The 68,273-nt window shown below is 36.9% G+C and overlaps 11 protein-coding genes and 1 non-coding gene across 19 annotated transcripts in view; 8 read left to right on the top strand and 4 right to left on the bottom strand.

Moving 5' to 3' along the window:
• Positions 1 to 10,770: 10,770 nt before the first annotated feature.
• On the top strand, positions 10,771 to 12,127 carry LOC125195867 (ethylene-responsive transcription factor 3-like). The gene has a single exon (XM_048094132.1). It carries the CDS (start codon positions 11,093 to 11,095, stop codon positions 11,777 to 11,779), a length of 687 nt encoding a protein of 228 aa, XP_047950089.1. The 5' UTR covers positions 10,771 to 11,092; the 3' UTR covers positions 11,780 to 12,127.
• Positions 12,128 to 15,685: 3,558 nt separating this feature from the next.
• LOC125193042 lies at positions 15,686 to 17,702 on the top strand. 2 transcript variants are annotated; one of them, XM_048090747.1, is made up of 4 exons: positions 15,686 to 16,105; positions 16,216 to 16,665; positions 16,748 to 17,039; positions 17,124 to 17,702. In XM_048090747.1, the coding sequence occupies exons 1-4, from the start codon at positions 15,686 to 15,688 to the stop codon at positions 17,258 to 17,260; spliced, it is 1,299 nt and encodes a 432-aa protein (XP_047946704.1). In that variant the 3' UTR covers positions 17,261 to 17,702. The 2 variants fall into 2 exon arrangements, with proteins under 2 accessions (XP_047946704.1, XP_047946703.1); XM_048090746.1 differs by having other exon boundaries at positions 16,189 to 16,665.
• A 1,327-nt stretch (positions 17,703 to 19,029) lies between these two features.
• On the top strand, positions 19,030 to 22,109 carry LOC125196404 (EH domain-containing protein 1-like). 6 transcript variants are annotated; one of them, XM_048094900.1, is made up of 16 exons: positions 19,035 to 19,337; positions 19,411 to 19,490; positions 19,554 to 19,622; positions 19,726 to 19,786; positions 19,849 to 19,904; positions 19,981 to 20,029; positions 20,104 to 20,156; positions 20,227 to 20,340; positions 20,422 to 20,524; positions 20,609 to 20,658; positions 20,720 to 20,848; positions 20,923 to 21,174; positions 21,248 to 21,327; positions 21,412 to 21,538; positions 21,604 to 21,747; positions 21,813 to 22,109. In XM_048094900.1, the coding sequence occupies exons 1-16, from the start codon at positions 19,253 to 19,255 to the stop codon at positions 21,996 to 21,998; spliced, it is 1,638 nt and encodes a 545-aa protein (XP_047950857.1). In that variant the 5' UTR covers positions 19,035 to 19,252; the 3' UTR covers positions 21,999 to 22,109. The 6 variants fall into 6 exon arrangements, with proteins under 6 accessions (XP_047950856.1, XP_047950855.1, XP_047950857.1 ...); XM_048094898.1 differs by having other exon boundaries at positions 19,031 to 19,337; positions 20,422 to 20,658; XM_048094899.1 differs by lacking the exon at positions 19,726 to 19,786 and having other exon boundaries at positions 19,030 to 19,337; positions 20,118 to 20,156; positions 20,422 to 20,658.
• Positions 22,110 to 26,212: 4,103 nt separating this feature from the next.
• On the bottom strand, positions 26,213 to 26,283 carry TRNAG-GCC. The gene has a single exon. It is a non-coding gene; the product is annotated as a tRNA-Gly (tRNA).
• Positions 26,284 to 30,482: 4,199 nt separating this feature from the next.
• Positions 30,483 to 33,721, top strand: LOC125192139 (grpE protein homolog 2, mitochondrial-like). Its single transcript, XM_048089614.1, has 7 exons — positions 30,483 to 30,676; positions 31,698 to 31,902; positions 31,988 to 32,175; positions 32,271 to 32,438; positions 32,925 to 33,053; positions 33,270 to 33,389; positions 33,511 to 33,721. The coding sequence occupies exons 1-6, from the start codon at positions 30,548 to 30,550 to the stop codon at positions 33,351 to 33,353; spliced, it is 903 nt and encodes a 300-aa protein (XP_047945571.1). The 5' UTR covers positions 30,483 to 30,547; the 3' UTR covers positions 33,354 to 33,389; positions 33,511 to 33,721.
• Positions 33,722 to 36,848: 3,127 nt separating this feature from the next.
• Positions 36,849 to 39,974, top strand: LOC125197519 (melanoma-associated antigen E1-like). Its single transcript, XM_048096273.1, has 2 exons — positions 36,849 to 37,538; positions 39,529 to 39,974. The coding sequence occupies exon 1, from the start codon at positions 36,876 to 36,878 to the stop codon at positions 37,533 to 37,535; it is 660 nt and encodes a 219-aa protein (XP_047952230.1). The 5' UTR covers positions 36,849 to 36,875; the 3' UTR covers positions 37,536 to 37,538; positions 39,529 to 39,974.
• LOC125195166 lies at positions 38,290 to 39,784 on the bottom strand. The gene is made up of 3 exons (XM_048093355.1): positions 39,724 to 39,784; positions 38,910 to 39,664; positions 38,290 to 38,829 (listed from the first exon to the last, which is right to left on the bottom strand). Exons 1-3 carry the CDS (start codon positions 39,782 to 39,784, stop codon positions 38,290 to 38,292), a joined length of 1,356 nt encoding a protein of 451 aa, XP_047949312.1.
• Positions 39,975 to 42,783: 2,809 nt separating the features above from the next.
• On the top strand, positions 42,784 to 46,357 carry LOC125193210 (protein HOMOLOG OF MAMMALIAN LYST-INTERACTING PROTEIN 5-like). The gene is made up of 6 exons (XM_048090970.1): positions 42,784 to 42,954; positions 43,036 to 43,136; positions 43,555 to 43,664; positions 44,971 to 45,046; positions 45,179 to 45,301; positions 45,569 to 46,357. Exons 1-6 carry the CDS (start codon positions 42,861 to 42,863, stop codon positions 46,196 to 46,198), a joined length of 1,134 nt encoding a protein of 377 aa, XP_047946927.1. The 5' UTR covers positions 42,784 to 42,860; the 3' UTR covers positions 46,199 to 46,357.
• A 456-nt stretch (positions 46,358 to 46,813) lies between these two features.
• Positions 46,814 to 49,665, bottom strand: LOC125191867 (syntaxin-51-like). Its single transcript, XM_048089294.1, has 6 exons — positions 49,380 to 49,665; positions 48,635 to 48,855; positions 47,938 to 48,143; positions 47,761 to 47,861; positions 47,636 to 47,680; positions 46,814 to 47,100 (listed from the first exon to the last, which is right to left on the bottom strand). Exons 2-6 carry the CDS (start codon positions 48,850 to 48,852, stop codon positions 46,969 to 46,971), a joined length of 702 nt encoding a protein of 233 aa, XP_047945251.1. The 5' UTR covers positions 48,853 to 48,855; positions 49,380 to 49,665; the 3' UTR covers positions 46,814 to 46,968.
• A 1,314-nt stretch (positions 49,666 to 50,979) lies between these two features.
• LOC125194106 (serine/threonine-protein phosphatase PP-X isozyme 2-like) lies at positions 50,980 to 55,865 on the top strand. 2 transcript variants are annotated; one of them, XR_007171711.1, is made up of 8 exons: positions 50,980 to 51,266; positions 53,771 to 53,923; positions 54,085 to 54,147; positions 54,222 to 54,307; positions 54,437 to 54,512; positions 54,598 to 54,712; positions 54,790 to 54,866; positions 54,945 to 55,027. XR_007171711.1 is itself a non-coding variant. In XM_048092147.1 (8 exons), exons 1-8 carry the CDS (start codon positions 51,126 to 51,128, stop codon positions 55,491 to 55,493), a joined length of 918 nt encoding a protein of 305 aa, XP_047948104.1. In that variant the 5' UTR covers positions 50,980 to 51,125; the 3' UTR covers positions 55,494 to 55,865. The 2 variants fall into 2 exon arrangements, 1 of the variants encoding a protein (XP_047948104.1); XM_048092147.1 differs by adding an exon at positions 55,443 to 55,865 and having other exon boundaries at positions 54,598 to 54,866; positions 54,945 to 55,023.
• A 1,255-nt stretch (positions 55,866 to 57,120) lies between these two features.
• On the bottom strand, positions 57,121 to 60,017 carry LOC125194105 (cell division protein FtsZ homolog 1, chloroplastic-like). Its single transcript, XM_048092146.1, has 6 exons — positions 59,630 to 60,017; positions 59,274 to 59,373; positions 58,918 to 59,147; positions 58,265 to 58,432; positions 57,663 to 57,896; positions 57,121 to 57,551 (listed from the first exon to the last, which is right to left on the bottom strand). Exons 1-6 carry the CDS (start codon positions 59,903 to 59,905, stop codon positions 57,288 to 57,290), a joined length of 1,272 nt encoding a protein of 423 aa, XP_047948103.1. The 5' UTR covers positions 59,906 to 60,017; the 3' UTR covers positions 57,121 to 57,287.
• Positions 60,018 to 67,937: 7,920 nt separating this feature from the next.
• Positions 67,938 to 68,273, top strand: part of LOC125193491 (protein NLP7-like) — a 3,691-nt gene continuing 3,355 nt past the window's right edge. Inside the window, exon 1 of the mRNA XM_048091286.1 lies at positions 67,938 to 68,044. Coding sequence (XP_047947243.1) covers positions 67,946 to 68,044 — 99 coding nt within the window. The 5' untranslated portion in view covers positions 67,938 to 67,945. The remainder of the gene's footprint in view (positions 68,045 to 68,273) is intronic.

Here is a 68,273-nt window from a genome sequence, read left to right as displayed (position 1 = left end):
ATGTGTATTTTTCCCCATGATAATCCAGGCATATTGTTCCATCAAACACATCTATTATAGTCTTAGCGGTGCGTAAGAATGGCCTTCCTAATAGCACTCCGCTAGACTCAGCAGATTCATTATCACTCATTTTTATCACATGAAAATCAGCTGGGTACAGGAAATCATGCACTTTTACTATCACGTTCTCCAACACACCTTCGGGTGAAATGCATGTTCTATCGGCTAACTGAATTACCACTTTCGTATCCACCAGACTCACTCCTATCAACTTCTTATATATCGAAAGTGGTAACACATTTATCGAAGCTCCTAGATCACACATAGCATGCTCAATTTTTATGTCACCCAGAGAAATAGGCAAAGTGAACATACCTGGGTCTGTGCATTTTGATGGCATCCTCCTCTTCTGTATCACAGCCGACACATTTTCTCCAATTACTATTTTCCCGTCGGGCTTGGTTTTTCCTGCTATGAACTCCTTGATGAATTTACTGAATGTAGGCAGCTTCAAAGCTTGTAGGAAGGGCAGGTTGATCTCCAGCTTGCCGAAAATCTCCATGAAGTCTTCGGTGTCGTCCTTCTTCTTTTTGGCTTCCCCCCGATGAGGAAATGGCTTCATACGCTTCAACGTCCCTGTTGGACCTGGGACGGATGATTCACCGACTTCTTTCCTTCCTTCCTCAATCTCCACTTCAGGCTCTGGGTCTAAGAAAAATGGATCGGCCATCCGAGGTAGTGGTTTCTCCAGATCCCCTTTTTGAAGACCGTCTTCTACTCTGATATTGCTTACCTCAGTATCCTCTAGGTCAGGGGTCTTGCCTTCCTTGCTCGTCAATAGAGGTGTATTCTCATCTTTTCTCATCACCGGACCTTCATAGCCCCGTCCTGACCTCAAAGTTATCTGACTAATATTTGCCCGGTCAGGTGGTTTCACTGAAGCTGGTATCCTTCCTTCGTGTCCCCTCATCTCATTCAACGAAGTGGCCAATTGTGACATTTGCTTGGCCAACATATCCATAGCAGACTTATGCTCTTGTTGAGCATCTTGGATTTTGTGTACCACATCATTGTTTGCCTGCATATTGTTCTGCATGTGTTGTTGAGAGCTGACTAGGTCATGTACCATCTCATCCAGATTCCTCGGAGGCTTGTAGTTCGATTGATTTGAACTTGACCCCTGATTGTGGCTCGGTCCGCTCCCCTGATTTGGGCGATAATTACCCTGACCTCCTTGATTGTTGCTGAACTGGTTCCCTGACCCTTGATTTCCTTGGTGTGCATGCTGGAAATTCTGATTGTTTCCGGTGGCGTTCCTCTGATGTGGTGGCACATAAGAGCTCCCTTGATTACTCTGGTTCCTGTTGTTCCAATTGGACTGGTCCCCTTGATTGCGATAACTCCAGTTATTCGGTCCTTCCTGGTTTTTCCCTGACCAGTTTGAATTATGCTGGGGTCCGTCCTGACCACGGTTAGGCCAGTTCTGCTGGTTCTCTGCTGGACCTGGGTACTGTAGCTGGAGCTGTTGGTTTCCGTCTGCCCATCTAAAACAAGGGTTGTCTCTCCATGGTGCCTCTTTGATCTTCCACTGATTCCAGCTTGTATTCTGATTACTTTGATTCCAATTCCCCACTGCATTTACCTGGGCTTGGAACTCTCCATCGGGTGGTGGACCATAATAGAGCTGGAGTTGATTTTCCTCTGGACCTGGCGGCTTCTCTTTCTCCTGCGAGGTCGGGGAATTCTTTTTCTCAATCGCACTAAGAAGTGCCTTCTCCAACCGATCTATCCTGTCCCCAACTCCTTCTCCTTCTTGTTCCTTGATTGCGTTTGCTGAACCTCTCCTCATGATACGCGGGTGATCATAGGCCTTCTTTGCGTCGATCAGCCTTCCCAAAATCTCTCGTGCTTCACTTGCCTTGTTCTTTGTAAAATTCCCCCCGCTCGAGGAATTCATTAAGTCCTTCGACTCAGGATTAGCTCCTTCATAGAACAAGTAAAAAGTCTCAGCCTCCATCATCCTATGGTTGGGACAAGCGTCGAGCAGCCCCTTAAATCGAGACCAGTATTGACTCAAAGACTCATCGTAATCCTGCTTGCATTCCTGAATCTCCTTCTTTAGGGCATTTGTTTTGTTGGACGGGAAGAAATAATCCAGGAATTCCAGCTTGAAATCCTTCCATGTGTTGATCGAGTCTGGTGGGAGCCTCAGCAGCCAAGTATTAGCCTCCCCTTTAAGGGCAAACGGGACTGCACGCAAACGGTAGTCCTCCTTCACTAGCCTCGTTGGGTCGCTTTTGGATACTGCACAACTTACTAAACTCGTTTAGGAATTCGTAAGGACATTCATTCCTTCGTCCAGAGAATGTAGGTAAAACACCCAGCACATTTGTCTTGATGTCAATAGACCTCTGGCGCTGGTTCGAGACTATGGCATGGGCGGGCTCACCGTCCAGATGCGCGGTGAGTGAACCTATCTCCGGATCGGGATCCTCCAAGTGTGCCATATCTACGTCTTCCTCCTCCTCGGTTTCGGAGTGCTCTGTTCCTGTAGACGACTTCGGGTCCTCTCCTCCTGACGAGTTCCACTCCTTCTCACTTTTCTGATTCGAATGGAAATGGATCTACTGTCGTAAACCCTGATCTGGTGGTGATGGTGGATGTCGATTCCTTAACCTGCCACCTGACTTGAGCGTCCTTTGACCCAGACGGGTTACTCCAGTTCCCAAATTGTGAGCCCTTGCTCATAAACTGCCAAGAAAAACAAATAACATAAATTAAAACTATATGCACCAAATCCTCAAACACGTAAACAAACTACGCCATCCATCCCCGGCAACGGCGCCATTTGAAGAGTGGTTTAGAAGCTAATAATGGTTAGCGAAAGAGTGTTCTAAAATTAATGAAGAAAACCCTCGGTCCAGAAAATCCGCTAGACACTTGTCTAGGAACTCAGAGAACCTTGAGCTACCTGTCGTTGGGCACACAATCGCTACCTTAACTCCCCCTTCAAAACCCTCAACCCGCTTTAGCTAAGAAAACTAGTAGATGGAAGTAGGGATCGAATCCACAGAGATGAATGCGCATGTAAACATGTTCAAAGACTCGGAAACTGATTTTTTTGGCTGCTGCCACGCAATTTTCGGGGTTGAGCTTTAATTCCTAGACTTGGTAATTAAAATATTCTACTCTAACAGCTAGATCTAGGCAGAGACATAAAAGCATGCATATTAACCGAAATAGAGCGAGACAATTGCTAGATCGAACGAACAGTTTTCTAGATTAACCTAGACTTGGGAAAGAAACTAGACGTGGGGACCATTTTCTGAAAAGGTAGAGTACGATTGAAAAGCTGCAAAATAACTAACTAAAGGACTAACTAACAGCGACATCATCTTCTCCAATATTTATCACGAAACAACCAGTTAAAACAGAGCAAGAACGTAGATCGAAGCAAAGTAAATAAAATTAAACCGATAGAAATAAAGAACAGTTAAAATTAAAGCGGATCTACGACTACTAGACGAGGCAAAACGAGAATGCAGAACTTAAACAACTAAATGAAACGAGAACAAGCAGATCCAACCACGGGACGCTTAATCCACTCCGGATCCAAGCCATCCACAACAACCAAACATCATTTCCATCTCCGATCCTCACAAGTCTACGTAGATTCAACCGATCAACAACAGATTTCTTACAAAACAACTTCAAACTCAGATCAACCAACAATAATCAGCAAATCAAACCCAAACAACACGATAAGATAAACGAAACAAAAGCAGTGATATCCATTGCAAAATACGAAGTATCCAACGATAGTAACAACACAAGGCCGAGCCTCGAACAGCGAGGACTCGGCGAGTACCAAAAGTAGACAGAAAAATAAAGACAATTGTTTCTTCGCCTTCTTAGAGACGGTGTTGCACCACAAACTTCCGATGAAATGAGAACCACCCCCTCAGATTTCCCCCAAGTGCGTGAGTGTGTGGAGAAAAATTGGAAAACTAAGCTAGGAGCTAAAAGTTGATGATGATTCATGTTGATTGCGTGCTCCTTTTTATAATCGATAGAGCTTCTAGACTTTTCTTGTAATGCCCATTTTTCCCTTCGATTCGATGCTCTTTTGTCTAGCGCTCTTCCTTGTTCAGCTTATTTTTCCTGCCGGCTTCCTCCACCAGGCGATCTTTGTCTTCTTCCTGGGGTTGGCGATTTTCTCTACACACCTGGCTCAAAAAGGTTTGTTAGACCCGGGAAATCACAGAATTTATCCCTATAACCAATGCATGAAATTAGCCTTATCACCTATCTAGGTTGTGAAATTCTTCTTTTTCTTTATTCAGAACTGACCGTGTTACCTTAAAGTGAACGTCGCCCACAACCGGTCTGCTAAAACAAAGACTTAGACTTTGTTAAGTTACTTATACATTTATACATATAATAAACATCCATTAAATGTAAACATAACAACATTATGACAAAAATAATCTGTTTTATTCCTTGGAAAATAAAATAAGAGTTTTAACAATATTCAATCACTCGAAAGGTGATTTCTAGTATACAAACTCTAACACCGCCACTGTTGATTAGGGACCAAGGACAAGGGAAGGAAGCGAGACTAGACCAAATGGGTGATTCGCACGACACACACGACAATGTGGTACATGTATATATATATGTATGTGCATTATGTTTCAGCTAATTTGATCGGTCCCATGCTGTGGATATATTATACGGTTTCAATCGGCCCTCACGAAGGGGCATATCATTGTCAATGTACATGTGTTGTTGCCAAGCATGTGTTTATGACTTATTTATATGACACGCATGTGACCATGTGTTGGTCGACGTTAGATTTGATTTTGTACGATTGGTTGATGCTGATGTAAATGTAAATTATCTTATGTACATGAGGGGTAACGTTGGTCTCGATTATGGAGCTAGTATCTTGATTGGGTGATGCTGATATGAACAGTTGATGATTATGAGATTTTTTATGATTGTGAATTTTATAAAGTTTAGTAGTGAATTTGTTGATTTGATGAGATATTCTATGGTTATAAATATATTTTTTTGGTTTTGGACATATGCTATATACATGGAATATATTACCTGTTGGCTATCAAATACTAATAAATAAATAACATAAAAGATATAATAAATATAGTCATTGGTAGATAATGCAAAAACTTAATGAAAGAAAAAATGAATTTAAATTAATATCTTTATTATCTGTTGGAGGATTATGGTTAGTGTTGGTGTGGTACAAATTAGTTGGCTTGAAAGATAACTATCAATATTATTTTATTTTTTGTCAGCACTATATTCTCGATGGATCATTAATACGCTCTTTTGGCATATACTCCCTCCGTCCGCGAATAAGAGTCCCGGATCACTTTTACCATAAATGATAATAGGGTCTCACCTTCCACTAACTCATTCCACTCACATTTTATTTAAAACTAATATATACAAGTGGGACCCCTATTCCACCAACTTTTTTTCACCCACTTTTCTTAACATTTCTTAAAACCCGTGCCGCTCATAAATGGGACTCCTAATGACAGACGGAGGGAGCATATAATTGGTCTTACAGACGTGGCATGTTTAGATCGAAGCTTATAAAGAAAGATTTTCCGTTTTGGTTCTATTTAATGTTTGGATATTTTATTTTATATAGAATTTAATTAATGATATTGGATTTTGTTGGTTGTATATTTGATAATTGAGTTTTGTTAATTACTTTATGATACTTAAATTGTATAGCATTTTCTACACAAATTAGTTGGCTTGGAAGATAACTATCGATATTCCTTCATCTTTCGTCAGCATTACATCCTCGATGGATCATTAATACGCTCTTTTGGCATATTATATCATTGGTATGATAGACGTGGCATGATTGGATCGAAGCTCATAAAAAAAGAATTTCCGTGGTGGTTCTATTTAATGTTTGGATATTTTATTTTATACGGAATTTAATGATATTGGATTTTGTTAGTTGTATCTTTGATGATTGAAAAAAACCGCGATTATTTCGTCTCTTCCTTCATTCTTCTCTTTGTTTGTATTTATCGTTGTGGACTGCTCAAGTTGGATTGTCGACCTGATCAAGCCAGCCTATTTCTACCTGCTACCTACAAAACTGCAAGTGAGTGGATCCGGTAAAAGCTCAGGCTGATCAACTCGGTTTACTCCGACTCGAGTGAGATGAAACGAGGAGCTAAAAAGGACGTGTTCTCAAAAACCTTAACCCACTAATACTATTTAACTAGTATAGGGAAGTAAGGATCGATCCAATAGAGATGAGGCGTTGAACATTTGTTTGCATGACACGACTTGGGGGCTTGACTACTGCCACCCTTGTAGGGGTGGGTTAAGTTAACTACTAGACTTTGGAAAATTATAAAACTTAACTGAACTGATCAACTTGCATGAAGGAACTAAACTACATGATCAACTTAAATAAACTTTCTATAAATAGACAAACAGAATAAAACGGGGACTGTCAGTCCCCTGCAAAAAACACTGTAAAGTAAAAACTTTCTAACAACTCCATCTTCTTTAACAAATCAACATAGAATACATAACAAAGAACAGATTTGGAAAGCTAAAGAAGACGAAACATCAGAAAACACATAAAACGTAGTCTACTCCTAAGATCTAAGCCACGACTACGTAAAACAGAAAACTAAGCCATACTCATGCATGAAACGAAACAGAAATTACTAGATTTGAACATATTAAGGATTTTCAACCATAAAACAACATACCTGAGCAAATCAAAATAGAACAAAACATTTCTAAGCTAAGACTAGGGGTGGGTAGGTACGGTATACCTTACCAAAACCATCATACCGCATACCTTACCAAAAATTCGGTATAAGAAAAAATCATACCTTTACCTTACCAAAATTTTCGGTATACCGAACTTCGGTATACCTTATTTTCGGTATGACGAATTTCAATATCGATACCATACCCTATTTTCGGTATACCGTACTTTTGCGTTATACTAGAGTTTTATGGTATATCGGATATGACATACTAAAATCTCATTATTTTACAAATAATTCTAAATACAAAAACAATGAAAATAATATTTCAAAATACTTAGTAAACATCCTATTTAATAAAACTCTAAACATATTCAAGTAATGTACTACGTAATACTTATTTAATTAAAATCTTATATTTGTTTGAAACTAATTGATTCAAAGATATCAAGTTTTTCTAATTGAGTTTATTTGATTTTATATTTACTTGATTAGCCATCAACTCTAATGGGACAAGATTTGATTTCTACATGTAAATAATTATTTGTTTGGTAAAAATGTGATTTACTTGATATAATTTTGCATATATATTGATATCGGTATATACCGAAAATTACGGTATATACCTGAAATTACGGTATATACCATATATTCGGTATACCCCGGTATACCTCGGTATATGAAAATTCATACCGTACCGAAATAAAACGGTAAAGTATCATACCTTACCGAAAATTGCGGTATACCAAAAATTTGATATTTTCGGTACAATAAGGGCGATATTTCGGTATTTTTACCCAGCCCTAGCTAAGACACAAAACATAAACAGGAAAATGGAAGTAGATCTGAAATATCATGCACAAAACATGACACAAAGCTGGAAAACAAAAATATAACTTCAGATTTAACTAAAACAAAACATCAGAATGTCGAATACATCACCCCTTCTCGAGGTGTAATAGCAAGAACAGAAACTTAAAAAAGTGCAGAAACTACCACCAAACACCGATTGAAACTGAACTAATCAGCTAAGACCAAGTGTGTGTGTGTGTGAGAAATCAAGAATAGGAAAGTGAAATGAGCTCCGATTTCAGCCCTAGAAGAGAGCTGAGACCCTAATCTACTCTAAAGAAAGCTTGGAGACCCCCTAAACTATTGGATGAAACTATCTGTGGACTCCCTTCTTCATGTGTTGGACTTCCTTTATATAGAGTAGCATAGGGCTCTGATATCTAGGTACCACCTCTCTGAAATGTCATTGCTGCCCTTTACACTTTGTAAGTGGGGTCTCTCGCTTTCTCTTCCAATGCAGAACTCCAGCTGGTTCAGTTAAATGATTGACCTGATCAGCTTACTGCCACAATTTTCACCTTCTTTTCTTGATTCTTGCTTTCGCCCATCTGATTTGTGGTATCTTCTGAATTTGGCAAATTTCACACACACCTGGCTCAAAAATGGTCATTAGTTAATGGATTTGAGTGCAGTTTTACTATGGAACGCATGCATGAAACGAGCCTCATCAATGATTGAGTTTTGTAAATTACTCCTTTGTCCACCATTTGAAAAACCCTTTTGACTCAGCACGGATTTTAAACAATTGTTTGACTCTGTAAAGAAAAATAAAGAGAGAATGTGAGTGGAATGTGAGACCCATTTAAAGTTGTATTAGTTTTATACTCCCTCCGTCCCACATAATTTGGGACACTTTGACCCAGCACGGGTTTTAAGAAATATAATGAAAAGTGAGTTGAAAAATTTGGTGGGATGTGGGTCCTACTTTTAAAGTATTAGTTTTATAATAAAATGTGAGTATGAATGAGTTAGTGGAATATGAGGTCCACTACCAAAAATGGTAAAAGTGAAGTGTGTCAAATTATGTGGGACGGCCCAAAATGGAATACTGGATCAAATTATGTGGGACAAAGGGAGTATTAAATTGTGAGTGTAAAAATTTGGTAGATTGTATGGTCCATATCCTAAAATTGGAATAAAGTAAATAAATTTCTAAATCGTGTTAAAATAACAAAATAGTTCTTCAAATGATGAATAAAGGGAGTACTTTATGATACTTAAATTGCACTCCTATTACTTTTCAACTTAGTCAGTCGTTGGTCTGGTAGATTGTGTAACACAGTCCTAAGTTGCACCGTATGCACTTTTAATCATTAATTTGTGTAATTTCTTAACATAAACACGTTAGTTAGTAGTAGTAGTACTATTTACTATTCACTCCGTTCCACAGTAATAGAGGCATTTCATTTTCTGCACTCATTTTGAAAAAATGATATTAAATAGTTAAAGTAGTGAAAGAGTAAAGTAAGAAAGAGAATAATATAGAGAAGAGTCTTATCTACAATATTCTCTCGCTTACTTTACTTTTTCTCCACTTTAATTATTTAAAATTATTTTTTCAAAATGAGTGCGTAAAATGAAATACTTCTATTATTATGGAAAATGAGTGCGCAAAATGAAATACTTCTATCTATTACTGCGGAACGGAGAGAGTATAACTATATCGAAATTTTAGATAACTAAAACAGTATGAACCATTTTTAAGAAAGCCCACGACAAGCCCATTAACGCTGCTATTAAAAACTTGTTCGGTTTGGTTGGGTTGTCGAGATTAATTAAAAATTGAATTCTTAACTTTTTGTCTATTTTATTCTCCTCTTATTTAATTTACTAATTTTTTAGTTCTTACGCTAAATGAAACTCCTTACTTAATTGCAGCAAGATTTGCGGGCATGAAACTCCTTATTTAAATTAAGACCTAAGGTAGAGTATTTAATAAGACCTAAGGGAGAGTATTTAATAAAAATAGAAGAGAAAAAGAAATGGAAATATGAAACAAAGGTGGGAACAATTAAACATTTATAAGTGGTTACTGGAGCACTAAGAATAAAAAATTTACGACAAGGAGAATCTAGAGTTAAAAAATACTAGTAACTTACAAATAAAGTTTTGAAAAATGAGTATAACATTTTCCTGAATTTATATTTTTAACATAAATTTTAATATTGCAATTAAAACGTCACTTTTTGTTAATTGTAACATCCTCAAATTTCAGCAAAGTTGGAATGTTGTAAGTGCAAGAAATCAAATGACATTGGTAAACTATTGATGAATAGGAGCTGTTTTAGTTGTATTTTTGAACATGAAAAGCACAAATGAATATTTAATATTGTTGTGGTGTAAACGAATTAATGAAATAAAATAGGTGTAGGTTGGGGGTTGGAATGTTGAAAGTAGAAACTATGCTCTACGCGTGAAGAGTTCTTAGTTAATCAATTAATTAATTAATATTCAAACAAAAACATAACCACTGTCTTCACACGTAGACCACCTAAGACAACTGGATAAGGATCATTTGCCAAACCCTCTATTTTTCATTTTTAAAATTTTTATTTGATATAATAATAATACTAATAATTTAAATTATAGTGCTAAAATTTTACTCAAATTCTAATGAATGGTAAATTTGAAAGCAAAATATTAAATTTATGAATTTTTAATATTTGCTATTATATTTTGTGATAGCATATCAGACTTTCAACAACGATCAGGGTAAAAAATCCAACGGCTATATGAAATTTTCATTTGCAGTGGAACCGCGATTGACCACCCTCCACTCTCCAGCTACTATTCGAGCTCCACTACAAATTACTCTAGCACGAATTAAAACACTTCCAAATATCCTCTCTCTCTCCCTCCCTTTTACTTTAGTTATTTTTACATTCCATTTAATGCCATGAGATTTTGTGTACACATGTTCATATCTTCTATGGTAAATAAAATTGTATTTTGATCCTAAAAATGAATTAAGGAAAGGAAAATAGAGAAAATTGCAAAATGGATGAATAGAAATTTATTGGAAGGGGTGGTTGGTTTGTGGGGGCGTGTGATGTGAAAAGGAAGAGAAATCGATAAAGCAATTCCACCACCCCCTACCAGCCTACCTCAAATACCATAGAAAAATCACTTTTTATTTTTGACAAGGAAAAAATAAAATAAAAATTAGAATAACCGAAAAAAAACAAAAAATTGTGCTCGCCTCCCAACCCCTCTTTCCCACACACAACACACAGTAGAGAGAGAAAAAAGGAAAAATTATTATCACAATCAAATCTCATCTCTTCTCTCTATGGCGTTGTTTCCTCTGTAAATATGTGTTCTTCTCTCCTATCTCCTTCTCCATCTCCATCGTCTCCTTTCTCTCTCTCTAATAGTAATTTCTAATCGCTTGAGAAAACTTTGTATTTCAAATAGTTTTGATTCTTTTCCCCAAATTTTTCGGTGCTCATCTTTTAATTTGAGCCATGCGGAGAGGCAGAGCGGCGGCGAGGCAGGCGGCGGCGGTGGTTCCCGGCGTGGAAATCAACGGATCGGGAGGATCTAAGGAGATCAGATTTCGAGGCGTCAGAAAGAGGCCGTGGGGGAGGTACGCCGCCGAGATCAGAGACCCTTGGAAGAAGACGCGTGTCTGGCTCGGCACCTTTGACTCGGCGGAGGATGCCGCTCGCGCCTACGACGCCGCTGCGCTCTCTCTCCGCGGCCCCAAGGCCAAGACCAACTTCCCCTTGCCGCCAAACGGCGCCGTTTACCCAGATTTCAACCCTCAAAACCCTAATCAGCCGCGTATTAATAGTAGCCCCAACGATCCGTTCATGGATTGCCGGTATTACCCCCAGGACCAGCACATAATCGCGCAGCAGCGGCCGACGTCCAGCGGCATGAGCAGCACCGTGGAATCCTTCAGCGGGCCGCGGCAGCTGCCGCCGCAGCCGATTTTGCAGCAGCAGAGAAGGCATCCGAGGTCGCCGCCGGTGGCGCCCGATGATTGTCACAGCGATTGTGATTCGTCCTCATCCGTGGTTGATGACGCCGACTGTGACATCGCCTCCTCCTCTTGTAAAATGCCCATGCCTTTTGATCTTAACATGCCGCCGCCGGGAGACGCCGTCGCCGACGTTGACGACTTAGCCTGCACGGCTCTCCGGCTCTGAGCGGTTTCCCTCCGGTGATAAATGATGTACTTGTCATTTGGAAGAGATTCACCCATTTGGTTAAATTACTTAAAAAAATTCTTCTCTTTTTCGTTTTTTTTCTTTTTTTGTTTTGCTTTTATTTTGCGGAAAAAAACCCCAAAAATCCCAAAAAACAAAACAAGGAGAGAGAAGAAGAATGCTCATAGACGTGGGTGAAGACTGACGGTGCCTTACAAACTCCGAGCCTCGTATTCTACGAGTGTATGTTGTTTGCAGAGAATTTACTTTTTTTGTATTTATAATCCCTAATGTTATCCATAATAGAAGATATTATGATTGGTATATGAGTGTGTTCTATTTCTTTCATGTTCTCTACTTACTATATATGTATGCATATGCCATATCTGCTGTTTCAGTCCTTATTTTGCACGCAGACGTGTTGTTTTAGGTCTTATTAGATCATTCACTACAGCTTTGTCCATGTTAAATATGGTAATTTTATGTCTTTTAGCATTTCAAGAATTGTTTTTTGAATCTAGTGTTAATGTGTTTGTCAAAGTTGAATTGCAGCCTTCTTATGTTGATTGGGGATCATTTGCGTGAAACTAAGTAGTAGTAGTTAATATTTTCAAGATCACATGGATTGTTAGAAGCAGCAGTTTCTTGTTTTTGCTTGTGAAATGTGGCTACGATTGAATAAGTAGATCATTGTCCTGTCTATGTTTTTGTTCGCACCATGGGAACGTGTAGGAGTGTCAATGAATTAAGACGTGCTTAAATTTACTGATAAATATACACCATGATTTCTGAAGCTGGTGCAGGACCTCATTTTGCTGGCTGCTACCTCTTAGAATACTGGTTGCAGTTCCATTCTTTTTCATTCTGTTTGACCTGATCAATCTATACATTCTTCCCTTCCGTTAAAACTATTTCCATTTCATTTCTATTGGTACTAAATGGGTTTTGTTATTGATCATGCTGTGCGTTGTTAGAACTTGTGCTATCTGTGAATGTATACACAGTTCATAATGCCAACAATATAAGGGATATTGCAGTGTAATGGCAAATAAATGAGTCTGGTAGTGAAGTATCCTCCGCCATTTTGCATGCGACTCCATCCCTCTACAATTCACAATTACTTGAGTTGGCTGTTATCCCTTGTGTTGTGAATATAGGGTGATGTTACTCCTTAATTATTAGGTGACATATCTGCAGAGCTATATGGAGAGTGTTTGTTTCATTCCTATTTTGATATTGCTATGTTATAATGATTGAAATTCTTGCTGAGGAGATGAAGAGCGACAACATCTCTAGTTTGCGCCTTGAGGGTATCTATATGCTCGTTATGTTTGGCATGCTTAGTGATAAATTCATTTCCGATACCTCACTTGTATGACAGAAGATGCAGCTTGAGAAGAAACCTATATTCGATGTTGGTCAGCCTGGATTGGGTTTCAAAGGAGCTAAACTACAGTAGTCAGATGAGTTTGAGATGATGAGAACTAAGTTGATTATAGGCATAGTTGAGAATCTGGAAATTTTGAGGGTAATAATTTTGATCTAAGTTGACATCCATCATTACTTTATACCTACCATCATCTATGTGCATCTAAGTAGCTTTTCTCTCATTTGCTAGTACACTCTTTTTTAAAGCTTGGGCAGTTGCATAATTGATTAATGTCCGACTTGTTCAATTCTTTTTCTGACTTTTCAGCAGATTTAAAGAAATTTTGACTATCATGATTGGTCAATTTTGGAATTGTATTAGATCAATGAATGGGTTCCCACTTCCCACCCATAAATGAAAACAGAAGCTGCAGTTGCAATTTGCAAGCATAGTTTGAAGCAATCAAGTTTTGAAAGGAATTGGGTTTGGACAAATTTGAATGAGTGTGCGATAAGATAGTGTAGTAGGAAAATGATTCAAATCATGCATTTTTATTCGAAAAAACATTAGAGAAGTCTTGTTCGCTTGTCCTTAAAAATTTCACTTGGAACTCTTGAGTTGCAAACTATGGTATGTAGAGATTTCATGCTTAGTGATGATGACATTGAGAGAGAAGCATATGACTATATATAAATACATTGGCAGATTGCTTTATGAAAGGAGCACGGTGGGGTTCAGGATAGGGCGTGTCACAGCTGGTCCTGACTCCGACAATCTTCTGGTGGGGGGTTTTGCCCGTCTTGAGACCACTAACGGAGCAGGCTGGGGCCATATGTGAGCATTGTCTGGATTCATCACCAGTGATTGTTGTCTTACAAGTGAAGAACATGAATGAATTCTAAATTCCTTCAATAAAACTAATGGAGTGCCGTTTAAGATAAGAGTGTATATCCGCAATAGGATGTAATTTCGACCCTACTCGTTGCCAATTCTTTGGTCACTCTCCAAGATGAAAAAGCTGGATTACGTTCAAATCATAGAAGTGAGAAGAATAATGCTTCATGGAAAAGTACAACCAACTTGTTGAAATTAGAGTGAGAACTCGCTGGTTTATCCACCCAAGTAGCAGCAAAGCCTAGTGGCAACTCGCATGTATAAATATAATCGAACAACATGGGGTTTTTGTGCTCTCTTGTGAGCTAAATTTGTAAACTGAGGAAGTCATACATACTCTCGTTCAAGGTATAAAAATCATGCCACTAAGGCTATGTTTGGTTGCCTTGTAGTAAGCTGTTAACAAGATTTATGTGATAAAGGGTTTTTCAAGGTTTTTATGTGTGAATGTTTTCCACAATTTTAGTGTTCGGTAGAAAATAATAGCCCCATAAAAGTGGGCTTTATTACGTTCGGTTGGGTCTTGAAACATATGAAAAATATGAGAAGATTACATTCATGTCCTCCACTTACAATTGTAAATTGTAATGACCAAATGAGTCCAAGTACTGATTTTTTTAAAAAAAAACGCGGTAATGGTGAATTCTTTGTTTTTCCGGCTTGAGTTAATAGTGCTTTGTTGGTTTTCAGCATTGAAAAAATTGTGGTTGTTTGATGGTACTAATATATTTTGATGCTTCTTTGTTTAAGAGATGAATTTAAGTTGGCGGAAAAAATGTACTGTACTACGTATTATTTTTAAGGCCAGACCCAAAAATCATTTTAGAATCAATGTTCGAACTATATAAGTACATTATTTAAAAATAACCCACAAATATAAAAGTATGGGCAAATGTATGATCCAGATTTCATAGCTTTGGTAGTTGTAGTTGTAATTAATTGTTCTACTTTCAGTTGGCAGTAAATGGATGGACATATCAAACTTTTCGATTTATTCCGTGTTAGAGCTGTTTCCCTACATACTTTAGTGGTTCCAGAAATTACGTGGCAAATGCGCATCTCCTGCGTGATATACCGTTGAGATTTTGTGTAGCTAATGAAAGAAACAAGCCCTGCGTCATACACAACTTTCATTTCTCATTACTACTCATTGTAATCACTGATTGAGTTTTCAATAATGATTCTATTTATTCCACTTCAACAATCTATCTATGTATTGGATGATAAAACCACATGTCGTTTGTACTATAATTAACTCTAAGTCGACACTTGATCAATAAGTGGGACGATACAAGATTCCAAGAATCTTTAGTTACATAATTCCACATTTTCAAGTATCACAATTTCATCAATAAAACATTAATGAGATCTTAATTATTACATTAATTACGTGTGCACAATACTAGATTTATGGTTCGACACCCCAACATTAGTTATTATTTGAAAATCGTTGATTCTTCCCTCCACATATTTCCTGAAAAAGAAATTAAAAATTCATCTCTTATTTCATCTGGTTTACGTAAGGAATCCAATTCCTGAAGCTCTCAACTCCAAATCCTATATATAAACTGCATTTCCAAATTTCTGCCAATCTCATACCAGAATATATAGCTGAGATCCAAATTGAAACAAAACATATCCGGATGGGGGACGAATCAGGAACGGTGGCGCCGTTGATGAGCCCTAGCGAGAAGAGGCGGGCGCTGATTCGGATGTCGTCGGACATCCACGACGAGCTGCAGGCGTTCCGGCGCTGCCTCAAATGGCTGTGCGTCGATCAATCCAACGCATGGACCGCCTGCCTCTCGTGGTTCGTCTTCGTCGCCATGTCCATCGCCATCCCCGCGCTCTCTCACTTGGTGCTCGCCTGCTCCGACTGCGACACCCGCCACAGCAGGCCCTACGACGCCGTGGCGCAGCTCTCCCTCACCGGCGTCGCCGCCATCTCCTTCCTCTGCATCTCCCATTTTGTCAGTAAGTACGGACTCCGGAGGTTTTTGTTCTTCGATAAGCTCTGCGATGAGAGCGAGACCGTCAGAAAGGGCTACACCAATCAATTTAATGTATGCAGTATGCTTCCATTTATTAGTTGAATTTACCCGTTGATTAGAAATTGTAGAATGCACAGTTTAATTTCACCATTCAGTCTTTGGAATTTTGGCATTGCATTCAGAGATCGTTGAAGCTGTTGTTCATCTTCGTGTTGCCCTGCTTTGCTGCTGAGAGCGCGTACAAGATATGGTGGTACGGATCAGGGGGGACGCGCGTCTCCTTCCTAGGCAATGCCATCGTGAGCAACACAGTCGCCTGTACATTGGAGCTGTGCTCGTGGTTCTATAGAACCGTGGTGTTCTTCCTCGTCTGTCTTCTGTTTCGCCTCATCTGCTGCCTCCAAATCCTCCGCCTCCAGGACTTTGCACAGCTCTTCCAAATCAATTCTGATGTCGAATCCGTCCTCAAAGAGCACCTCAGAATCAGGAGACACTTGCGCATCATAAGCCACAGATATAGATCATTCATTTTGTGGTCTTTGATCTTCATCACGGCTAGCCAGTTTTCGTCTCTGCTCATGACCACACGCCCCAACGCGGATGTCAATATATACCACACAGGAGAGCTCGCGGTAGGTGATTCAATTATGAAATCATCTTAACTTAATTGATCACTATAAAATTTGGGAATTTTTTCTTTTTTCTTTTGTGCAGGTTTGCTGTGTTAGTCTTCTCGCTGGACTCTTGATCTTGCTGCGTAGCGCGACCAGGATCACGCACAAGGCACAAGCCGTGACGTGCCTGGCAGCAAAGTGGCACGTCTGCGCCACAGTGGACTCCTTTGATGCAGAGACTCCAGTGGCTATAAGAGGTGATGAGCAGTTTGTAGATACAGCATCTGATGCAGAAGATGATGGCGGAGATGAAGAAGACGAGCTTGACAACTGCAATTTCGACCCTTCTTACGCTTACAGCACTATCTCGTTTCAGAAAAGGCAGGCGCTGGGTAAGATATAGGCTTTCCTTTTTGGACCAAAACTTGCCTATTTAATTTTTTGGGAACTTAATTTTTGAGATTTATTGGTTGCAGTGACATACTTTGAGAACAATAGAGCTGGGATCACAATATATGGCTTCATGCTGGATAGAACTTCACTACATACAATATTCGGTATAGAATTGTCTCTGGTGTTATGGCTGCTCGGGAAGACCGTAGGAATTTCTTGAGTCGAAGATGCATCGGGCTTGTGACCTGTCCAACACCACGGATAGTTGCTCGACTGTCTAGTGAAGAGGAGATCAGAGCACAGCAAATCGGGCTAGAGTGGATGGTACGCCTTTCATGCAGAGCAAAGGCACAAAGTTACCTTGGGAGACTATTCATTAAATTCCATACATATGTACAGAATTTTATTTTTTTCATTCATAAGTATAGAAACATACAATAAGATGGGTATGATAAAGGGGGCTTTTGCCCACCCTGGGTCCGTCTTACTCATTCCCTCTGCCTTTACCTGATTATTTTGCTTCATGAAAGATTGGGTGTAGGGACAGAAGAAACTCAATGGAATTTATAGAATACAACGGTATTATTTTATGTTAGACACGGGAGAGTACATATAATCTTCCTAAATATTTATTGAAAAATCAATTCTGAATTCCGATTCTATGTTCTGTCCCGTTTTGTGCGTCTATTTTTTATGTACTGCTGTTATATTATCATGTTTTCTTCTATGTTACTCTTCAATTTAGTACTCCTACTATAATTTTTTGTTTTAGTTAATATTATATTATTATTTTTTGGACTTGTAATTTTGTGTTAATTGTGAAAATTATTTACTTTGCTTGGTGACAGGTTGGCAGCGAAAAAAACAAAAAACTTTAAAACCATCTTTAGGAGTGAATATGCAAAATTAACTGAAAATAGATTAAACATAAAAGAGAAATAAATAATATAAATTGTGGACCCCATCTTTCCAAAAACCGTTACAAAAGTATTACCAACAGAGAAATGGTGACAAGTCTATAATTATATTTGGATTTAATAAAATTAATTGTGGTTTCAATATATCTTTTGTACTATTTTCTCCGTCCCAGATAATTCGACCCATTATTTCATTTCGGGCCGTCTCACATAATTTGATCCATTTCACTTTTACCATTTTTTGTAGTGGACCTCATATTCCACTAACCCATTCCTACTCGCATTTTATTATAAAACTAATATTTTGAAAGTAGGATCGCATCTCACCAACTTTTTCAACTTACTTTTTATTAGATTTCTTAAAACCCGTGCCCAGTCAAAGTGTCCCAAATTATCTGGTATGGAGGAGTATACATTTTTCCAGACCACTGGGCGACCGCAGAGAGGGGGAGGTGGTAGCAGTTTGGGCCTTGGGGGTAGTGCCTAACCTTGAATGGGGAGTGGTTCGGTGTGCCCTGCATGGCTGGTTATTTGGACAGAATCTAGGAAGGGGTAATTCATTTTTTTTTTTTCAATTTTCAACTATAAACACACTAAAATTAATAGTCTATCTGTCACAGTATAGATATCATATTTTTTTTAGTTTATTCCATAAAAAATATCATATTTTATTTAGTGAACAAACTAAATACTACTACAATAATTAATATACCCTACTACAATAATTAATATACCCAATCACGTTTTCACTATCTTCATTATTACTTTTACCTAATTTCTGCCAATAATTGTTTAACTTTTTTCTTTTCTCTAGGAGACTATTTTTCTTTTTACCTAATTTCTGCCAATAATTGTTTAACTTTTTTCTTTTCTCTAGGAGACTATTTTTCTTTTTACCTAATTTCTGCCAATAATTGTTTAACTTTTTTCTTTTCTCTAGGAGACTATTTTTCTTTTTTTATTTCTGCAAAGATTTGATTCACGGAGACTTGGTCTTATAATATGTAACAATAGTATATCAGTCCGAAATATTAGTAGTGGTGAAACAGCATACGCGGGAGCCCTAACCGACTACACATGCATCACTTCCAAATTATTATTTATACAAGCCTCAAATATTTAATTAAATTTTAGCCCAATTGAAAAATGGGTACGGACAAATTTCAGTTGATTTTAACTACCTTTACCATACACGATATTTGAAATTGGTGGAGACATTCTCGAAACAAAGAAAGTGGTAAAGACTCTCTATTAAATGAAGAAAAACAAAATTTGAATGAAATAATTTTGAGAAAATGGAGATTGGTTCATCTTCGATTGGGCGGTGCTCCAAGGAGCATCAGAAGTTGTATCAAATTTGGTTCTCTTGCGCTGATTCTGGTACCTACCAAATTTCAATATTCAGCAATTTCTTCATGCAATTTTTTAATTCAAATTTTTATATGTTGAGCAGATGGTGATGGGCGTATCACGGGAACCGATGCTCAGAAATTCCTCTCCATGTCTAATTTGAGTCGTCAAGATCTCAAGCAGGTTCCGAATTATTTAGTTTTGAGTTGTAATATATAATAAATGTATTTTTGATTATGATAATAGGTTTGGTCAATTGCTGATTCGAAGAGGCAAGGTTATCTTGGATATGATGAATTCGTTGTAGCAATGCAGGTCAGGTCTTGTTTCTCCTCGTAATTACTTATATATATATATACCCTTTGCTTGTAAATTCTATTTGTGGTGATTGATTCGTTCAGCTTTTGGGTGAGTGTAGCTCATGTCTTTGGCACAAGCTGGCCATAATATAACCAATGATATTGTGAATGATACTCAAGGTTAGTTAGTTAGTGAGTTTCATTTGCTTGAATTGATTATCTCATAATCTGCTCTGTTGCAGTTGATTATGAGAACCTGCAACCACCCACCATGGAAGGTCTTCAAACCCTTCTTGTCGTGAGTTTGATTTCCCCTCTCATCTCTCTTGTACTTGTGTTTCTTTTTTTGATAGATGAAATATGGTAAACTGCAGACGAAACGGAGTCAAAGCGCGCGCTACCCTTCGCCTGAGCGGATCAGTGGTAAGATGATGCCATGGTGCTGAGGAATTTTTTCTTATCTAATTAAGCATTGGCTTTTGATTTGATGATTTTAGGCAATCAACTGCAGCATTCATCTTCTGGAAGTTGGTTTTCTAAAACCGGAAAGGTAATTTTTCACTTACATTTAGTGTTGGCTTGAAATTCAAGTTTATTAAATTAATATTGATCATTGTTAGATGTCGTCGAAGCCGGTGACTTCAATTGTGGATGGACTGAAGAATCTGTACATCAAGAAGCTAAAGCCCCTGGAAGTGACCTACAAGTTCAATGAATTTGTTTGTCCTCTACTGGTAAGTAGTAAACCATACTCCTAGTATTTTAGCAAAGAAGCTGCAAACGATGAATGATGATGTTGATATGATTGTTGGAAGACAAGTAGCGATTTTGAGGCGAAGCCAATGGTGATGCTACTTGGCCAATACTCCACAGGCAAGACCACATTCATCAAGCATCTCATGGGATGTACTTATCCTGGTAATTCATTTCCTAGATTCATTTCATTTCATCATCCATTGGTTTGTTTGTTTCTAGCTACTCAACTTTTGAGTCTGGTTACAGGAGCTCATATCGGTCCAGAGCCCACGACAGACAGATTCGTAGTGGTTATGGTACGAACGTGCATTTCATGTTAGTTTGTGGGAATGGTGATTTAATGTAATGGAAAAACAGAACGGAGCTGATGACAGAAGCATTCCAGGCAACACCATTGCTGTTCAAGCAGACATGCCTTTCAGCGGCCTTCAATCCTTCGGAACAGCTTTTTTATCCAAATTTGAGTGCTCACAGCTCCCCAATCCTGTGAGTTACACTATACTCTTCCATCTTGATTATGAGATGATGAGTTGATTCTTGACCATTGATGAATAATTAAGTTGCTGGAGCACATCACCTTTGTGGACACCCCGGGAGTCCTCTCTGGGGAGAAGCAACGCACGCAGAGAAGCTACGACTTCACAGGTGCCATTTCCTGGTTCGCCATCAAGTGTGATCTCATCCTACTCCTGTTCGACCCTCACAAGCTTGACATCAGCGACGAATTCAAGCGCGTCATTGAATCTCTCCGTGGTCATGATGATAAGATACGCGTCGTCCTCAACAAGGCCGACCAAATTGATACACAACAAGTATGCATCTCTTTATATCTATACAGTATATGTACTCAGATGCACCCTAACTGATCATATCCTCTCTTCGCAGCTTATGCGGGTATATGGTGCCTTAATGTGGTCTCTAGGCAAAGTCTTGAATACTCCTGAAGTTATGCGTGTTTATATTGGGTAACTAATTACTTACAACACTACTTCTCCAATCAAATTTCTTATATTGGGCAACTAATTACTTACTACACTATTTGTTGCAAGCTCCTTCAACGACAAGCCTATAAACAATGCTGCAGCCGGTCCCCTCGGGGAAGAGCTCTTCCAGAAAGAACAAGACAACCTTCTCAATGACTTGAAAGACATACCTAAGAAGGCTTGTGATCGTCGAGTAAGTATCTCTTAGTTTTCCCATTATATCATCGTAACAATATTAACGATGGTTTCATGTCACAGATAAATGAGTTTGTGAAACGTGCTCGTGCTGCTAAGATACATGCCTTGATCATTAGTCATCTCAGGAATGAGATGCCTGCAATGATAGGCAAAGCTAAGACTCAGCAAAGGCTCATCGATAATCTGGCCATTGAATTTGCAAAGGTTCCCTCTTCTCTTTTTCTCGTCTCAAACGTTAAATGATTCTATATCCTCAAATTACCATTCAGGTTCAGAGAGAGCAACATCTACCGCTGGGGGATTTCCCGAATGTGGATCAATTTAGAGAGAGATTGAGCGGATACAGCATAGACAAGTTTGAGAAGTTAAAACCAAAAATGATTCAGTGTGTTGATGAAATGCTTGCTTATGATATCCCACAGCTTCTTAAGGATTTCCGAAATCCTTACGATTAGACTTTCCAAATGTTTCACAGTGTGTTATGTGTATAAATTGACATGTAATGGCATACATTGTTTCAAAATAGATCAAAATATCAATTGGAATACATGGCTTGCCACAAAACAGATTGTGGAGTAAAAGTTTAGCAAAGTTTATGCGATTCACATGTCCCATTAGTATAATTTTAGTGGAAAATGGCAATCCGTATTGAGTAGTGTTGATCTTCATAATTTCTTATTACTATGATTTAAGATAAATTTAATTACAGTATATGCCAACAGCAAGAGTTCCAATGGTATGCAGGGCTAGTACAGTTTCTTTTCACAAGATCAATAGAACTCCTCCGACCCTGAAAAATATAAACATTTGGTTCTCTACATTCCTGAAAAGTATGAGCAGAAAGTAAGATAGGGAATAATAATTATACTCCATATATAGGCTAATAAGTGCATCTTCAATAGTACATTAAAATTTAGTAAAATAGAGTAGACTTACTCGAAACCAATCCAATTATCTATTTTTAGGTTTACCCTAAAACAAAAACAAAAACTTTTTCGAATTTTTTGAGTAAAAAAAGTTAATATAGAGAATATTTTTAAAAATTTAGACTAAAATGAATAAATATTTAGTGTAAATGGTTGAAGATACTCTGATTAATGTTTTATTTAATTTTTAAAGTATCATTTGTAAGGTTCGTTATATAATACTCCAACAATAAAACTAAAAATGAAAATATTAATATTAGTAATGGGACATAATGAACTACAACGGAACGAGAGAGGTTAACAACAGGAGCCACGAATTGGACAAAAAGAAGCTATGTTCGGTTAAGAGCCGGAGCTTAACAACATCTCCCAAATATCATAGGTGGTAACATCTCCATGAGGCGGCGGCAGGGCAGCGTTGGTCCGATGGTTAAGTGTGCCGTCTGGTCCAACTCGCCGGCCCTCAGTGCGGTTGACTTCCAGCTTGTCGCTCAACACACTGCCCATTACTTGCCAATGCATAGTTGTCGGTGTCCTCTGGAGAAGTTGCAGTTTAAACACGGGGAGAGGATAAAGAATAAGAGACATCTCCCAAACATCATAGCTGAACCATCTCCATAGGGCGGCAGGTGCAGCGCCGCTCCGGTGGTTGTTGTGTAAAAACGACTTACCGTCCGGTCCAACACGTCCCCCCTTGGTTGACTTCCAGCTTGTCGTTGTACACACCACCCACTGCGTGACTGCCGTTGGGCTTTGGAGAAGATAAGTCCGAGAGGACTTGCAGTTTAAGCACGGGGAGAGATTAGACATCTCCCAATCAGCGTGGGTAGGCCCTGGATCCGAAATCCTCCGGTGGTCGGCGAGGCAGCGTCGGCCCCACTTATGGTGTGATGAGACTGAGTAGCGCGGCGAGTGGCTGACGAGAACCCCGGGATATGAGGGGCGGAAATACTCCAACTCGTCAGCCGGATCTCGCAGAAGCACACCGGTGACATTGGGAGGAGATGGAAAGGGATTACCGACAGTTGGAGAGAAGATAGAACTCCGCCCTTGAGGGGGAGTGGTGCGCTGCTTTCCGATGGCGGCTGTGGCTTGGGGGGCGACGGTGTGAGCTACCCGCCGCCCCCCGATAGGAGGAGGAGAGCGCACACTGAGAAGCTTTCAATAACTTTTCTTTTATAGACGTTATAACAATTTAATTATTAATATTTGGATACAGTAAAACTAATAAAAATATAGCATCCACCGCTAGGGTTTCAACTTTCAAGAGAGGGGAGCGCCGCTGGGGTTTCAACTTTCAAAAGGAGAGAGCGCCGCTAGGGTTTCAACTTTCAAGAGAGGAGAGAATGCACAACTGAGATATCTTAGGGTTTAGTATTCTTCATTGGTAGTAGTACTTAGTATTCTTTTATTTATGTGTACTGGTAGTATTAATATTCGGCTAAAGTCAAAAATACCGTCCCCCAAATTTTGACACAGTTTATTATTGCGGTCCGTTCCTAAAAATTTGACACACTTCACTTTTACCATTTTTGGCAGTGGACCTCATATTTCACTAACTCATTTCTACTCACATTTTATTATAAAACTAATACATATTTCACTAACTCATTTCTACTCACATTTTATTATAAAACTAATACTTTAAAAGTAGCACTCACATCCCATCAACTTTTTCCACCCACTTTTCATTATATTTAATTAATAATATTTGGATAGAGTAAAACATTTACAAAGAATAATCGAAAATCAGGGGGGGAATCTATGCAATTAAAGTGGAGTTTTGGGAATATTTACAAAACTGCTATTTTTATATTAAAAATTATACTTTAATTAAAATTTTATTTAAATATATCTATTCAACTTAATTGACGGCAGTTATACAGATGTGAAAGTTATCATAATTTTTATATAAGTTGGCGTTACTATATTTTATTTATGAATCTTTAAATTTCATCAACTAAAATTATTTGAAATGTCCAAATAATTACGGGAGATTTATTATTAATTTAATTTATAATTGATATATGAATCACTAGGGGAGTGTTAGAGCATCCGCAATGGTCGGCTAATGACCGGCTAGGCCGATCGTCAGCTGTGCCGATCGATCGTAGCGAACCATTGGAGTCGACCAGCCCACATCAATTAATCGGCGAGCGATGATGGGTGGGCACGCCATCGCTCGGCAGTGGACCACGCCATTGTGGCGGCCCGATCGGCCAAACGAATTTTTTTTTTAATTCTTTTTTTAATTCTTTTTTTAAAAAAAAAATTTAATTCTTTTTTTTTTAATTTTTGAAAAACTATATAAACGCGAAGCAACAGATTCAAGGTGGCTCGTGTGTGGAAGCCCGGATTTTTTTTTATTATGTTATTTTTATGATTTTTAGTTAATGTACTTTTTTTTATTTAAATAAAATTAATGAATTTTCCCGTATATGTCTCGTAAATTTAATTCCGTATTTTAATCGTAATTTTAATTCCGTAAATGTAGTATATTTTGAATTATTTTTATTGCGGCCTGGCCTAAATCTGATGTGACCAGGTAGATTTTTTAGTGTTCTGACGTGGCAGGGGAGAGAATGACTGGCCTATTGCTTTGGCCTAAGCACCATTGCGGATGCTCTTATATTGCTAACTCAATACCTAGTTGGTAACTACAACTAAATAATAGTCATTAGATATTCAAATTAAGGGCCTAGATCATCAACCAAGAAATATCAATACGATCAACAAAAAACGTCAATAAAGCCATAAGATTAATTCCATAAAATATCAATAGGGGTATTAATGTCAATTAACTACATGTTTAGTTATAACTAACTTTTAAAAGAAATCCCAAAACTTTAAATTCATATAACATATATCAAATTAAAGATAATTTTATAAGGATTCCAACGATATTATATATGCATATGTTCCGACGTCAAAATTTGAAAAAAAATTCGAAATTTTTTTAATTTTTTCGCAAAGAAAGAAATGTCAACATACTATATAAAATATGTCAATATAATACATGTAGAATGTCAATATAAGCAATGGGTTAACATTCCTAAAGCATCGTGTTGACATTCTCAAAGCATTGTGTTGATATTTCCGAAACACTATATTGACATTTTCATTTAAAACCCTAATTTGGCGTTTTTTTAATCTTTTTTTATTTTATTAATAAAAACGAAAATTACACGTGTCAAATTGTAGACCACACGTTTTCTAAAATCCTATGGCCTTAAATTAGTTGTAGTTAGCAATTAAATGATGAGTTAGCAATTGATCACTCCCCTAAATCACTAAATATGATCCACATTTAATTAAATTTTTTCACCTATTTTTCACTATATTTCTTAAAACTTGTGTTAAGTCGGCCGTTGCCGATTAATAGGGGAAGGGAGTAATATTTTTCGTATTTCAATTAAATATTTCACAATTTTATATAAATAGAATGGACCGTGTGAGCACAGCACGAGAGTGATACTAGTAATTATTAATAATTGGATGTAGAAAAACTAACAAAAAATAATTGAAATCCAGGGGAATAAATATTGTTTTATAAATGTTAAATGTGATTAATTATTAATATATACTGTAGTATTTGATTACAGTAAACTTTAATAGAGAATAATAAAAAATTAAGGGGAAAAAAAAAAAAAAGTTTGCTCAGATGCGCATTAAATCTCGTCAATAAATCGGAGAATCGGATTAACCCATAATCCAAATGGAGCGCATGAATCGTCACAGCAATGTGCACCAGCCGGGAATCGAACCCGGGTCTGTACCGTGGCAGGGTACTATTCTACCACTAGACCACTGGTGCCTCCTGTTGATTACACTTAACAATTACTACTCAATTGACTTGAATAGGTATCAAGTTGTGATTTTTCACTTTGGAGTTACGTTTGAAGGAAGGATGGGGACAGTTTTTATTTATAAGCAAACGTTTCCGGAACCAATTTATATTACTATATTTGTATTGTAATATGTATAAACATTAAACAAATAATTAAGTTCTTATGTGCACAATTGAAGGAAGTTAGGTTACTACATGTTGCAAACTTTTTGGGAGTCTCTGTATATATTACAATACGTGAATTTGATCAAAACTTGCGAAAATTATGGTATTAACATAACTGATTGTTGTGTTAATATTATTCAGAAAAAAAATCTTAAACTTTATACTCCATTTAGTAAATTTAGTTGTCATATAGCATCAGCGTCATTCCTAACCTTCAGACATTGCAATCCTATGATTGATACATTTGGTACTCCCTTCCTCGCATAAAAAATGACACACTTTCCTTTTTAGTTTGTCCCACAAAAAATGTCAAATTTTCCTTTTTGAAAAAAGTTATCTCTTACATTAATATAAAAATTATATTTTCTCTCTCCATTTAACACACAAAGCAAAACCTCCTAAAATCTCGTACCGCCCACAAGTGTGACATCTTTTGTGGGACGGAGGGAGTAGTATTGATTATGCAATAAAATGTAGTTCAATTTTGGTCACCATTATATATACATATAGTAGGTGGGGTGCTTTAGGGTGATACCAATTTTAAAGTGACAACAAATAACATACAATCTGCAATACATATGCAAGCAATATGTGATACATAGACAAACAATTCGGCATATGGTTCCAAACAATATGAGATACGAAATCAAAATACTATATTGACATCATATAAAATGACAATCTAGGCAAACAAACAGCAATACATAGACAAGCAAGCTTTCGGTTTAAATATGAAGTGAAAAGCTTATAAGGATATATGTAGTGGTATTTTAGTATGAAAGTAGTATGAAAGTAATTTTTGTGGTAAGACGTGTGCGTTTAATACACACAATAATGATAGAAGTTATTTATGTGGTAATTAATGTGCAATCAGCCGTGGAATGTTTTTGACTAATCTTTTGTGATTTGTATTATTTTTGTTTTAAGAATGGAAGGGTTGTACCTTATACACATTCCATTTTCCTGACTTTTTATTATTTTGAATATTTGACCTCCTTACTATGCTTATTTTGGCAATAGCGTATGCTTAGTTCAGTGGAAGGTCTAAAATGTGGTATGCTTTGTCTAGATTCTAATTTTAAGCTTACATCAGTTTTATATAAATTCTTGTCCATGTTTGACCTGACACGAGTTTTAAGAAATATAAAGAAAAGTGGGGGTCAATTTACCAAAAATGGGAAGAAAAAAAAAAAGCAAAGCGGACAACATTTCGCGGACGGCCCGAAACGGCAAAACTGAACAACTTTCACGGGCGGAGGGAGTAGTTTATCTTGATTTAGAGTCTTTATTTTCCAGTATTAATAATATTTAATGGAAGGTGTAAAATGATTCAAAGCATAGGAAGGCAACGTCTATATTATAGTGTTTATTATAGTGTCTAGATTATAGTATCTAAATATTATATTTAAGCTTAAATGAGAAACCCTAAACCCTAAACCCTAAATGGTAATTCCATAAATATATCCAAAATTCTCATTTAATATATATAGATAGATAGATGATAACCGTAGAATAATCTTTGAGAATGTACGGTGAAGAACACTCCATAATCAAAGAACTTGTCCAAAATATTGTAGATATCATCATTTTAGGTTATTAAAATTCAAACCATATAGATCTAGAGGTATATACAGCAGGGGACTAAAGTGTGCTTATTAATAGGATTTACACCTTCGTGTCGACTCTTTCAGCTTGACCTCAGATTCTCTGATATATTACTAATATATAGTAATATTTAAAGAAAAATAGAGAGATATGACCGAAAAATGTGAAGGAGAAACAGCAAGTGATCATAGGATGTTGTATGCTTATTAATAGGATTTACACCTTTCTTAATTCTTATTTGTTGGGGATTCTGTGATTACACGATAAGACTAGCCGGGCGTAATACAACCCAAAAGAAGGAATATAAAAATGATAACTAAAACAAAATTACAAATGAAAAATCGAAACTATAAACCGTAGAAAAGGAAATAGCCGAGTCGAGGAGGCCTCTTTCCGCAAGACGAGATACGCTTCGGTAGTGCTCTCGGATTGGCGTGTCGTCCCTAAAGATAAAACGGCTTACGTCTCTCATGAAGCAGCACCGCAATTAACAGAGCTCCGGCGAACTGGATGAAGGAGAGAGCAAAGCTTCGACAGAAGAACAATGCAAGAGAGGGAGATAGCTTATGCTTTCTAGAATGCTTGTGAATGGTGTGTAGAATGCAAGAGTATGCACCACTATTTATAGGCCATGGGAGGATGTGGAGTCAAACATGCCATTAAGGCTAATTTGTAACGGTCGGCGGTTACAAACGTCAATTATGGAGCATGAACCTAGATGGATGTATCTAGACACCTCTCACGTAGTTGTTCATTCCAGAAATGTATCTGGACAACCCGATCAATGTGCATGCATTCTACGAAGCTTTCTCTGTATGCTCAATTGCCACATTGTTTTATCTACATGTCCAGAATTAATTAATTATTTAATTAATTAATTATATATCTCCATATATCGTGATATTCTTTGATATATTATTTCTCATTCACCGGGAATCGGTTTAGAGAAAGTGAATATACCACAATCATCTACTCGGAGCGTAGATCGATTATAAATTATTTAATTTTATCAAATTATATATTTTGTCACTTGAACGACCCGTCAAATTGCATTGACCGGACCACAATTCCAACATTATTATTCTAATAACTTTGAAGATGCGTGATTACCGTTTGTTTGATGTTTTGATGGTATAATTTTCATTATTACTCCATAAACTATTGAATATTTATACGATAAAATCAATTATGCCAAGGTTAATAAGTTGCAGAAATATTTAAATTCTAATTGATGATGCTTTATTGACGTTGCTCGTCTAGCTAGGGGCCCAAGAGTGAGAGAAAGGAGGATGAAATGGACCTTGAGGAAGAAGTTAGAGAGCACACGTGTGGGTTCGAGTTGAATCGCGTCAACAAACATGAATTATGACGTTGAATTTTGCTTTAAAATCGAAGGGTATAAAACTTGAATTTTTTGGGGGAATAGACTAGACCGAAATGAAAGAGATTCAGAGATTTTTAGAGGAGTGATGAAGACGCGCATGTAAGTCGCATGAGTTCGATAGTGCAACAATTGCTAACGATGACAAGGATCGACGCTATTATCGCTAGAAAACTAGAAAGTTAAAATAAATGACTGTATGTTAGGAATCTATGTGCAATTTCAAAAAGCGAGGCAATTTTTTTAGCAAAACAACACAAAAACGATGCTTTTTAAATGCAAGTTTAAAAAATATTCACCTAAACCGTCGACGAGCTAAGTCATTGCACGCATATGCTAAGCGGTTACAAACAAAATTTCTTGAAAAATTGGATTTGGTAAACGGAGAATTGCTTGAAGAAATCATGAAATTTGGTTAAATTTCATTTTGTTTTGCAACTTTAAAAATTAAACAGAAATACTATGAAATTTGAATTTGTTTGCGATTATCGTACAAAGAATTATTTTTGGGTAAAATTGTATCCGATACAAAAGCCGTCAAATTATATACGGAAGTCACTACCGTAAATTAAACAATTCATGCTTTCATACATAAAGACACATCAACGTCGATTAGTTGAAAACATCAACAATATATTAAACACAGACAATCAAATATTTCATAGTGAGATAATTGCAAACAAATTAAAACTTATTATCAAAATAAACTGGTTGAACCGCAATTTAACCAATTTGTGATTGCTGTTATAATTTACTCATTAGAAACAGAAATTGGAATATGTTTGAGCTCAAAATTGTGAAATAGGCAAATTAATCCTTATTTTAAATTTAAATACAGCAAATCAGCCCAAAATTAAATCTCACAGCAACTGGTTTTCCAATTATGAAAAGACGCCAACACCCCTGCGATCGATGCACCACAAAGTACTACTACACCGAATACATTCAGGGGCAACTAGGTCAATATTGACTATGGATCCTTCTCCGCTTTAACTGCTTTCTTTTCTTTGACAAGAAGCACAAAATCCTTCTAAAACCCTCTCTGCCTTCCTCGCTCCACCGCCACCATCCCCCACGGCCATGTCCCTCAGCAGAATAACTACCCGGTTCTCAAGAATCGTTTTGACTCAGTCCCGAAACTCCAAGCTCAGCAAACATTTCCAAACTTCATCGAATTACTTGATTTCATCACGCAGAGCTAATGATATGGTACGATTCTTCTCTTTCCGTATTGGGGTATGATCGATACATTTCTATTTCAGCAGCTATTCTATTTCATTTTCCGCATTTATGCGCACGTTTATTCTGATTTTTTCTGTCAATTTTCGCAATTTGTATGTGTCTCTCTTTCTTTTAATCAGAGCAATAATGATACTCATGATTGCGAGTAGTTTTTTTGGTGGTTGGGAACTCCTTCCTGTTCATTAATTTTATTCTAATTCCTGTTTTTCTGCAGACTTTCATGTTTTTTTGCCCTTGATTATCCCCCTTCCCGGAAAAGTTAATAATTCTAATTCGTAGCTCATTAAACTGATTTATTCATTTATTACGAACTTTAAAACTTGGAAAATTGTTTTTTCTCTATAACTTGCTCCAACTTTTTGAGTAGACAATATTCGTTAGATTGTTTAAGCAGGTAGAGAGGGTCGTGCATACATGTTTATGTCTTCCATGTAGCCATGATAAGTACCAACTGAGATTACTGTTACAGTATGGAGTTGTAATCTTGACTTTCAGGAAGTATATTTGATTCAGTTCTGTAATTTCTTCGTTTATGCTTTCACCGAAATTATGTTTCAGAATTTTAATGTTATTTTATAATTATTTATTTTGGATGGGTGAGCTTCTGAGATTCAATTCCCTGTCTATCTTTGCTTATTATTGTTGAATGTTCATTTGTTTTCATTCTATTGCTCATTTTATATGATACCGCCAGCTTCTAAATGTTTGAAGTCTAAAGTTGATTCAATTCCTGTTCAGCATCTATCTTTGTCTAGGCAGTAAATTGTGGAGTAATAAAAATTAACATGTTAACCCAAAAAGGAGTAAAGAACAGCTGCTATCTCGGGGGATACCAGGCTACAACATTGTTTAATTAGATTATTTATTTGACAGATCATATCTGGCTTCTGATTGTGAGCTTTGTGTTGCACTACTTTCTAGATTCTGATAATGGAAATTTACTGTGTGAATGTTGTTGGAATTAAGAGGTGCTCACTTTCCATTTTAGGTGGTACCTGCTCAGATTTCTTCACTACATCATTCTGCACTTAGTTCAACAGGCTTTCAATGGTTTGGATTCTCATCGTCTGCATCGCCAGAGCCCAATGAGAAGGAGACAATGGCTCATTCTGGAAATGGAAAGGAAAATAAGGAGGCTAATGAAGCTTCTAGTGCAACAGAAGAATCTGTTTCTGATGAGAAAAGTGAATCAGGTTGATTTGGTATCTCATCCATATATTTGATAATTGAAAGGAGAATATGTATACTAAACAAGTTGATTTTTTTACTATGATTCAGATTTGGAGAGCGAGCTTTCTAGAGATGAGCTGGTGAAACTTGTGGTGGAAAAGGAACAACTTCTGGTGAAAAAGCAGGAAGAATTTGATCAAATGAAGGATAAGGTGCTAAGGTCCTTCGCGGAGATGGAAAATGTGAAAGCGCGTACAAAGCGTGAATCAGAAAATGCAAAGAAGTTTGCTATTCAGGTATGTGTATTTGTTCCGGTGACACGCTCTATGGGGACCCCTTTTCCTGGAAACTAGAGGAGGCTGGCCTAAATATTTGTTAACCTTTTACGCAGAATTTTGCTAAAAGCCTTTTGGATGTGGCGGATAATCTAGGAAGAGCTTCTTCTGCTGCAAAAGAGAGTTTTTCAAAAATTGATACCTCTCAAGATGCAGCTGGAGCTGTTAATCAACTTAAAACACTGCTTGAAGGTGTTGAAATGACTGAAAAGCAGTTAGCAGAGGTATTTAAGTTTTTGGATCCTTCATTCTCTCAGTAGATTTTGTGTCTCTGCTATGCTTGTAAAGTGCTTTATGCTAATTTATTGTTTGTCTAGGAGGTGATTATTATGAACAAATTCAACTAGACATGAAGGGAATAGTAATCAGAATGACGTTTGCTATAATTGTAAAGCCAACTTAATTACCTTTCCAACAATATTTAATCCACTCCCAGATATCTTGTATCTAAAAAATTATGAATGTTTGCTACAATTGTAAAGCCAACTCAATTACCTTTCTAGCAATATATTATCCACTCCCAGATTTCGTGTATCTAAATTTTTTTGAATATTTGAGGTATAGATCATGAATAAATGATTCACACTCACAGTCAAGGATGTTGATTTTTGTTAACCGTTTAATGGCATGTGCCTGACACTGTTATCCTGTGATTACGTGTTTTCTTCATGTAAAGATTGTAAAGTAGTGCACCAACTTTTCATTTACAGGTATTTAAAAAATTTGGACTCGAGAAATATGACCCAACAGGTGAGGAGTTTGATCCAAACAGGCATAATGCAGTGTTCCAAGTACCAGATGCTTCAAAGCCGGCAGGTCGTGTTGCAGTTGTTCTAAAGGTATCTTAAAAGCTTTGAAACTGTAACAGCACTTGGTTTCTCAAAAGATATAATTGAAAAGTTGGAATAGAAATATGGGAAGGGTTGCTATTATTTGTTTCAAATGGTTATATAATGAGTTGGGATGATGAATCAGGTATAGGACTTACTGCATGCTTTATCTATTATTCTTCCTGTTGGTCTTTCCCTCATGTATTCTCTTTGCTGCCTATTTAGGCTGGGTACGAGCTGCACGACCGAGTTATAAGGCCTGCTGAAGTTGGTGTCACAGTCGCGGTGGACAATGGGGAAGTTGAATAAGGATCCGATGCTTGAGAAACTCTCCAAAACATTCAGGTGGAAAAATAGATCTACTCTTATTACTCATTTGGATGCATTCTTCCAACTACTTAGATAGAAATATTGGCTAATTTCCCCTTAATCTTTACACTGTGTTCTTCTGTGCCGGTATTTTCAGTGCTACTGAAATTTTGGTTGTGAAGAGATAGGCGTAGAAGGAACTGATTTTGGTTTGTTCTACTGCCTGTACAAATAAACGCCCTCGTTTGAGTTCGTCTCAATTCAGTGTTAATTCTGCAAGTTTTATAAGTTGAGGGATGTGTTGGTAGAGATGCTTTTGATGTAAGATTTTGTGCATCTTTCGAGATCATTTAATTTCTTTAATTTCATAATATTCGTAAAATAATACTCCATGAATCTTTACATAATCATGTAGTCCAAGAAAATACTAAACAGTGTATGAATTATATTTCATTCCTATTTTTTTCTAGATACCAAAATAAGGAATGTCAATTTTATTTCATCTGTGTTTCTTGGGCATACTAAGCAAATTAATGAATTAAGATTTGTCATTCATTTCCCTCTTTCAGTCGGTTCATATTTACGCTCTTATTTCATTCCATCGAACCAAGTACGTACTTGGGTTTATGTATTCTGCTATATCTTCTTCAAAATCCATTTGACGATTAGACATTTTATGAACTTAATGCTATATTAGTGCTTAAAATGACGAGGGTAAAATGGCCATACTTAGTGAGAACATTGATGAAATCGGCTGGACATCCAGTGGTAGTGGCCGTAGAGCTAAGCTTGCAGAGAACAGATTGCACGAGAATAAAAAAATTCATGTTGTTCGGCGTAGTGTTTAACCCCGACGAGAATACACGGCCTTCAACTTGCACTCCGGTGAGCTATTGCTTTTATTGTTGACATAGAAATCTGGCGCCCTAGGGACGGGACCTCTTAGAGCATCTCCAATAGCAATAAGCTAGCCATGAGCCAGGTATAAGCTAGCCACAAACTCCTCCTATCACATTATCAGCACTAAAATTCCTCCTGCCACATCATCAGGACAAACAACTGGACAAGTAATAGGCTAGCCACAACAATCAAAAATAAAAAATAACTAAATTTATGGAATTAAACACAAAATACGGAATTAAATTTACGATACATATACGGGAAAATGCAATAATTTTATTTAAATTAAAAAAAGTGCGTCCAAAAAAAAATTACATAATTAAAAATACATAATAAAACAAAAAAAAAACTATCGCCGTGTAGTCCTCCGCGCCCACAACTCTTCGAGGTACCCGCGGCTGCAAGGCCCTTTCTAACAGCCGCTCTGCCTCGCGGGTCGTATAGGCCTCTAACTGTTCCAACACTTGCCGTTTGAACTCCTCCTCAACCCACTACTACCACCACTACCACCTGCATTACTCATTTCGCGTTATTGCTCTTATACAGAAATTCAGAGAGAGTGAAAGCTCGTTAAAATAAGCAGTGCAAATGAAAATGATGTTTAAATCGCGTATATATAGTGTTTCAGAAATTAAATTAAAAAAAAATCGCTGGCCGATCGTCAGCCTACAATGGCGGCGAGCCGATCGGCAAGCGCATCGGCCAGCGCTCGCCGAATTTCTTGCCGAAATTAGGCTCGCCGCCCACAATGGTTCGGCGAGCGGACCGGCCAGCTCCGAGAATCGGCTAGCCGGTCGCTCACCAATCATTGGAGATGCTCTTATCTATCGTTCTCATTCTGAAATAGACATGGATTTTTCCTTTTTTGTTTTAGCTTTAGCCTCTGCCTTTGTACCATGGGATTAGAAACAAAGAAGGAATGAGGGTTTTGAGGAAGGAAAATTGGCTAAATCCTCCGCCATGATGGGGATGTGAGGGTCATGTCCTCTACCCAACCCTATTAGCATTGTGATATAAAGGAAAATCTTAAATTATTTACACTAAACTCAAATTTAAAATAATATTCTCTTTATAAAATTACTCCATCCGTTTCTGAAAAATATGCGCTTTGGGTTCGACACGAATTTTAATATAAAAATAATAAAATAAGGGATAGGTAGATGGAAAAAGTAATTAAAGTATTATTAGTAGAGACCGAGTCTCATCTCATTAGAGAAAAGAATTTTAAAAATAAGAAAATGCATATGATTATGAGACGGACTAAAAATGAAAAAATGCATATATATATATATGGGACGGAGGGAGTATTGTCTTTTTACTCATATAATTTAAAAGTGATTTATTTCAGTGTAAACCAAAAATGAGCAAATTGTAGTAATAAAAAATTCAAAATAGGATTTGTTTTGAAATATGCTAATTGTCTAATGTGATAAAGATTTGAGGCAGAAACAAAATGAAAAAAAGAAAGGAGGGATATTATACACTATTAACTCTCGTATGATAATTATACTAGTGTCATTTTTGTAATCTGTTAAATTTGGAAATCAGCGATCCAGATTAAATCTTATGCGATGTAAGCTCGGTATGTAAAAAATTTCAATTGGGTGCATTCTATATCAGTCAATACAGCGTGTAAAAAATGTTACTCGGGATATTACTGGAATTTGATTTTTGTTAGTTACTTATAACTAAATATTTTCTCTTTCTTAAAACATTTCTCAAAATTTTAAAATGTTAACATTTTTACCACAATTAACAAAATAATAGTAAAATATAGTAAAATAAAAGGCGAATACATTTTTTGTATTCGAATCTATACATATATAAAAGGCGAGTTTTGGCCTTCTTTTGAAATATTTGTAAATTTTGTCCTCATTTTGGAGTATCTATAAGTTATGTAATCAATTTGAATATTTATTCAATAACTTATTCATTGAAAATAATAAATAATTTGCATTAACATGGGATTTTGATATAGGCATTTGGGGTGATTTATATGTGTAGTTTGGCCATATGAATTGACTATAACATTAGTGGGTTTAGGCGTTTAACCGTTTATGTGTCAAAGAGAGAGAATAATTTAAATGGCAGTTACTTTGCCTATTGAAGGTAAATAAATGTCCTATGGAACGTTGACTATTTTAGGTAAATAAATGTCATGGAATATTGATTGATAATATTACATTTAAGAGCTTAATTGAAAATTTTGGAGCTAAGAATAATGATTCATTGTAAATACAATTTTAAAATCATATACTACCGTTTCATCTTATATACAACATTTTTTATATTAAAAAATTATTAATTATGCCTTATTAAAAGGTACTCCCTCCGTCCCCCATTAGGAGTCACTTTTTTCCGTTTCGGTCCGTCCCCGATTAAGAGTCACACTTCCTACTTACTATATTTGGACATCAACAATACCCTTATTGTGGGCGGAATTTACACAAATTGCCATTATTTCCAATTAAAAAAAAAAACAAATTGATGCTAGAATTGCATCGGTCAACTCTCATTTCTCTCTCTCAAACACTCTCATTCACTCTCATCCACACTCACTCTCGATTCCTCCGCCTCATCCCTCCGCCTCCCCCCTCCGCCTCACCGCCTCCCTCTGAATCGATGGACATTGTCGTCTCTGATACACCAGATTGGGTAGACGACGACGAAATACCTCGTCCGTCCGTGGTTCACGGTGTTCCACCGTTCATAGACGACGACGGGGCTGAAGGTCCGACACCCCCCGACTGGTTCTTTTACGGATCTGAACCTGAAGCTCCGTCCAAGGGTTTCAACGGATCTGAAACTGATTTTCCATCCAAGGCCCTCGACCGATCTAAAAATGTTTCTCCGTCTAAGGGTTTCGACAGATCTGAGCCTGAAGATCCATCGGATGGCTTCTATGTTTCTGACACTGAAGATCCGTCTGAGGGCTTCTATGGTTCTGAAACTCTACCTCCGTCCCCCTTAATTGACGGTTCTGAAACTCTACCGCCGACCCCGTTACTCGACGGATCTGAAATTCAAGCTCCGGCTGTGGTGTTTGACGATTCTGAAACTCAGCCTCCGTCGCCGCCGTTTGACTGGTCGGAGTCCAAGCCGCCTTCACATGATGTTAATTGGTGGGAAAGTGAACCACCTTCCATTAGTTTGGATGAGCTCGATGAAGGCGTTGGCCCTGCTGTGCCACCGGCGGTGGAGGTGGAGCCAAAAAGGGAGTATAGCGACAATGAAAAAGCAATGCTACTCATCATGTTTCCTTGCCTCAAGGATCTCATTTAACTTGTGAGTCTACTTCTTATTCAAAGCCACCCCCTTTTTAGGGATTGGAGGCTTCTGATTTTTGAAAAATGCAGCCTATTTGTGATGTTTATGTGATATTGAGGCAGTGACAATTGATGCTGAATGTTTATGTGAGTCTACTTCTTATTCAAAGCCACCCCCTTTTTAGGGATTGGAGGCTTCTGATATTTGGAAAATGCAGCCTATTTGTGATGTTTATGTGATATTGAGGCAATGACAATTGATGATGAATGTGATGAGAATGTTTATGTGAGTTTGAAGGCTTCTGATTTTTGAAAATTGTTGTGTTGCCCCTATGCCTTGTGTTGTTGCCCTGTGATGAAGCTTTTCTGAGGGAAAGCTCAGCCACCCCTGTTTATGGTTTGGAGGCTGTGTATTCTGTGGTCCCTATGCCTTGTGTTGTTGTCTATATGCCATGTGATGAAGTTATTTTGTGGGAAATGCAAAAAAAAGTCACCCCCTTGAAGGGTTTGGAAGCTGATTTCATGTGATAATACAAAAACTATTCACTGATTACAAAGTAGGATGTACAGTGATAATGTTTACACAAAATGCAGCCTAGTTAGCTTACTAAGCCACCCCCTATGAAGGGTTTGGAGGCTGATGCCATGTGATGAAGCTTTTCTGATGGCAATAACAAAAAATGCATCATATGCACAAAAAAAGAGTTTACATCTTAAACACAAACATATGTTGGTGCTTATACTGTAAACTCTATCCCCTAATATGATGTCTAGTACCCTAAAGCATTGTTAAGAGGCCCTATGTCATATGTGTCTCCAGTATTGTTCTCAGGCAGCTGTAGGTACTCCAAACTCTCTCTGACCAAACCCTCTTCAACATGAAGTTGAAGAGGCAGCCCCACTGTTCTGTGCAACCTGTCCTTGTTTAAGTGAGGGATCTTGTAGCTATTGTTCCCATGCACTTGCAATATTGTTGTGAAGCAGCTCTGTAATGTGATGAACACTCTATTAAGAGTTTGTGGTGAGAGTTCTTCAAATGAGGTAAACATATTTCTCATCAAGTCATCTACATTGGTGGCTATTTTGTCATCTTGAAGTGATTGTATTGCCCTAAAATACCCAAGGTCTAATACATTTGTGTCTGGGGAGTTGGCTGGTTGACTAATTAGATGGAATTCAAACCCATCAGTACTAGTAATCTCCTCAAACTGTTGGTCAGCAGCTCTTAGGTGAGGTTTGGCATTATCTTGCTGGATGTAAATCTTCTTGCTTGCATTGGCTGGCCATTTGGCCTTGATTGTTGGTACAATCTGTGAATGATGTGTGTGTATGACTAAGTGATGACATAAAAAATGTCTGATAGCTTTAATGACATAAAAAAATGGCATACCTGGTTTATGAGACATGCTGTCATGACTTCCTTATTCACTGATTGAATTGGCTTTGTCTCTAGTGTCCCTTTTGGCCTGTTCTTTGAACTTCTTTGAGCTGGTACTTGCTCTGTGAATGGGAATAATCCTATTTTACCATCAAATATGATTTCCCCATCACTGCCAATAAGTGGCCTACACACAGCAGCCATGAACATCACTTTAGTGATGAATCTCTTGGACTTACAGGACCTATAAGGCTCATCCTCATCCGGCAAAAGGTAGTATCTGTCTGATGTCTTGGTCATGTAGAACCATTTCTCATCAATATGAACAATATTGTGCAATGAATAGTAAAGAAGTTTACCTTCAGCCAATGTTGGCTGAACATGAGCAAGACACCATTTCATCCTTGCAATTTTGTTGGCTTCAGTCAGTGTAGGCTTGATAGCATTTGTATGAGGTCTCAGCTCATTATTCTTAACAAATCTACCAATTGCTGTCTTGCTTACCTCCATATTAGAAGCAACCTTTCTTATTGTTGATCTCTCAAGCATGGACAATTTTCTATACTTTTCTGTATCCAGCATGAGTTTATCTTTGTGTTGATAACCTGTTGCTTTGCCTTCATCATAACAGGTTCCCCTCTGTCCATTTGCTGCTTGCTGATATCCCAAATTCTCATTGCTGTCCTTGTATGGATGTTGAATCTTTTGGCTGCCTCTGTAAATGAACCTCTTGGCAGCACTCCAGCTTGACTTTGCTGTAGAATAAACTGTGCAATGAGATTTTTTTCTTGGGTGTTCAATGCTAATGACATCCGCTGCCTTCCACCTTGCCCCTGCACCTGCTGCTCCTGCTCATGGTCCAACTCTTGGACCACCTCCTGCTCCATATGCCCAGTGATGAAGATTTTCTGAGGGTATTTCACTTAAATAGGTTTCCTTTTTTTTTTTTGTTTTGGTTGGTGGAAGTGAATGGAGTAGAAATGAATGTACTTATAGGAGTAGTTGGAGTTTGAAATTCATTGTAAATTTTCCCTCCTTGTATGAACAAATTCCCTCCATGGAATTGGAGGCTTTCCCTCCTTATTTTTTGAAATTTGAATGGCAGCTTTGTTCTCTCAATTGTGCTGGCAGTGTAGTTCTGATTTTTTTAAGAGTAGATTTTACTAACAATTTTAATTACTCAAATGTATTCAAATTTATTTAATCACAACACCACAATTTATTTGCACATTGAATGGTTGTTTTTTTGGAGTATTTATTACACACATAAAGTCAAAGAGATCCCACATTCCACTACCTACCTCCATTTATTACACATTCAAACACTTCCTTAAAACCCGTGTTCGGTCAAACCATGACTGCTAATGGGGGACGGAGGGAGTATTATGTAACCGCCACATTTATGATTCCTTTTCAATACTTTATATTTATAAATATGTACCATTTGCTAGATTCCATTCCATTTCTTCATTGTCTCCGTTCTCTATCACAAATTTTTGGTAAAAATAAAATTTTGTTCACATAAGGGAATTCACATTCCTTAACGATCTACAGCCTAATAATGCTTCATCAGTAATTCGAGTGCGGTGCTTGCATGTTCATGAATTCATTAAACATGGACAAATCAATGTAACCTCCTTGAAATATGTGTTCAACGATCAGATGGTATGTGTGTCATTTCTTAGCTTATTACTATTTTTTTAGAAATTTATCTAAAACTAAAATCGTTCATTTTTATTTTTCCATGCCGGGAACAAGGATTCAAAGCACGGTTTCAAGAAATTTTTAGAATACTTTCACCATTCTGTCTATAAATATGTATCATTTGCTAACTTATAATTTATTCCTCATTGTCTTATCCCATTGCGTCGCGAATTATCTGCAAAAAAAAGAATTTTTCTATAGGTATCACTCTTTATCTATAGTAGTACATTTATTTGAGATTATATTGTTTCAGTGATGTTAGTTCATATTTATGTTTTTTCTTAATGTTAGTTTGTTTTATTTTTTTGTTAGTTTTGTTCTAATTTTTCCGTCGAGGCTATAATAATCCTTTTTTTTACAAACATAGACCTAAAAGTGTCGTAATTTATTTAATTTTTTTATCTATAATTATTTAACATATCGTCGTATATAGTACTATATTTTTTATTTTTTAATTATGTAATGATTCACTATTTTTTATTTTATTTAGTATATTTATAATGTCTAATTAATAGAATAAAAATATTATGTGTCGCGCATAGCGCGTGGGCTAATACTAGTAAATATATAAAAGTGGAGTTTTGGGGTTATTTTGGGAAATAAGTAGAATTTTGGGGGTATTTAGAGAAATATCCTTTTAAAATATATATTATTATTTGAATAAAATCTACATTTTTTTATTAAATTGTTATTTGAAGTTAGTGGGAAGTTATTTAAAATTAATAGGAGTTAATGGGTGGTTAGTTTTTTTTCTCCTCTCTAAATCTTCGGTGTTTTTATTGCTTATGATGAATGTTTTTATTTTTGCAGATATTGCAGGTCAATTTATTGCCATAAGAGGTTAGTTTTCTTCTGTAAAATATCTTTCTAATATATTTTTGGCATTATTGAGAAGAGTATCATCCACACAATTGCTTCAAACCAGTATTATGTAGAAGAAAAACTGTCATATCTTTACTATCTGTAGAATAAAAAATCATCTTCGTGGATGGTGTGTATTTATTATTGACTGACTAAGTTTTAATACTTTTTAGCATGTGTATATATCTATATAGGTTTTGCATTTACGTTTTTTATTGTTTTGATATTAGTTATTTAGAATATTATAAATATTTTTGTTAATTAATTATGTAAAACTAAATTTTTTATAATATTATTTTTAATTTACTAATTAATATATGCATTGAATTATACTCCACGTTAGTATTTGAAGTATTTACTAATGTGATTTGAATAAATTAATTTCATTTTATTCTTAATAGTAGGCTTAGGTTTGCTCATATATTAATAGTAGTATGCAGTATCTATATATTCCATTTGTCAAAATATAATATCCATATCCAACCTCTTTCTCTAAAGAATATTCAGATCCACTTTTATTGATTTTCAATTTCATGCTATTCCACAAGAGCATAACACCACATCAATGCTCTTCACAAGACCTACTCTTACACTATAAATTCAATTATATGAAATATGTGTACGTGATGGTTGATTTCTAAAGTTGTCTAATTTATTTTTTGTGGATCGTACATTTAAATTGTAGTACACTATATAATTTTTAACCCTTAGAAAATATAGTTATATCTGATTTTAACTAATTAATTCAAAATATGAATTTATTGTGATGAAATTAAATCTACCCGGCATATCGGTTGTATTCCATGCTATTTTGCTGTATTTTTGTTGATGATTTTGATCTATACATTATTTTTTATTGACATGTGTTCGTGATTGATCTTTTGTAGTATAGATCTAAAAGTGATTTAAAATTTGTGTGCAATTTTTAGTTTATAAACTTATTTGGTTACATGAGTTTAGAACTTGAAATAATAATATTGTTTCTCACTCGGTATGTGTTATTTTTTTTCTTTGTTTAATTTTATATTTTTTAATAATTGTTTTTCATTTTATATATTTATGATTTCAGATTTCATACAATGATATTTTTATGAATTTAGAAAATCATTTTACAGTCTAAAATAAATTTAAATAAAAGAGAATGGGTCGTGCATCACACTTGGGTGATACTAGTTAAGATAAAATATGAATAATTCAATTACCCAAATATTTACCGATCACAATTTAGAGCATCCGCAATGGTGCTTAGGCCAGCAATGTCGCTAGCCAACCATTTCCGATGCTCTTAAATGCGAATTTGAAAAATTGGTTGTGTAGAGTTCGAGATTACAAAGGGTCAGGGAAAGTGAGAAAAAGAAATTCAAAAATTCCGTCTGCTCTGCCGCATTCCGATTTCCGATGACGAGCGAGATTGAACCGGCGAAGCTGCTTCTCCCTTACCTTCAACGAGCCGATGAGTTGCAGAAACACGAGCCTCTCGTCGCCTACTATTGTATATACATTTCTCCTTCTAATTAATCCTCCATTTCCATTTCTATTCATCATTCTGCTTTACCTCTCAATTATCCACCAGGTCGATTGTATGCCATGGACCGAGGGCTCAACATTCCTCAGAAAGACCGCACCAAGGCTACCAACGCACTCCTTGTCTCGCTAATGAATCAGCTCGAAAAGGTTTTTTCGGATCAGCTTCTCTTTATTTTTGTTATATTTTTTCAATTAGCCGCTTTCTTACTTAGATTTAAGTAATTTCTAGAAAGGCTCTTGAATTTTGTTTTTTGGAAATTACGACTTTACACAAATTTTTTGTGAGCTTGTGTATTTGTAGATAGTAGAAACTTCACTAGGTGGAATTCACTGAGGGTAGATGGATTATGCAGATGAACATTTGTTTTTCTGCATATGCTCATTTGTTATCGATAATTTTTTAAATTTTAAGTGATCTACCTTGCCTATTTGAAATAGCTATACCGAGTTGTTTGGTGCCTTTTGATTTTGATATCATGGCATACATATATGATTTAGCCAGATCACAATAATTGAGAGGATGCGATGCTTATTTCGGACTTACCTTTTTTATATTGTCTCGTAGGACAAGAAGTCAGTTAGTTTGGGACCTGATGACCACCTACATGTGGAAGGATTTACCTTGAATGTATTTTCCAAGGCAGACAAGCAGGATAGAGCTGGGCGAGCTGATCTGTATGTTACTTCTCTACATCTCTTTAATTAGAGTTTTTATCTGGTGATGTATTTGATGCCAGTATGGTTTTCAAGAATTCATTTCTTTTTCTCATAAAGGAACAATCTACTAAAATTCTTATGCCTGCAATACTTGAGTAGTTTTAAAAGTTCTGATGGTGAGTACTTGAAGGAGGATCTTGTGTTTGGGAGTGTAGTGAATAGATAGGATTCGCATAAGAATGTGATACACTGTGGGTTTATCAACACAGGACGAAATCTGATAAGAGAGCATCCAAATGCCACACAATGATATAGTTGTGGTGACATTGCATTGTTGATTAGTTTTAGTTCTTTATTGTGTGCTCAACTTTTAGTTGACGACATAGTATTATTTGGAAGGTAGGAACTTAACTGGGAGTTATTGTGCCATAGCTAAAACTGTAATTTCAGGACATGTTTCTTGGAAATTGGAGAACTGCTGTTAAAAACAACATGTATTTGCAGATAAGATATCATGCACATCTAGTTTTTAAATTTTCAATCCATTCTTGATGGAGCTAAGGGTACTGCTAAAATTGAATAGGCTTAACTCTTAACAGAACAAATATACACTATTTATTGTGAAACTTTGAAGGAAAGACCAACAACTGTTGTTCCAGGAGTAGTTCTCTCATTTCAAGCAAACAATGCCAGAGATTAAACACTATCCCAGGAACTTTTAACTAACACCCAAAGAATACTACAACTACAGCACCAACTAGAAGTTTTAAACACACATTGCAGGAATAAAACAAATTAAGTAATTAACCATACTACAAGCAATCAACTACTGCATCTATGTATACTCCCTCTCTATTATTCTTATTGACCATAAATCCGCCATTCTTCTGCATTGCAAAGGAAATATTTTTCACTTCTTCCTTTTTCGTTATTAATCTTTTCTCGTCCACCCCCTTCCATTTTATTTTTCTGCATCTTATTGGTATAATTGAATGTTGTGAAATCATCAACCTTGTCTGGAAAAAACTGGTGTTATGTCACTCGACTACTCGAGATCAATGTGATTAGTATCAGTACGTCATTATTATGATATGTTAGTTCTTCCCTAGGTTATGTTTTGCTCGTGAAAATTTCAGACATGTTCTTGTTCTGCTGGTGGGTCATCTTCTGAAGATTGTAGGGTTCAGCTCTGTGCGTATATGTTTTCTGAACTATTTTTACCCTGAGATTCATATCATGAACATCTTAACCATGCATAAGTGATGGGTGGTTACGTTATTTTAGTCTATATTTCCTAGTTATAAATTATATCCAATTGGTACAGGAATACTGCAAAAACTTTTTATGCTGCGAGCATTTTCTTTGATATCCTGAAGCAGTTTGGTGAAGTTCAGCCTGATGTAAGTTCTCACTAGATTTAAAACATTACATTGATGGTGATATCACTGATATGTAGGATTTTCTGGTTGCTTGAGCATAATTGTTTCTTTAAAGCTTATATTTCATTCATAATTCATTTGTACTTTTTGCAGCTTGAGCAGAAACACAAGTATGCAACATGGAAAGCAGCTGATATAAGGAAAGCTCTGAGTGAAGGGAGGAAGCCTCTACCAGGTCCTCCTGGTGGTGAACCAGCACCATCGAGCGGTGAATATGTATGATATTTTTTATTACTCAAATTTTAAATTATATACTTAAACTGTGCTGTCGCCTGCTGGTGAAAGTTTGTGCAAATTAGAGCTGTTTCTATAAATTATGTTGTGCGTTATTCTCATATGATTAATTGGAATAAATAGGCAGAATTTGCCTTTATTTCTTTAATGTTGTATTCCTTCCCATAAATATCTTAGCAGTCATAGATTCTGAGTTGATAACTTCCCATCTTTTGTGGATTCTAATAGTTTTCACCTTTATTTTCACAGGATCTTGAACCAAGCAGCTCTGTTGATGCCACTCAGCCCAATTCCTCAACAACTGCGCCAGATTCCAGTTCATCACCTCACCAATATGATAAAGCTAATTTGCAGCACTCTAATATCTCACGACAACCTTCAAATATTACTCGTTCGTCTTCCTCAAATTATTCAACCCTGCATCATCACCCTAATGACGACTACCCTTCTGACAACTTTCATCAACCATCTCCATCCAATGGCACTGAGCGTTCCATCCATCCTCAATCATATCATCACCAACCGTTCCAGCCAGATTTTCAGCAGCATTTGCCTCACTCGTACCCAAATTTCCACTCTTACCCTAGCTTTACTGAGAGTACAGCTCCGCCCCACTACCCTTCTTATCATCAAAGCCATGGTGATGCCTATTCCAATTTTCCACCCTCAAACAATGTGAGTGTTTCAGAACCTTCACCAACTGCCGGACCAGAATATGAGTATGACAGCAACTATGAACCTCTGCCTGGGCAAATTGCTGAAGCACAGAAAGCAGCTAGGTTTGCTGTTAGTGCTCTGGCATTCGATGACGTTTTTGTTGCAGTAGATTTCCTTAAGAAATCTCTGGAATTGTTGACAAAGCCATCAGCTAGCCACTGATCTTTGATTTCCAGCAGAGCGATTGGTTGTGGTGATTATTTTTTTGTTTTCAACTCATGAAGTGAAGAATGGGATCATATGTTTGAACAGAACTCTCTAAATTGCTGATGATGGGGTTATGGATGCTTTTATGCAAATAGGATTTATGAAATTTCAACATATTGACTCGCTCTTAATGATAACACGTTACTTGGTATTTTGGCTACGGCAGAAACTAAATACTATCTGGGTAAGCAGAAACTAAGATGATAATATTCCAACTTGTGGTTTTACCAAAAAGAGATACTATAATGTAAGGGTTGATGTATATTACTGTAAATTGTAAAATGTGGTAAATTACTAGAAAGCTAATAAATTCGTGTAATATTTTTTTACATACTAGTCAACGTTAAAAATCAGATTTGCCCAAATCAGTAACACAAGGTTGAAGGATAAATTGAACCATAGACTTCATCTTTTATGAGATAAAAGTAGCCTTGTTTTCATCAAAAAATTTCCCAAAATGAACATGACACATGACTGCGTTCTAAGGTAAGGCAAAATATACTTAAAATCAACCAAAAGTTCGTAAGCTGCATATACAGGTTTTTACATTTACAGTGCAAAGCCTCAAAATCATGGAACCATATACTTGATCACAAATACAAGAACTGTATTCGTCTCAGTCAATACATACATACAAAGCTTTCCACTCAACATAACTTGAACCAACAAATCAGTCATTTTGAAAACAGAAACACGCGAAATAAATTATTTGTCTCTTCTCGAATTTACAAATATTTGACTAGTACATATATAACAGCAACCAAACCGACAATCCCTATCACTGATAGAAGCATACACATGCAGGAGCAGCCGCCCTTAGTCCGCTTGTTTAATATTGCAAGCCTCTTCTGTACTCGCTGTTCGATTCACAAAAATTAAAACAATGAAAAGATTTTAAACCTTTTTATTTGCAAAATATATCAGGGGAGGAAGACAAGTTGAAGGAAGACATAGGTCTGCATTAACATATAGATTTTTTTAAACTTATTTAATCATCTAATCCTTCAACTTGCTCAATCATATCACACAAGCAAACATCCCTTTAGTTTTAAATGTTGAACTTGTTTAAGCATCTATCCTTCAACTACTCAACCTTATCTATCACATATCACATTAGTTTACATCCTGACAGTGGCCCATATTGATGCACCCTGATTCGTTTTCTTAAGCACATCCCCAGATCTGGGAAAGTATCATCTAGAATCCCTTAGAAAGCTAATATTCGCAATATTACGTTGTTAAGTTGTTTTTTTATGATATGCTCTCATAATTTAAACTGAGATGAAAGCATTATTTTCAACGTACTACGTTATGCAAATGATTTAATATTAGAGGAAAATCCACAACGACCACAGAATTAACAGCAAAAGATGTAGATATACGAATATTCACCTGTAGTCTGGAGTCCGTAACCTCAACATGCTGATCAAGATCATCCTACAAATCAACAGACATGAGATTCATTATCACATAACATTATGACTATAATATACGAAATCAAACAAAATAAATCTTACAATTAGTCTTGTATGAAGATCAAGTTCTTCATTCACTGCAAGTGCAATGTGTTTGGTGCTTAAGACTGTCTCCTCCAATTTTTCAAGACCCTCATCTTGCTCTGCAGGTCATAAGAATATGAATCAAAATTAGAGGGGAACCAAATGAAGTAGCAGATAGTAGCTAGAGATACTAGCCTCTCATGACTTGTCTTTGCAGACCAACAACCCCTTGATTGTCAAGGCCACTTATTCGGCTCATTGCATCAGCAGGTTTTATCTCTGGTCCAAGTAAGCTGTCTCTATTAGCAAAGTTTGACATGTTCAACGTGGAAGCCATCTGAGTTACTTTTGATCTCAAATTATTCACCATGTCGCGGCGACGATTCATTTCTTTCTCTGTCCTGCATAAGGAAGAAAGCAGGACCAGTAGTCCAGTACACATGATGAGAACACATTTACAAGTAATCCAAGAGTCCTTATAACCCAAGCACGGGAAGTTATACTGTCAGAGCAAGTAACACTAATTCACAAAAGAAGAAAGAAACAAAAAAGAAAGATAAAAACAATTGGGAGCTCATAAGCTTGCTAAGCCAACTATATCACACTATCCTACCAAGCCAGGAACCGGAATTGAAATTATAGTTGCTATTTTGGCAGTTCAGATTCAGACGCAACAGTAGCATAACAAAGATTAGCTGTAGATAACCATTTAGGGCTTGGATTGTGAACTATTACAAGAGATTAAGCCACAGTTGAAATAAGGGAAGGTAACTAAAATGTGTTTAACCAATGGGAATGCAAATGCAGAAAGATGAAGACAATACCAAATTTACTAACTTAATTTGAGTCTTACCATAAGAGATATTTAAGAGAGAGAAATTAAGCAACTTACAGAGATTGCTTTCCATGAAGCTTTTGCAGAAGAGATTGCAGGCTATCCAATCTGGTTCCCAGTATCGTAATTTTCCTCCGTATGGTTGATGCATGCCGCTGTGCTTCTGGCCCAGAAGGTGGCAGTGAACTTCTTTCAGATATCATGTTAGTGATATCATCAGCAAGTCTAACTGCTTCATTATATTCCCTTACCCATGCATCACCTGAAGAGGCCATTGTCTGACAAAAGATAACAAACCATTCACAACTGAGTGACCTAACCTCATAAAGGTATTGATACTTCAAGATAGTGTTCATACTCATGAAGGTATTGATATATCAAGAATTTGCAATTCGAATTCTCAGACGTAATTAAATACTAGTACCAAATTACGAGCACACAGCTTCAGAGAGAGCATCAAGGTGGATTAAAGAACAAATCGTGATACTAATCAGAGTTATTGACCCGTTCTAACACCAGAAATTCTTAAACCTAATCTTAATTAAGCTCAATTTCTTGATAAATAGGCCAACTTTAGTCGGAAAAAAAGTATCAGCATCTGATGAAGGCAACCAATACCTAGTTTATGCAGAAGTCAAAATCCTGACACAAAATTAAACATAAAACAGATCTCAAATTAACGCCCCTCAGCCAAAATTAATCGGCAGCGCAGCTGAAACACAGGTGATATGTTCAATTGCAGATGCAACAGACAAGGTTCAAAAGGCATATCGTAAGAAAATGAAATAGCTGATCGTTTTACCTTGTGATTAGGATTTGACTATTTTTGTGGTCGAACCCGTAAGAGAGAGATTCTTTGCACGAAACCTAGAATAATTTTATGATTTTCTTTCAATAATGGAGTAATTTTCAGGGGAAGGGGGGCGAGACGGGCGGCGCCACCGGCTATCGGTCAAAAAAGTCGTACGTCAACCTTCGTCTTCTGCAATTGAATTAACACCACAAATCTACACTTTTATATTCCTCAACTTCTTTCTCCTATACTCCACTTTCTCAGCTTCCGACTTAAAGAATAAGTCTAAATGTAATTACTCCATTATATAATCGTGATAATTCATACAATTTCACACCTTCCATGTATACATGATTGCCAACTAACTTTATAAAATTCAAGTTAACAATAGTACTATAAGTAATATAATGATTTCATTAGTTTTTTTTTTTTTTTTGAGAAATTTCATTAAAATTCTTAAAATTTTAAATAATTAACAAATCTCAACCGGACTCCACCCGGCCCCTCCCCTGCAAATCTACACTTTAGTGAACTTTTTATGACCCTCGCTCCTAATATATTAGGAAATGTTAAACCACACCTATGACCTACCTCTATTGCCTTCGATAAAAATTATACTTCGGCTCTCTCTATATAAATACACTAATATCACCTTGACTTTGGCTCGGATTTTTAAAAATAAAATATAATAAAAAATGAATGGAAAAATTAGTGGATGGCGTATCTTATTTTTATGTACTAATAAAATGTTAGTGAGATAAAGTTAGTGGAATGTGAAGTGCATTATCTAAAGTAATACTTACACTGATAAAAATGTAAATGAGATAATTATTCGCGAATGGACGAAAATGACAAATTTAAATAGCTAATGACAGGAGTGGATCCCCTACTGTGCTTAAAAACACTGCATATTGTGATGTGGATGATACGCAAGATTTTAGGCATCAAACGCAGTTTGTTGGTTTATCGGTTGCCATGGTCGGCCGCCATGTCATTATTAGATTACAAAAAAAAAAGTACACATTAGATGTCTTTTCACTCATCGACCTCTGGTCGATTTTTACCCAACCGCCAACCAAGAGGTCTTCTTATTTTTCTATTATGAACCAATGAGATTTTGCCAAATGGCATAATCTCATCGGCTAATAAATATATATTTTAATTTTTATACTATCTTTTATATATTATATTAAAAAATTATACCAAAATTCATAATATTTCATCATCTACAAGTAGAGACCATATTTGCTATAGTTTTATTTTAAAAAAAATCTCAATCTTTTCTCTTTATATAATTCTTTTTTGGTATAATTATTTATTTTTTAGTATCACCTGTTGTTCACTTATCTATTTTCAATTTCATATTTCAATTATTATAATTTGTGTATTTTGTTTGTTTGTTTTTATAATTTTTAGTTTATCATTTATAAATTTTATTGTCCAATAATAATTATTTTATGTAATAATATTGTTATTAAAAGTAATTTAAAATAAATATACAAAGAGAAATGTATGCACTCACTAAAAAATACTATGATTTGTAAAGTAATTTAATAAATAAAATATAAAAATGCATTGCTTCATTTTCTAATTAAAACGGCCAAAATAAACTCCATCACTTCCAAGTCGCAAGAGCCATCGACCGTGAAGCTCTCCCATTCGACCTGGATTCCGTAATGCTCTGATGCTCAATCTCAAAATCCTTCGTTAACTCGAAGGCCACACCTTCACGCCCTAGGAGTATCAGAATTCGAGATGTCCGACCTAGACCGCCAAATTGAACAGTTGAAGAGATGCGAGCCGCTCACCGAATACCAAGTCAAGGATCTCTGCCTCAAAGCCATCGAAATCCTCGTCGAAGAGAGCAATGTTCAACGCGTCGACGCCCCAGTCACTGTAAGTGCCATTCGATGTGTGTTTTGTCAGTTTTATTTTTCATATGAATGGAGTAACACCTGTATTTGGAAACTGATGAGTAACTCTCTAATTCTGGTCCCGTACATTTTTGCGAATATTTTCGAATCATTGACCGTCTGGTCAAATTAGGTTTTATTTGTGCATCTTTTGAAATGATTAAATTGTGAATGTTTGTAGTGTGCATATCTTATTTTAGATGCTGAGGGGTTGGAGATGTTTATATTGTGTCAGCAATACGATAATCGGGTTGAGTACTAAAAGTTAAATAAGTGGCGATTCGTGAGTACTTTGGGATTTCTAAAGGTAGAATTTTCTAGGTCTCACTGAGTAAGTCTATATTCAGATAGAAGAGTGAGGGGATGAGAGGCTGCAATGGATAGGCTGAAGACGTTCAATTTGTTTCATTCTCATTTGATGGTTGTGGTTGTGTTTGATCAACTACGGGGTGACTTTTAGTGCCGGAAAGCGAAAGCTGAGCATACTCAAATCGTAAGGAACCAGCTGAACCACATATCATTTGACCACTCTAAAAGTAACGAAAAGTACGAATAAATTACCATTTGGAGACTCTAAATAAGGGATGAAAGGCTGGTAAAATTAATTTTCATGTACCGTAGATGACATGTGTAGGTAACTAAAATAATAAATAAAGTAGACTTATGCACCTTGCCTTTTAGGAGAGTTGGGCATTATCACTGTGGTTGCATCTGTTTCCCCTTTGCAATCAGCTCACCATTGCCAAAAGAGAATTGTCTTGGTTAAATGGCATAAATGTTATTCCAACAATAATTTTACCTCACTTTTCGTCTAGGGCATTCCTAAAACGCTGGCTGGAGTTCTCACCTAAGGAAAAATTTGAGACTTTTTAAATCCGGAATATATTTAGACTTAATGCTTCTATACTTTTAAAAAGGGGAATGATTTGTGTATTCTTCGGACTTAATTAAGCATCTTAAGAAACATATAGCCCAAAGCCTTTTCCATCTAGATCTGCATACAACTATAATCATTAAAGCAACCACCTACTAAATGAGTAGTAAATTACAAATCCTAGAAGGATGGGAAAAGTCACTACCCATATAGACTGACTTCAGATGCATTCCATGACAGAGGTGGACCTTGTGATTTTATGTTCGCAAACCATACCAGCTTCACATATTTGGGGTAGTTGATATTTTCTTCAGGAAAAGGTGGAAAATCTAATTTTAAGCTGTTTTTATTAGATTTAGACATCCAAAACCTACTGTAAATTAGTATGACTTCTCCCATGCTTGCTTAGATGGAAGGAATGTTAGTAATCAATCCCTCTATAGTTTGTCTTTCATGGTAAGCCACTTTCATGGTCGGTTGAATCTTCTTAGGGTTAGAGATCTGCTAGGACTGATTATGTAGTGAGTCAAAGCAGATTTTTGTATCTTAATCCATGCACCATGAAGAAGCAAGGCAAGGCAGGGAGGTTGGATAAGTAGGTTAGGACTCAAGGTCGGTTTCCCTATATATGGAGTATTCCATATGTATATGTAACCTGTTAATTTAAATGCATAAATTTTTCTGTCCTTGGTATGGTATTTTATGCAATTTTTTTGTGTAAAAACTAGTAGTCAAGTATTTAATGTATAGTTGAGTGTTAAAAAAATAATGCATTTATAAAATCATAACATATGATAAAAAATACACATAAATAAAATTTCAAAAACATGTTAAGAAATTAGGGGTGGGGTGTATAGCCAGATTTCGGTCTTTTTACCTTCTAGAGTCTGGTTGGTAAGGTGCCTCTCTTGGGTACGGTTGGATTTGTCATTTATATGGTTTACTATAGTAGAAATTGTGATGTAGAACTTATATACAATAGTTATATGGACAACTAATTCAAACATCCAATATCAAAATTACTTACAAATAGATTTCCATATGCTTAAAGTTTTAAATAAACACATTTGCAGTGCTGTTTTGAGGTTCCTAAATGATCTAGTTTTTCAATATTCTTTTATCTTGTAACTAGTGACCTATGACATTGATAAAATAATAGTCTTGAACATATACTCCATGATATGTTATAAATAACTAAGGTGAAACATGAAATTGAGGATTTCAAATGCCCCGAGTCTCTTTCCATATAATGTACTCCATGTAAAACTCTTTTACAGACACACTTAAGCACAAAAAAGGGTTTTGCATCAGGTTGATATAGAAAAGGAGAGAAGTTTCTACATCAATGATCTTAAACCCCCATCCGAGTTCATAATTTTCAACCCAAAATGTATCCTAAACTGATTGCAAACCCAGTCCCACTCTAGCCAGTAGATTGTTTCTCCATGGAAAAGAAAATGCATGGGTGAAACTAGGCTAAGGTAGACTATTTCCATTATAATCCTTTCACTTTAGCTGTTACCTCTCCAGATTTTACAGTATTGTATAATTCTTGTTTTGAATCTATTGGTCCTATGATAGGGTTTTAATACCTTAAAACAATGGTTATGTAGATTTGCGGAGACATACATGGGCAGTTCTATGACATGAAAGAGCTTTTTAGAGTTGGAGGTGATTGTCCAAACACGAACTACTTGTTTCTTGGAGATTTTGTTGATAGAGGATTTTACTCGGTTGAGACATTCCTGCTTCTACTTGCCCTGAAGGTAAATGCTTATTAACTTCAATATAAGTGGACAAGCATTTTTTATGAAAAATTTGCCAAGATAGTGTGGACATTCGTTAGCATTTAAGTTGTCAATGAAAAGTGAAAACCATGGATACCACCATACCGGCCTAATTCCACTAACATACAATGCAATGACAGGTACGGTATCCTGATAGGATAACACTTATCAGAGGGAACCATGAGAGCCGACAGATAACTCAGGTTTGTTTTTATTTCTTTTGTGTGACATTGAGATCTAATTCAGTAAAGTACTCATCTACGTTATTTTCTTCCAGGTCTATGGTTTCTATGATGAGTGTCTACGGAAATATGGTTCTATCAATGTTTGGAGATATTGCACCGAAATTTTTGATTACTTAAGGTTGGTATCTTCAAAATATTTAATTATTTATTATGCTTTTCTCAAATGGAACTGTTAATTTTGTTTGAGTTTCATACGTTGAAGCTTAAGAACACTGTAAAAATCATTTATTGTTTATATCTCATGCAGCTTGTCAGCACTCATTGATAATAAAATATTTTGTGTTCATGGTGGTTTGTCTCCTGCGATATCCACATTAGACCAGGTTTGACAGTGCATTTGTCGACTGCCGTCTCCTTATATTTTCTCATTTCTTTATTTGCTACATAGTAACATTGTTCATGTTCCAGATTCGTACAATAGATCGAAAGCAAGAAGTACCTCATGAAGGTGCCATGTGTGATCTTCTCTGGTCAGATCCAGAAGACATTGTTGACGGATGGGGTCTCAGTCCACGTGGTGCAGGTTTTTTATTTGGTGGAAGTGTTGTCACTACATTTAACCACTCAAATAACATTGACTATATATGCCGTGCCCATCAGCTGGTAATGGAAGGTTATAAATGGATGTTTAATGAGCAGATAGTTACAGTCTGGTCAGCTCCAAATTACTGCTACAGGTGCTGATGCTACTAGTTGTAGTTATTTCATTGAATTTTTTTTTCTTTAGTATATGTAATGAATCTGTTATGCTGCAGATGTGGAAACATTGCTGCAATTCTTGAGCTAGATGAAAACCTTGAAAAGAAGTTTCGTGTATTTGAAGCAGCTCCGCTGGTATGTGCATTCTTCTATTATATACTCCCTCTGTCCCATTAGAAATGCAACGTTTTCCTTTTTAGGTTGTCCCACTAAAAATGAAACGTTTCCTAAAATGGAAACATCACTCTCTCTACTTTTCCCTCTCTCTTACTTTACTCTCTCTTCATTAACTCACAAAACAACACTTGCATAAAATCCTGTGCCGGAAACCAAATGTTTCATATTTATTGGGACGGAGGGAGTATTACTTTGTGTTGCCCAAATCTTACTGGCTGGGTTTTCATGGTTTCCTTCTCTTTGTCTATTCACGGGGTTCAAATTTCGTCATTCTATAATATTTTGGATACTACATTAACGATGCTATTTGAAAGTCTGATCTGACCTGTTGAAACTTATCTTGGTTTGCAGTAATGTTGTTAATGATTGATATGCAGGAATCGAGAGGAGCACCGGTGAAGAAGCCTCCTCCTGATTACTTTTTGTAAGAAAGAGAATTCATTTACGATTGGTAATTGTGAATTCTGTGGTGTTGGTAGAACAAAAATTTTGGCTCGAGCTCCTCAGAATGTTAGTGAACACGGAACAAGGGGAATTAATTCGTTTTGGTGGTGGGTGAGCCTGCTCAATTCTTTTGTAATTTTTTCACCAAATCAATTGTTGAGTATAGTGTTGTTCTGACTTTTGGTACCTCACCATTTTTCTCCTCCTAAAAAAGGAATTAAAAGGAAGGTGTTTTTGAGTGGTGGTCGCGGTTGTGGTAACATATTTCAGAGATGGATAATCCCACTTTTGTTTGTGACCACTGATTTGAATTCCATTGATGAGCTTATTTGCATAGTATACGTATTTTGTTGATATAGTGAATGGTGCTGAGGCGCTAATTAAGCAGAACATTGGAATGCAATTGCCTAGTATGAAAATATTTACTCATGAAGGTGGATTGAAGAAAATAGCTCCATTAGGGCATCCGTAATGGAGCTGCAACGAGCGGTAAGTATGGAGGCTTGGATGTCTTTGCTTCATCTCTGTGTTGGTGAGGGGTGATTTGTTCGCTTTCTTTGTGTTGGCTTGAGGCTTGGATGTCTTTGCTTCATCTCTGTGTTGGTGAGGGGTGATTTGTTCGCTTTCTTTGTGTTGGCTTGTTTGCCTTGATCCAGGGAGTGTCTTCTCTGGCCTCTTGGTATCCCGTGTTGTTTTCGTTCCCCATATCTGTGTGGCCTTTGGACGATTTTTTGAGTTTCGGATGCATCTTGACTAGGGCTGGCAATTTTTGACACGACACGATAACACGACACGAACCGGCACGAAATTAATGGGTTTGGGTCAGAGCTTATCGTGTTCGTGTCCTTATCGGGTCGACCTATTAAGGACACGAAAATTTCGTGTCGTGTTCGTGTCGTGTTCGTGTCGGGTTCGTGTTATCCGCTAACAATGCGTGTTCGTGTCGTGTTCGTGTTATCCGTTAACACATAATATTTTAATATTATTATTCTTATTAACACATAATATTTTAATATTATTATCCTTATTATTTCATTTTTCAATACTTATTTTCGTGTCATTAATGAGTTCGTGTCGTGTTGACCCGAAACGGTTCGTGTCGTTAATGGGTTCGTGTCGTGTTCGTGTCGTGTTCGTGTCTGAGGGTAGCGGGTCGTGTTCGTGTTCGTGTTTGAGGTTTTATTAACGGGTCGTGTTCGTGTTTGTTGTTATCGTGTTTGTGTCGTTATCGTGTCGACACGATAACGACCCGACACGCACGATTTGCCACCCCTAATCTTGACCCCTAATCTTGACGGGTGTTGCCTTGGATTGGCTTCTGGCTAGAATTGATGGCTCATTGATTTCATTATTTGTGCATTGGACACTTTTTATCAAAGAAAAAATGAAATAAAAAAAAGAAAGATCATGCAATGTTAAGATAAGAAGAGCCTAATACTTTAAAGCAGAGAGAGAAAAGAGGTTAGTTTTGAAACATTAAATGATTGTAATTTCTACGTTCAAATTTTATTTTTTATTAAAAACACAAAGTCACCCTGGTCATGCGATGACTCTTATATTCCTAGAATAAATTTCAGTATGTAGACTACTATACAATACGTTTCAATCATAGACCACAAACTAAGAGGCATACATTAAAAAAGTGCAATCCAACATACAATATACAAAAGATCATAATAGTTGTACGAACCTGCAATATTAACCCTACCTAATTGCACCAGAATGAACATATGAATCATGAAAAGAAACAATGAAAGAAATGTAAACCAAATATGAACCTAAAAGAAGAGTCTTCGAGAAGGCGGCTGATTAGCATTGACGGAAGAGGCAGAAGAGCTGAGTGCCACTGGGGACTTGCTGCTGTTTTGGCTGCCTGCCTTCTCCAACAGCTTTGCTCCCCTTGGGTCAGTCAGAAGTGTCTTTTGAAATGACTGAGTGAACCCAGTTGCAATAATAGTAACATGTATCTCTCCATTATATCGCTCATCCACGACTGCACCAAATATAATATTCGCGGAAGGGTCTGCTAGGCTCGTAACAACCTGGAAGCCAAGGCCCACACAGAGATTTTGAGAAAAAAGAAATGTAGTATATAAGATATAGAAAATTATGATTTAAGCTTGTCTTTTCGCAGTGAGAAGTTAATGCAGTACCTGAGATACCCTATTTACTTCTTGAAGTGTTATATCCTTTCCACCAGTAATATTGTAAACAACTCCGGTAGCAGATTGGATGGAAGAGCCAATCAATGGAGCCAGTGTGGCTTGTTCGGCTGCTTCTTCAGCACGGTTCTTGCTAGAGGAAACGCCCACTCCAAGCATAGCAGTACCAGAATCTTTCATGACTGCCTTAACATCAGCAAAATCCACATTTACCAGACCAGGTATCTGCAACAACAAGGAGAGTGATTGAGTTCTCATATAATAGGTTAGAATACTGAAAACAATATTGTTACAAAAACCCCATCTAGGAATGAAGGTCCCTATTTCACTTTTGAGACAACTATAATTGATCACGGAAATCTCCTCACTCCAAGATGAATTTTGTGATAGGGAAAATCAGAGAATCAATTATCCCTCTCTCTCTCTATATATAGGTATATCGAAGAATCATCCCATATTTAGTTAAATGAAGGAAGCACGAGACAAACTGAACTAGAGATGAGTTCGGCCATCAGGATTTGCCCTGGGTGAGTTAATTTGTTAAAGAGAATGATATGTAGACGAAACGCTACAAATTCATATCAATTACTCACTGTGATTATATCAGATATCCCTTGGACACCTTGACGGAGAACATCATCAGCTAGGAGAAAAGCATCTTGAAGGGCGGTATGTTCATCAGCAATATCTAGAAGACGATCATTTGGAATCACGATAAGTGTATCCACATTTTTCTGCAGCTTTTCAATTGCTTCAAGAGCCTGAAAATTAACATGATGTTACTTAAGTGGCAGAGAGATATTTTTGAAATATATACCCTACACTCATGAATCACTTTAGAAGGCAATCTGGATTATATCTATTTAAACCTCCAAATACATAGTCAAATACAAACAAAAAGAATAACAAAAAGTGACAATTATAACAATAAATACAATAAATACCTCTGGGCATACACAGCCCATCCAACAAGCAAACAATGAAAAAACTCAACATGTTAGCTTCTTGATTGTGTAATTTATGTTCAGGCATTAGTCATGGCAGTCAGAGATTATCAAACATGGATCATCATCATTAGATACTTTGGATTGTATAGTAAATTTTCTTCTCAAGAGTTACATGTACTCAGCAAGATACTCCACATGTGTCAGAGCATTTCAAAGATCATAATATTCTCATTTACTGAATAACTAAAAGAAAAGTAAAATGAATCCTTGTTGCACACTAAAACAAAAATGTCGCCTGCCTGAGTAGATCTCTTGCGTCCCTCGAAGCTGAACGGGTAGGTAACAACGCCAACAGTCAGGTACCCTGCTTCCTTAGCAATTTGTGCAACAACCGGAGCTGCACCAGAACCTGTACCACCCCCCATTCCAGCAGTTATAAACACCATATCTGACCCCTTAAGAGAATTCGCAATAGCTTCCTTCGACTCCTCTGCAGCTTGTTCACCCAAAAGTGGGTTTCCACCAGTACCTACATTTCAACATTCGTTTTAGCAACACCATCAAGCAAGCTCACAGGTTAACAGTATACAAAACAGCAGTAGAATCAAACTTTAGCATGCAAAACAATTCAGTTTCAAAATCTGAACACGCTAACCAAGTCCACGAGTCAAAAGCTCCCCAATCTGAATAGGATTCTCCGCAGCAGATTGCAGAAGAGATTGAGCATCCGTGTTTATGGCGTAGAAGTCCACTCCCTGTCAAGAAACACAATCATACATCTTCAACAAAGGGCTTGAAATAGAAAAGCTTACATTTCTTCAAATTTACAATAAATAAAATTCGAAAAGCAAAATAATCAATGAACAGAAAAGAACAAAAATGAAAGCAAAAGAGACAAATTTTTACCAATGATTAAGGCTAACGGATAATGAAAGGTTATCAAAATTCTATAACAAAAACACACAAATTATCAGAAATGAAATTGACAAAGTAGGGTTGAGGCGAGGAAACCTGCAAGCCGCTACCAATCATGCGATTGACGGCATTGTTACCTCCGCCTCCGACGCCGACGACCTTAATCTTGGCGGAGTCTGTAGGTATGAAGGAGCAGTAAACCGCAGTGTGGTGGCGTTTGGAGGTGCAAAAATTTCTGGAGCGATGCGTTGAAGAGGTGTTGCAGGGTGCATTTTTGCTTAGCAACGGCGAAAAGCCGACGGAAATGTGTGCCATGGGAGAATGAGAGTGTGATAATTCGGAGGCTGGATTGGAAATTCTGAGAGTCGCCATTAACGCTCAAAATGAGTGATTCTCTCTTTTTCGTCTCCGCCGAGTAAACTACCAAGGACTCTGTAGCAGCTAAGAGAAAAGGGCAACGCTTTATTTTTATTTTTTAATTTTAAAAATCCTATTCTTCCTTTCCTTTTTAAATACTATATACCTTAGAACTAAATATTTGTTCCCTACGCTATGAGTTTATTCATCATTTTTCCATGAATTTTAAAAATATCATCCTAGATTCCTGGATTTTGCTATAATCACATTAGAGGTTCTTTTTCAATGTTCGTCGCGTTTTTTGGGCGAAAATATCCCTAAAGCAATTTTTTCCATTCATTACTATGAGATAAATGGGTATGATTTTCTCTATCCCTCTCTCTCTAGTATTGAGTTTGATACTATTTTCTTATAATTTGAGCGAGTGTCTTGAAATGGTATTTTTCATTATATTTTTTTAATCACTTTATATCAAATCATCTTTTGCTCCTCTCTCTTAGAGCATCCACAATAGCGGCTAGCCGACCAATTAGCCGATTCGCGTCGCTAGCCGGTCGGCTAGCCGAACCACATGATCCTCGAGGCCGTAGGCGACACCGGTTGGATTTGCATGCGTATTTTGGGGTAGCCGGGTCGAAAACGACCTTTTAAAGTCCTCAACTCCCTCGCCCCCCTTCAACGGGAAATGTCGGGCATCGGTCCAACCGTCTCATTTGGGCCCAAAGACAACTGGCATGATATGGCTACTCTTGGTGGATGGGATATACCCTGGGGGCCGTCTTTGTGAGACGATGGCACGCGGCGGATGACAAGAAGGCCCATTTGCGAACGCAGAGTTGGCGCGCAAGGACGTGGGGCGCGCATTTGGGGTGCTCCGTAACAACCCGCCCATCTAGGGTATAATAAATGGTGCGTGTTAAAGGGATTAAACTAAAGGTCTAGGCTGGTTTATTTAAAAGGAATTTTTCCCCCAAAGTAATAAATGAAAAACATTTATGGATAACAACTTACAATGGGGTTTCGAAGAAAAGGGCTATCCAAAAATTTCAAACCAACAAGGCCCAAGATAACCCAAAAATTCATGCTACAATCTAAAAAAAAGTATTAATCTCAAACGAACAAAGTAAGTTTCATGTTTTCGTAAGGCCCCGAGAAGGTGGAGGGAGAAGAAAAATCACCCCGTACCATCAATCATTTATTCAATTATTTCCTAAAACCCCCAAGCGTTACCCCTTCAACCTGGCCCTGGGGAAAAACTCAAAGGGGGATATAAACATCTCGTGGGCTTAGCCAAAGGTTTATCAACAATAGAATTATCAGCCATTTTCCCGCCATCGGGGGTTTTTTCTTTGAAACCGGCACCAAAAAATATTCTTTTTTCAAAATCCCTTTCCCCCATTTTTTCCTGGTTCCAAACCCCATTCTGAAAGAATGGGCCGCAATCCACACAGACGGGCCACCCGTATGCCAAAACTGGGGCCTTTTTTGGGGTACACTAACCCCGTTTTGCGGCTCTACGAGGATCCGGGCGATTTTAACAATAGGATACCACGGGTAGGGATTATGCAAACAAGACAATCACTAGATCTAAGAAACTATTCTAAACTACCTAGACCTGGGAAATAAACTGACGGTGGGGACCATTTGCTGAAAAAGTAGAGTACGGACGAAAAGCTGGAAAACAACTAAATAAAGTACTAACTAACAGCGACATCATCTTCTTCAAATCAAATTGCATAAAAACTCAGTAGAAACAGAGATGAAACGTAATCGGAAAACAAAGCAGACTGGATTTAAGCAATTTAATGAAGAACAATTAAAAACTAAACAGATCTACGGCTACTAGACGGAGTAAACTGCAAAGAGAGCAAAAGAGTCCGAAATCCATGCACAACTTGATTCCCCTGTTCAGATCCAACCTCGGATGCTAAATCCACTCCGGATCTAAGCATCCGACACAAACTCCGACCAAAAGTAAATCCATAGCTTCAAATTCAACCAACAACCACCAATCAGCAACAACAATTCAGATCCACAGCCGTATTCCCCAGATCAAGCACAGAATTGTCCAAAACAGAGATTAACATGTAACTGTCGAAATAAAACTTCGAACAAACACAGAATCAACGTAAATCAACACAAGATAAACGCCGACATAACATAAACCAAATGCTCAGATAATCGGTAATAGCAACAACCAAATCGACTTCTAAACGTTGAAGTTCGAACGAAATAAGGTGCAAAACCAGAATGTAAATAGATTGTATCTTCGCCCTTCCAAGGACGGTGTTACGACCGACTTTCTCTGAAGATGAAACCCTTAGAAACCCTAAACTACCCCAGAATTCCCATTTTTCAAGTGTGTGTGAGTGTGTGAGCTAAGAGCAAAAATCGTATATGGCATGTGATGCATGCTCCTTTATTTATAGGCGTTGAAGTGGGCCCAGCGAGGTATAAATAGTCTTTGTTGCCCTCAGCTATTGACTTCCTTCTTCTAGCCATTCTTTTTTTCCTTCAGTTCTGCTCACTTTCCTTCAATTTCCTCTGCTAGTCCATTGTCTCCAGCTTTCCCTGGATCTAGCGTCTCTTTCACACACCTGGCTTAAAAATTGCAATAGACCCAGCAAAATAAAGTGTTTTTCTACCACATAACCGATGCACGGAATTAGCCTTATCAGCCTACTTTGCGGAACGACAGGAGTCGGCGCGCAAGGACGTGGAGCGTGCATTTGGTGTGCTCCTGTAACAACCCGCCCATCTAGGGTATAATAAATGGTGCGATCGTTAACTAGGCGGACTTAAATGCATCAAAGGTCATAGGCTAAGGTTTCGTTTAAAGGAATTTTCCCAAATTAATAAATGAACAAACTGATTTATAAGTATAACAACTTAGCAATGAGGTTCAAGAAGAAAAGGGATATCACAATTAATATTCAAAACAGCAAGGCCCTTAAGATAATCCAAAAATATCATGTCTCAACAATCTAACAAAAAGAAGTAGTTCAATCTCAAACGAACAATAGTAAGTTTCATGTTTTCAGCGGAAGCAACCAAGAGAAGGTGAAGCTATGTATGAAGACACAACTACACTCGAAGTACCATAACAATCATTTTATACAATTATTCTGCTCAACACCGCCAACCGCTCGTCACTGCTCAACCTACACATAGGGAAAACACATGCAGGGCTGAGTACTATAAACATACTCAGTGGACTTATGCCGAAAGCAGTTTTATCAACAATAGTAATTATCATGCCATTTTCAAGCGTCCATCGGGGTTTTATCTTTAGAAAGGCCCGAGGCACCAAAATATATTCTTTATCAAATATCACGGTCGCGCAACCATTTTCACATCGACGTTTACCATATCCTCATTCTACATGACAAGGAATGCGGTCGCAATCTAGGTCACTAGACCGGCCGACCCGTACGCCAGCACTCGGTCTAACATTGGTGTACACTAACCCAAGTAGAGTTTGCGGCTCTACGAGGATCCGAATTCGATTAAATCAATAGTGGCATAGCCACAAGGATAGGCACGACAAAACAAATCAAGGCATGATAACACAGATCTCAATCTCATCAATGAAGATTTAGGATGATGTCCTTATTTTAAAAGAAAAGCCCACCTCGTCGGCTTAGCTCGCAAGTATTCTCTTCTCCTTGTTATCACGCTGAGAGCGTGAATTATCACCTTTAAATTAGGTGTATCACAAATCAGTTTCGAACATTGATTCAAAATCATGCATGTTTCCACGTTTCCCTTTTTCCCATTAATTCGTTTTAATATCACCGTTCAAAGTCAATATACGATTATCATATCACTTTTATTCGCACAACAACTCCTGATTTATCATCAAATCGTGTCACGCATGAGTGTTTTTCACACAACACACGCACACACACAACACATATACCGAGGCATGCACATACACACACACGGTCACACACACACGGTTTCACACACACACACACCTATTCATCCCAAATTCATCAATTGATCTCCCCTTCACTCAATCTAAATGCATGTGGACTCAAGAACACCGATTAATCGGTAGATGAAGAAAGATTAATATAGAAAATACCTTTTTCAATAGAACGAACGGTAGAAACAAAGTAATAGCCTTGATTCTTCAACAATTTCTTGAATTTCAACTTGAATTCTTCTCAATTGATGAAGAAATCTTGGAGAAAAGTAGAAGAAAAATTAAGAGAGAGTGGAGGAGTGGGGACGTGATTTTGAGAGTGAGAGGGGGCGATTTTTTTGATTCTTAGGGTTAGGATTTCTCTTATTTATAGAGTGCAGGATATAATATCTTTAATTAAATAAATTAAAGATTTAGAGAAGATATGGAGGGATTTGATAGGGGAAGTTGGCGTGTAATTTGGGAGAAATAAGGGGATTTTCGAATTATAGGCTATTTAATTAGCCTATGATTTTATTTGAATATTTTATGGAGTAGAATAAAATATCACGGAGCATTAAAAATAATAATTCCTCCCAAATAATATAGGAAGTGGCGGTTTTTGCCTAGGATTTAAAATTCAAATCCTAATTTAAATAGGATATGGCAAGATCTTCTTAGATCTGGTAAGATATGCTAGATTATTTATATTTATTAATGGAAGAGAATAAATAAGGGATAAAATAATATAATAAATAATTCCCCCTTCCCTAAATAAGGGGATTTTCGAAAATCCCTAGGAATTAAGGTGGGGTTCAAAAATTCCATGGTGGAATCAAAGAATAATTGGACTTTGATTTAATTCGGATAATTATCCCAAGCAAATAATTAAATCCAAGAAAAATAGGATTCCCTCTCCAATAATTGTAGGGGTCGAAATTTCCAAATAAAAGTGTAGGATATTTATGAAAATCCTATTTAATCTCACTCATCCCTTGGGATAATAATTCACCACAATATATTTCACCCCGCATCAAATATTCACAATCATTTCGCAAAAATCAACCATTTCCACTTCCACTTCATTTTCTCAACACATTGACCTTTCAACGGCCACGTCATATTTTCTACATCTTTGACTTTTTCAACGCCACGTCATATATTTGACTATTCAAATAAATCTCAACTCCAAAACGCAATTAGGTCACAAAGAAACCATGCCATTAATTCACTCATCAATTATTCCACATACCATAGCATTAAAGGCATTTAATGCAAAAATGTTATAACCCGAAAATTAGGGTTCGAAAAAGTGGGATGTTACAGCTCCAGTCTCGATGGGCGGCAATTAAGGGTCCAACGCGTTTGTGGGATGCCAAATGCGTTTCCCAAATAATGTACGTCTGCTTTATCATGCACAACATGATCGTCGAAGACGAAGGCGTACAACTGACTAGTTGGGCCAATGACGATGAAGCCGATCCAAGCCACGGAACGGCCACCCCTAGCGTACGACGTGGGGTACCTCTCGATGAAGTCGGCCGCCTCAAGGAATATACCGACATGCGCCAAGTGGATGCTCTTTATTAATGTAATTTTTTTTTATCTATGTACCTTTTTTTTAGTGCAATTAATGAATTTTTCCATATTTGTCTCGTAAATTTAATTCCGTAATTTAATCGTAATTTTAATTCCGTAAATGTAGTATTTTTTGAATTATTTGTATTGCGGCTGGTCTATGGTTGGCCTAAATCTGATGTGGCAGATGGATTTTTATTGTTGCTGACGTGGCAGAGAGAGAGAGAGTGGCTGGCCTATGGCTGGCCTATTGCCATTGTGGATGCTCTAACTTTTAGAATAAAAAATTATTATAAAGAGAAAGAGAGACCAGAGTATTTGATATAAAGTGATTGAAAAAATGAAGAAAAAATATTATTTTAAGTATTCTAATTATAAGAATATATCAAACCTAATAATAGAGAGATAGAAAAAAAATATTATCTCATTTTTATGAATGGACAAAATTGCTCTCCAGCTACAAAATTGCTCTGGGAGTATTTTCGCCTAAAAATCGCGATGAATTGTGAAAAAGGACCACCAACGTGATTAAGATGAAATTTAGGGGTCCATGAGTATATTTTTAAAATTAAGAAATTATTTATGTGTGAAACGTATAATCCTAGGACTAAATACTTAGTTCACACTAATAAAAGTTACTGTATTAAATAGTTTCAGTTTTGGGTAGCTAATGAACTGTAGCAAAAATAAGCCCAAAATTTGGTGTCCTTGAATAGCCGAAATAAACTGGCTCATTTAATTAAGGGGTAACTGCATTTAAAGTCATCAACTTTCCATGAATTCTGGTTTTTCCTACGAACTTTAAAAAGTTAATGTAATGTCACGAACTTTATTGTCGGTTATCATTTTCCCATGTCAGGTTTTTCAGTCTGATTCAAACTGTTCGTTTCCTATTAAGACAATGTCCAAATTCTTTTATCTTACTATCGTTATCTTCTTCTTTGAAATAGCTTCACGTGGGTACCTTGTACGCCTCAATCGGAACTCGGATGAAGAAGTTATGGCCATTTGATGAAGGTTGCGACCTTTGTGCGACCTTGTACTATCATAATGGCCACAACTTCTTCATCCGAGTTCCGATTGAGGCGTACAAGGTACCCACGCGAAGCTATTTCAAAGACAAAGATAACGATAGTAAGATAAAAGAATTTGGACATTGTTTTAATAGGAAACGAACTATTTGAATCAGACCGAAAAACCTGACATGGGAAAATGGCAACCGACAATAAAGTTCGTGACATTACACGAACTTTTTAAAGTTCGTAGGAAAAACCGAAATTCATGAAAAGTCTGTGACTTTAAAAGCAGTTACCCTTTAATTAACTAAATCACATCATTTCAGCCCAGATAGTGTGGCCCATCAATAAAACCCTTTCACGTTAAAAAATGAAGAAGCCCACATCAACTGAAGGAGACGGCGAAGTGATCGAACACATGATTCATCATTCAACCAAACCATTAATTATCTAGGCAATTAAATCGAACACTTAAAGCGGAAGCCAAATCGACGCAAATATGCATCAAAATTCGGTCAACAATAAAAATTTACATAAACTAACATATCAATTCAATCCAACATGAATTGGCTCTTCTACGTCTATAATTGGAATCAACGTTAATAATTCAATTGATGAATTTGTTTATAAATATAAAGTGAAAATGTACTTGTGTTCATGTAATCAATTAGTGAATTTGTTTATAAATATTGGCTGGTGATGATTTAATATAGTACATACACTGATTGTCATTAGTGCGTGATAGGTTGGCATAACGCATGGGATTTTTAAAAAGAATCAGTGGAAAAATAAGACAACAACTCAACAAGTTGAAATACCTTACTAGGAGTAGTTAGTAGTAGTGTATTATTTTAACAAACTATTCTCTAATTATTAAGTCTGCACTATTGATATTGCAAAAGACTAATAATCACCAAAGTCGCCTTCCTTGGCTAAAACACCGTCTCTCTCAAATTCTCAATAGTTGTGTGTGAATTGTGATGGATCCAAAGTATGAGGAAAGTAAACGTGCAATTTTACTCTTATTAGGAGGAGATGGAGAAGGATGGAATCGCCCGTATTCTTCAATAACAGATTTCAAGCAGGATTTGGGCACTGAAGAAGCTTTGGTACATGAGAAATTTGAAAGCGGATGGGTTCTGTATGAAGAACTAGACCAGCACAAAATCATAGCTCTACTCGAACACATTGCATCATCCAATTTGCTTCTCCACCATTCTTTGATGCAATTTTGGGGAGCCGTGATGGTGGAGGGAAGCCGTCACTACCTAACTGCCTCACGCCACCCTTTTTTTGTAAGTGACCTCAATGAGGGCTTATGTTGTTACAGGAAGCAATTTCGCACTCACGCGTATGCCTTTGCCGTCGACGTCGACGGAGGAGGAGATGACGAGCAGCTGTTGGGAAGCATTGGACGGGTGTACCTGAACAAGCTACCCGAATCCACGCCTGATCTGAGGCTCTACTCGTCCCATGAATTTATGCTGCGGGATGAAGCTCCTTACTGGGGGTTAAGATCTTACATGGCACTGCCAATATTTGATTCCCATACTTATGAATACTACGGTGTGTTGGAGCTCTTTCAAAGTCATCATTCTCATTCCACATTCCGAGAGGGATGATTTTCTATCTCTGCTGGATCAAGCACTACAGGTTCTTTTAAATTCTTCACTTTTGTGTGGAGTATCCCGACTTGTGGGAACTTCAGTTTGTTTTATCCTCATGTTCTTGCTTTCGATTCTAGTCACTTTTGGGCTAGGATCGAGGAATGTTATATTTTGTTTTTATCCACGGAAACCCCCCCCCCCCCCCCCCAATATGGGTGTTTTTGATAAAAAAAATCTTCACTTTTGTGTTCGAATTGATTTGTCGTCTTCAATAT

Source organism: Salvia hispanica, chromosome 6, assembly GCF_023119035.1.
Source record: "Salvia hispanica cultivar TCC Black 2014 chromosome 6, UniMelb_Shisp_WGS_1.0, whole genome shotgun sequence".
Classification (NCBI taxonomy): Eukaryota; Viridiplantae; Streptophyta; class Magnoliopsida; order Lamiales; family Lamiaceae; genus Salvia; species Salvia hispanica.
This window is presented reverse-complemented; position numbering and strand designations above follow the sequence as displayed.

Coding starts and splice junctions, on each gene's coding strand:
- LOC125192139 (XM_048089614.1), top strand. CDS start 30,548: ATGTCCCTCAGCAGAATAACTACCCGGTTCTCAAGAATCGTTTTGACT. Junction 31,903..31,987: donor TGATGAGAAAAGTGAATCAG/GTTGATTTGGTA, acceptor ACTATGATTCAG/ATTTGGAGAGCGAGCTTTCT. Junction 32,176..32,270: donor CAAAGAAGTTTGCTATTCAG/GTATGTGTATTT, acceptor CCTTTTACGCAG/AATTTTGCTAAAAGCCTTTT.
- LOC125193210 (XM_048090970.1), top strand. CDS start 42,861: ATGACGAGCGAGATTGAACCGGCGAAGCTGCTTCTCCCTTACCTTCAA. Junction 42,955..43,035: donor GCCTCTCGTCGCCTACTATT/GTATATACATTT, acceptor ATTATCCACCAG/GTCGATTGTATGCCATGGAC. Junction 43,665..44,970: donor AGAGCTGGGCGAGCTGATCT/GTATGTTACTTC, acceptor CAATTGGTACAG/GAATACTGCAAAAACTTTTT.
- LOC125196404 (XM_048094898.1), top strand. CDS start 19,253: ATGGAGATTGGTTCATCTTCGATTGGGCGGTGCTCCAAGGAGCATCAG. Junction 19,905..19,980: donor GTCTTCAAACCCTTCTTGTC/GTGAGTTTGATT, acceptor GGTAAACTGCAG/ACGAAACGGAGTCAAAGCGC. Junction 21,175..21,247: donor ACCAAATTGATACACAACAA/GTATGCATCTCT, acceptor CTCTCTTCGCAG/CTTATGCGGGTATATGGTGC.
- LOC125197519 (XM_048096273.1), top strand. CDS start 36,876: ATGGACATTGTCGTCTCTGATACACCAGATTGGGTAGACGACGACGAA.
- LOC125193042 (XM_048090746.1), top strand. CDS start 15,686: ATGGGGGACGAATCAGGAACGGTGGCGCCGTTGATGAGCCCTAGCGAG. Junction 16,106..16,188: donor GCTACACCAATCAATTTAAT/GTATGCAGTATG, acceptor TTCACCATTCAG/TCTTTGGAATTTTGGCATTG. Junction 17,040..17,123: donor TCAGAAAAGGCAGGCGCTGG/GTAAGATATAGG, acceptor TATTGGTTGCAG/TGACATACTTTGAGAACAAT.
- LOC125195166 (XM_048093355.1), bottom strand. CDS start 39,784: ATGGAGCAGGAGGTGGTCCAAGAGTTGGACCATGAGCAGGAGCAGCAG. Junction 39,665..39,723: donor GCAGCAGGTGCAGGGGCAAG/GTGGAAGGCAGC, acceptor CTCATTGCACAG/TTTATTCTACAGCAAAGTCA. Junction 38,830..38,909: donor CAGCATGTCTCATAAACCAG/GTATGCCATTTT, acceptor CATCATTCACAG/ATTGTACCAACAATCAAGGC.
- LOC125195867 (XM_048094132.1), top strand. CDS start 11,093: ATGCGGAGAGGCAGAGCGGCGGCGAGGCAGGCGGCGGCGGTGGTTCCC.
- LOC125194105 (XM_048092146.1), bottom strand. CDS start 59,905: ATGGCGACTCTCAGAATTTCCAATCCAGCCTCCGAATTATCACACTCT. Junction 59,374..59,629: donor TGATTGGTAGCGGCTTGCAG/GTTTCCTCGCCT, acceptor GTTTCTTGACAG/GGAGTGGACTTCTACGCCAT. Junction 58,433..58,917: donor GACGCAAGAGATCTACTCAG/GCAGGCGACATT, acceptor GTTAATTTTCAG/GCTCTTGAAGCAATTGAAAA.
- LOC125194106 (XM_048092147.1), top strand. CDS start 51,126: ATGTCCGACCTAGACCGCCAAATTGAACAGTTGAAGAGATGCGAGCCG. Junction 54,148..54,221: donor AGAGCCGACAGATAACTCAG/GTTTGTTTTTAT, acceptor ATTTTCTTCCAG/GTCTATGGTTTCTATGATGA. Junction 54,308..54,436: donor GAAATTTTTGATTACTTAAG/GTTGGTATCTTC, acceptor TATCTCATGCAG/CTTGTCAGCACTCATTGATA.
- LOC125191867 (XM_048089294.1), bottom strand. CDS start 48,852: ATGGCCTCTTCAGGTGATGCATGGGTAAGGGAATATAATGAAGCAGTT. Junction 47,862..47,937: donor GCAAAGACAAGTCATGAGAG/GCTAGTATCTCT, acceptor TATGACCTGCAG/AGCAAGATGAGGGTCTTGAA. Junction 47,101..47,635: donor TTACGGACTCCAGACTACAG/GTGAATATTCGT, acceptor TGAATCGAACAG/CGAGTACAGAAGAGGCTTGC.